The 70,855-nt window shown below is 37.8% G+C and overlaps 8 protein-coding genes and 1 pseudogene across 15 annotated transcripts; 6 read left to right on the top strand and 3 right to left on the bottom strand.

Moving 5' to 3' along the window:
- Window positions 1-24,484: 24,484 nt before the first annotated feature.
- On the top strand, window positions 24,485-27,892 carry ELP6 (elongator protein 6). The gene is made up of 4 exons (XM_086577520.1): window positions 24,485-24,905; window positions 25,170-25,362; window positions 25,468-25,614; window positions 27,551-27,892. Exons 1-4 carry the CDS (start codon window positions 24,616-24,618, stop codon window positions 27,680-27,682), a joined length of 762 nt encoding a protein of 253 aa, XP_086433646.1. The 5' UTR covers window positions 24,485-24,615; the 3' UTR covers window positions 27,683-27,892.
- An 899-nt stretch (window positions 27,893-28,791) lies between these two features.
- On the bottom strand, window positions 28,792-37,843 carry LOC147480950 (uncharacterized). Of its 2 annotated transcripts, XM_086577516.1 has the most exons (8): window positions 37,209-37,843; window positions 31,537-31,570; window positions 31,165-31,401; window positions 30,927-31,016; window positions 29,660-29,725; window positions 29,365-29,456; window positions 29,160-29,207; window positions 28,792-29,074 (listed from the first exon to the last, which is right to left on the bottom strand). In XM_086577516.1, exons 1-8 carry the CDS (start codon window positions 37,490-37,492, stop codon window positions 28,957-28,959), a joined length of 969 nt encoding a protein of 322 aa, XP_086433642.1. In that variant the 5' UTR covers window positions 37,493-37,843; the 3' UTR covers window positions 28,792-28,956. The 2 variants fall into 2 exon arrangements, with proteins under 2 accessions (XP_086433642.1, XP_086433643.1); XM_086577517.1 differs by lacking the exon at window positions 30,927-31,016 and having other exon boundaries at window positions 37,209-37,606.
- A 1,372-nt stretch (window positions 37,844-39,215) lies between these two features.
- LOC147480949 (uncharacterized) lies at window positions 39,216-39,662 on the top strand. The gene has a single exon (XM_086578793.1). The coding sequence runs from the start codon at window positions 39,216-39,218 to the stop codon at window positions 39,660-39,662; it is 447 nt and encodes a 148-aa protein (XP_086434919.1).
- Window positions 39,663-40,114: 452 nt separating this feature from the next.
- Window positions 40,115-40,624, top strand: LOC147480948 (uncharacterized). The gene has a single exon (XM_086578792.1). It carries the CDS (start codon window positions 40,115-40,117, stop codon window positions 40,622-40,624), a length of 510 nt encoding a protein of 169 aa, XP_086434918.1.
- Window positions 40,625-41,836: 1,212 nt separating this feature from the next.
- Window positions 41,837-43,677, top strand: LOC147480947 (pentatricopeptide repeat-containing protein At5g42450, mitochondrial-like). The gene has a single exon (XM_086577510.1). The coding sequence runs from the start codon at window positions 41,970-41,972 to the stop codon at window positions 43,536-43,538; it is 1,569 nt and encodes a 522-aa protein (XP_086433636.1). The 5' UTR covers window positions 41,837-41,969; the 3' UTR covers window positions 43,539-43,677.
- Window positions 43,678-43,803: 126 nt separating this feature from the next.
- LOC147480946 (RING-H2 finger protein ATL16-like) lies at window positions 43,804-44,436 on the top strand. The gene has a single exon (XM_086578791.1). It carries the CDS (start codon window positions 43,804-43,806, stop codon window positions 44,434-44,436), a length of 633 nt encoding a protein of 210 aa, XP_086434917.1.
- Window positions 44,437-44,522: 86 nt separating this feature from the next.
- On the top strand, window positions 44,523-47,946 carry LOC147480945 (uncharacterized; annotated as a pseudogene). The gene is made up of 2 exons (XR_015204627.1): window positions 44,523-44,744; window positions 47,638-47,946. The product of XR_015204627.1 is annotated as an uncharacterized LOC147480945 (transcript).
- A 100-nt stretch (window positions 47,947-48,046) lies between these two features.
- Window positions 48,047-52,695, bottom strand: LOC147480944 (protein DETOXIFICATION 46, chloroplastic-like). 2 transcript variants are annotated; one of them, XM_086577519.1, is made up of 5 exons: window positions 52,133-52,695; window positions 51,978-52,072; window positions 50,934-51,042; window positions 50,691-50,746; window positions 48,047-48,244 (listed from the first exon to the last, which is right to left on the bottom strand). In XM_086577519.1, exons 1-5 carry the CDS (start codon window positions 52,551-52,553, stop codon window positions 48,200-48,202), a joined length of 726 nt encoding a protein of 241 aa, XP_086433645.1. In that variant the 5' UTR covers window positions 52,554-52,695; the 3' UTR covers window positions 48,047-48,199. The 2 variants fall into 2 exon arrangements, with proteins under 2 accessions (XP_086433645.1, XP_086433644.1); XM_086577518.1 differs by having other exon boundaries at window positions 51,978-52,694.
- A 426-nt stretch (window positions 52,696-53,121) lies between these two features.
- LOC147480943 (SH3 domain-containing protein 2-like) lies at window positions 53,122-62,095 on the bottom strand. 5 transcript variants are annotated; one of them, XM_086577513.1, is made up of 11 exons: window positions 61,868-62,052; window positions 59,343-59,459; window positions 59,182-59,251; window positions 58,931-59,082; window positions 57,321-57,422; window positions 56,825-57,025; window positions 56,646-56,708; window positions 56,379-56,531; window positions 56,095-56,169; window positions 53,870-53,894; window positions 53,122-53,442 (listed from the first exon to the last, which is right to left on the bottom strand). In XM_086577513.1, the coding sequence occupies exons 1-11, from the start codon at window positions 61,925-61,927 to the stop codon at window positions 53,432-53,434; spliced, it is 1,029 nt and encodes a 342-aa protein (XP_086433639.1). In that variant the 5' UTR covers window positions 61,928-62,052; the 3' UTR covers window positions 53,122-53,431. The 5 variants fall into 5 exon arrangements, with proteins under 5 accessions (XP_086433639.1, XP_086433641.1, XP_086433637.1 ...); XM_086577515.1 differs by lacking the exon at window positions 53,122-53,442 and adding an exon at window positions 62,059-62,077 and having other exon boundaries at window positions 53,626-53,894; window positions 59,182-59,240; window positions 61,868-61,964; XM_086577511.1 differs by lacking the exon at window positions 53,122-53,442 and adding an exon at window positions 62,059-62,095 and having other exon boundaries at window positions 53,626-53,894; window positions 58,931-59,251; window positions 61,868-61,964.
- Window positions 62,096-70,855: the final 8,760 nt, after the last annotated feature.

The raw sequence follows: 70,855 nt of genomic DNA, 5'->3' as shown, positions 1-70,855 counted from the left end.
TCAATCTAGTTCGAGTAGGGATTTCGTTCCAACTTCTAAGACAAGAATCTAAATGATCACAACTGAAATCTACACCTTGGAGAACTAAGTGAGAAGGATTTGATAGATAGATTTTTTTTTTACACAAGTTATCTAAAATTTGTAAGTTTGTTTATAGTTAAATGAAAGAGAGAGAAAGATAGGGAAGGATTAATCCTACTCATGCAAGGCCTAGCTACAAATCTTTTAGAAACAGGTCACTACCATCTCAAATCCCTAACATAATATACCTATCTCTAAACATATCATGCTAGCATGTAGAATTGAAATGATATTTCATCTCTGAAATATCATTCAAACTCCTAGTTCTACTTTACAACAATTGATCAGATATTTGTCAATCTCTGTCATTTTGGGACAGGATGAAAAAAAGAACCTAAGTCTTTTATGTAGTGATTTTGGAATCCTAAATTTGTAGCGTGATCCTCATATGAGCATCATTAACCCTCCCCTTGGAAGAGTTTTAGCTCATGATCCTAGGATTTGATTAAAACTATAAGTAAGATAAGTAAAAAGAGATAGAAAGAAGAAATGAATACAAAGCCAACTAATTACCTAAGGAAAACAAAAGTTTTTATTCAAGAACTAGAAGGTGTAGTCCTCCATTAACAAGTTACAAGCTTTTTTTCTTAAAACTAAAAACTAAAAACTAAAAGTAAAGACATGGAAGTAAATGAAAAGTAAAAGTAAAGGAAGTAAAAGCTAGCCAACTCCCAAAATCAGCCCCCCTTTACATAAGAGAGCCTTTTTCTCTTCTCCCACGTGAAACACTCTCATCTCATTTATTTTTCACTTATCCACAACTAACCCCCATTTGACACCTTTCATTTTTTTAGATAATCATCACCTAAATCCAACCAACTCATTAACTTCATGCAAGGTGTCAAATTTGCACCAATTATTTGCACCTTTGTCCTGACTTGCATGATGACTCATCAAATCTTATGGGCTCGCCTAGTAGGTCTACGTGCAGTGTCCAGTGGCAGTCCGGTCTTTTGGCATTTTTACAACTTCCCGCCTATGTGTAGAGTTCGTCGCGCTGATCGTCGGAGCAGCTCACTCATCACATTCGGAGTCCTGGTTCAAGAGATATGAGCTTCGGAAGTTTGACGCTTCTGTGCACGTAATCCCATTTCTGACTGGATTCTGTATTATCTGAGTCTTTGGGCTTTAGTCCGGATTTGTTGGGCTTCACATGGGCTTGATCGGAAAGCATGTGTATACTCCCTATTCCGTGCTTAAATGCTGGCTTTATCATAATTTTTACATTAGTTGCTCCAACCTGCAAAAAGCACAAAGATGCGATTATTTCATGATTATTAAGCACAAAATTGACCGAAATGTTATGTCTCTACAGGTTTTTATAATACAGTTTTGGATGCTTATCACACCACTCCCAAATAGTATTTTGCTTGTCCTCAAGCAAAGAAAATACATTAAAACAGATAAGTGGCCAAAACTGTGCATTCTAAGCTAAGTCTCGTTTCGTAGAGTGCGGTTGCATTGACCATATGCAACAAGGCCTTAAACATAGCCTCGTGAGAGTTTTCCAGAGAAGATACTCACAAACTTCATTTATACTACAACGACTCAGTAACAAAAGCTTGTTTCCTAAATTAATCTCAGATATATACATCTCCTTAGCGGGGAACGAGGATTAATTCTTTCGAAACTCAAGTTAATATGCATACAATAATTAAAACATCTACATATGAGCATGCAAACAGTGAATTTACATTGAATTGCACAAGCAGGGTTGTTTCTGGATCCTTTGGAGAGCGTACCTAAATGGGTTATCACATGTATGTGTCGAAACATAAATTTGCTCATAATTTTCCCACTCAGGTTTCGTTAACTCCAGTGTGCAGTGGGCACACTATTCTTCACATACTCGATGATAGTCAGAGGAGCCGAGGTCGATCAATCATATCTACTACTTATTATCACATCATCCTACTCCTAATTGAGCTAGAGGTCTTTATTAGGTATTATGGGGCTTAGGTGATAGTGTAGAAAGAAATTGAAGTGGAAGATCAAAAATGATAAGTATGAGAGAATAAGGTTTTCAAGATATTTATACTCGAGAAATCCTTGTTTTCTTTTCCTGCTCCTACCTGAGTTTTCCTACCTTGCTCTTAAGCCTTTGTACTTATTTCATTTTTTTTAAAGGCTTAAGAAACATGATTCTGTTTATTTATTTTTTTATATTAATTTTATTTTTTTATTTTTTTTTTGAAGCAAGTAACTAACTTTTATTTGGAACAAGTCTTCTTTTATTTTTCTATATTTCGTCCTATTTCTCATACTCATCACTTAGGTAGGTTATTTTATTTGGGGTTAATATATGGGTAAGGAATTTTTTGGTGAAAGTGAAAGGTTTGATGAAAGGTTCAGTGGAGTGACTAGCGGTAAAATTTGTAACAGGTAATAATTTATAGCTATGTCGATCCAAAGAATGCCTAAATTCTCGCCTAGGGTTCAGATGATGATCAAGTAAGTCGATGCGTGATTTTCTCTATTCGGAAAAACTACTCCTCTGTGTCATTACTCACAAATCACTCATATCGAGGCTTTTGGTTAGATTCTCATAGGATTGATAGTTTAAGTAGACTAACCGTGGGTTCCAGAAACTTACATACTGTCATGTACAATCAATGATACTCAGTGCATGAATACTCATGAAAAGATGTAAAAACTATTGTGTACGTATTAGCTTAAGTTTCTTAAAAATGAATCATAATTCGAATGCTAATGTGAGACTTCTAGATAATTTTCATCATTGAAAAAGAAACAAGACCTTGTCACTAATTACATTTACTAATAAGAAAATAGAAACTATATACAGACTACAAGTTGCCTAATAATTTTTTTTTTTTTTTTTTTAAATCACTCCCAAACAGAGTGATGATTAGTCTTCGAAATAGAAATAGATAAAGAAAGAAATTACCTGATAACCGTGAATAAAATTAGAGTTGGATTGCTGGAACAGAAAGTTGTGGTAACATAATATATTATACGAAAAAAAAAATACAAAGAAAAACAGTAGCACACTATATATACAACTATATACAGTTAGATATATGTACAATTCCCTACTCAAGTTTACTATTCAGGATATGGTGAAGGTCTGACATCTTCTTCAGTGAAATGCATTTCCTTAGTATCGCGCCAAAATATAACGTATTCCCAAATGGTGGCCCATTCTTGTTCACCAGATTCGTTCAAATGCTTCATCATCTTATCATCATTTGGATAATAACGAACATGTCTCAAGTATCGTGCAGGATGTTTCCATTGCCTAAACCTTAATGAACGAATTATCTTGTTTGCTGGGCACATAGAATCTACTTTGACCCAGTCATGAAAAGTAGCTGAAAACTGTGGGAAATGTGTCTTCATAATTCGCAAGCAAGCATTCTGAGGTAAAAGTATATACCGATCCCGAAAAGTACGAGCTCGTTTCAAATTGGAGATAACACGCTTTAAGATATCAAAGAATGTATGACCTCGAAAGCAAGCGCGTTGAAGACTACACATGCAAAGATCATTGGCGGTAGAAAAATGCCAATCTCCCATGATGTTAAGAAGGACAAACAACATTGCATTTCCCATGTTCATGGTCATGTCCGGGCTAAGGGAATGGTGATGTCCGCCATCCGCCAAGTTTAGTTCCTTCATCTTTAATTTCAAGACTGTCACACCGTATCTTTGCTTGTAGCGTGCCATGAAAAGGAACGAGTAGAGTTGTGATAAATGTATGGCCATGTTGTTGTCGGCTTGTGATATGGAAGATCTAAAGTCAGGGCAAGTGTTGCCTCTGAAAAGACATGGTTTGTGCCACCAACTTTGATTGTGAATCCGTCTAAGAAAAAACCATGAGCAGCGTTGAATCTTTGGTGTATCTTCCATATTAGCATAAAAGTAGGCTGCCAAACTTGGAGAATAAGTTTGGTCAGGGCGAATAACAAGGGAAGACCACCCGATGTTAGTAATGCAATCACATAAATGAAGTCCATAAGTATTGGAATCCATCATGGCCTGAAATGATTGCTTAGGGATGAGTTTCGGAGGTGGCCTGTTTGATGAAGATGCTATGTTCGATGAAGATGCCATATTTGATGGAGTGGAGTGATGGGGAAAGATATGAGAAGAAATATGTCCAAGAAAATTTGACTGGATGGAGGAATGAGTATGCAAGAAGATAAAACCTCCTGTAATCAAGTTTAAAAGAACACGTTAAAATTGTTATTATCACAACTTGAAATATGACAATCCTAGTAGGCATTTCTTACAAAAGAAGATACAAAGATAACAAAAATTTTAATTAAAGAAGCACACGACGAAACACTTAATAATAATTATTTTATTTTATTTAATTTGGGGAAAGTTGAGTTTTGTAAAAACAGAACGCAACCTTTTTTTTTTTTTTTTTTGGTTCAGAATGATGATAAGGATGGTGATAGGAATACAGATCATGGACAACACTGTTCAGTTCATCAATTTGTTGGCTAAGCTGGATTTGAAGGGTCCCCTGGTTGCCAGAGATCGTAGTTTGATTCTCTAGTAGAAGAGTGTGATTTTCTAATGACTGAGAGTGAGTTTCCAATATTGCCTCTTGATCAACATCATGCATCGCTTGACGTTCTTGGAAATCCATAAGACTTTTGATGATGATTTCCTGACGTGCGTGTAGTTCCCTCATTCCTTGATGAAGAAATTGAATACCTTCCATGGGATTAAAAATTTTCTGCATGGCATTTTCATCAAAGAAATGTGCAGAGTTTGAGTTTTGGCCATCCATTTCATCTGGCAGAGTATCTGGCGTCCAAGAACCACCAGCACAGTCTTTGTAAAGTATAGTAAAAAATGCTCTTTGAAAAGGTATTTCTGGAGAAACTGCTGGATAACCCCAATGCATCATAATTTTCGTGACTAAAGTAGGCAGTGGTGCTAACCTTTTTGTTCTTCTGGTGATTGCGTTCCAGTGGTGTTGGATTATACAAAAATCATCTCTTTGATTATGCATAATCCAAAGTAGGTGTAGTTGAGGCTTGGTGACTTCAGATTGGTGTGACGTACCCACCACATTGTCCTAACCAGTGGAGTACAGCTCGTTGATTCTGTTTCAAAGAGCGTTGAAGAACAACGTGATTTTTATTTCCAACTTCGCCATGAGATACGGTGGCCCATAGTAACTTTTTGACGGAATTAAATGGGGACTCTGAAAGATCGAACCCCGAGTCATTCATTGGAATTTGAAGTATGTCGGAGATAATTTCCTTAGTTAATTCAAAACGTTGTCCATAGGCATGGAAACAGAATTTTCCATTTTTAGGTCCGCTAAATTGGTAGAACATCAAGACCAAATCTCTGGAATAGGTTGCTTCTGCATGATATAGAAGAGGCATCCATCCTCGACGTACAATTTCTGTGTCATAAAAAGGAGAAAATCAGCCATCATCAAAAAAATTCAGGTAGTTCTTCTCGGGTACTATCTTTCTTGGTTGATCCATTTGGAAGGATAATTGATGGAAGGATAATGTAGAAACCGTGAAATGAGAATGGCTGAAAGGAAGAGATTTATAGCAAATATAGGATCTGGTACGAATCAGGATGCCAAGTGCATCTAGATCTCGACTTACAAGTGAAACATGTGGTGTTGGTATCCCTAACTATGTACAACAACTATGGGTATCCATAGTATGTCTTTTCATGTCAGGTGTCCAAAAACAATTAATGAGGTCTTAAAATGATAGAGAATACGGAGGAAAGTTTCACAGCGCAGTTAGACCTACACATAATTTCAAAATTTATGATCATACCTTAATAATAGAAGATGGATAGAATAATCAAGCTACATGCGTGACAAGTGTTAGGCGTATCGTGTAGCGTGCGCGATCTTCTCTGAAAACAATAAGTTGAGTTTGATTTATTTTATTGCGTTATTGATTTTTCTTATTTGTTATGGTTTTGATAACTATTTTATGTTTATAATAAGGTAAAAATACAACTAATATACATAATTTATTAAATAGGATGCTCCTCCATTTAATACGTAACCCGTACAAATGGTTGAGAATTATTTAACACACCATAGTAATATACAAAGCGACAAAGGGAAAGAGATATTGAGGTTACATAGATCTAGATATTCCGGATGAAGTTATGCATGATCGACAGTAGAATAATGACAAATACTGTTATCACAAATACTGTGACAGCCCATTCACGTTGCTCCTTTTCCAATCGCTCGATCGGATCCATTGTTTTGAATGAAAAGATAATATGTGAAGATTAAGCTTTGGATAGTGAGAGAATGAGGTGAGTGAAGGGTGATGAGGAGTGTCGGAATTTATAGGCAAAAATCTGACCGTTTTGGATATCTGACCGTTTGTGGATATCTGACCGTTTGTGACTTGTAATAATTACGATGGAGATAATATTTGGGTTTTGTGACCAGACACGTGATTTGGGTCGGTTCTAATTTTTGGTTCAAGCCTAAATGAATTCCGGAAATTTCCCTTATGTCCTAAAATTTCAAACGCGGAATTTTGATTCGTTTCAATTCCAAATTAAACGAATCGAATGCTAAAATGATCGGCATTAAAAATGTCATCCACTGGAATATGAAGAAGGCACCTTCAACCCCTTTTTTTTATATATACAAATGTACAAGTGGAGATGAACGTGGCAATGTACAAGGGAAGATGTATGTGTCATTATACAAAAGAACGTGACAACAACACCGGACTACAAGAAGAAAATCATTACAGTAAAATCAGGCAACTGTCATGTCGGCTCTGGGGCGAACCCAATCCAGCCAGACTGTGACTTAACCTTTATGTTTTGGGGGCCTAGGGTTCAGGACGGTACCATCCCTGACCAATGTGCAATGGTCTAATAATAATATTACCCTTAGTACATATGGTATAGCCTCAAACCGCCCGGCCATCAAAAATAGAAAACTATTCGGGGTTGGCCTGGTGAAATCCATTGCCTGTGCGAACGTGGGACTATCCGATGTTGTTCATCATGACCCTCTTTGTGCACAATGCAAAGGTGAAAATAAAATACACGAGTATATACATGTGGAGTCTTTTAATGTCAGATCCTCAAGACGAATGTAAGTCTTTTAACGTCAGATCCTCAAGATGAATGTGAGTCTTTTAACGTCAGATCCTTAAGACGAATCCCACCCTGTGGGAGCAATGGGACGACGACGAAGTTTATCCTACTGAGCTGGTGTCAGACAATAATATACCTTATACCGGCTCATATCGGATAGTAAATCAAGACCTGGACAGAAAGGTGTTTGACAATTCATACACCACCCCATTCTTCGCCGACGCCGCTTTTCGAAAGCAAAAAGTATTTGCGACCATTACCTATTCGAGATGGGTGAGATTTACACCAAATGATGAGCTGGAGTTCGCGAGGAAGAGAATAGAAAAGGGAAGAGAAGAAAGGCTGGGAAATTTTTGGTACCCATTGTTTACCAGAAGGCAAGTTTGCTCGATGAACAGAAGACATTTATACTCAGTTCTGAAATAAAGTTTTTGTGGACTAAGGTTCCGGCGCTTGCAACCACGCACTCTAGGAGTTTTGAGAGAAGAAAATAGAAGAGGGCCCGGCTACTCTAATGGTGTACTTTCCTTGTTTTAAACACCTGGAAAGAAATACACCATCGAATCTTTAGTCTTTATAGACTGGATCTTTGAGAAGAGTCTTTTCGACATCTGGAGAACGCAACTCATGATAATGTTTAAGGCGTTGGCCATTTACTTGAAATTCGCTGTCATCGTTTACATTTTTCAAAGAGATAGCCCCATAAGGGGTGACAGCAGAGACAGTGAAGGGACCAGACCATCGAGTTTTTAGTTTTCCTGGAAAAATGTGTAATCTCGAGTTGTACAACAAAACTTTTTTACCAATTTTGAATTCTTTTCTTAATATGTGCTTATCATGCACTCTTTTCATGTTGGCTTTATAGGATTTCGAGAGATCATAGGCATCACTCCGAATCTCTTCAAGCTCATTTAACTGCAATTTTCGCTTCACCGCCAAGATTGGTATTATAATTTAGGATTTTGATAGCCCATAGAGCACGATGCTCGAGTTCAACTGGAAGATGACAAGGTTTACCAAAAACGAGTCGGTAAGGGGACATGCCTATAGGTGTCTTAAAAGCTGTTCTATATGCCCACAAGGTATCAGATAATCGAAGAGACCAGTCTTTTCTAGACGGATTAACTGTCTTTTCTAAAATTGATTTAATCTCTCTATTAGAGACTTCTACTTGGCCACTGGTCTGAGGATGATACGGAGTTTCCACTTTGTGAGTAACTCCATATTTCTTGACTAATGATTCAAAAATTTTATTACAGAAATGTTTTCCCCCATCACTAATTATAGCTTTGTGAACGCCAAATTGAGAGAAAATATGTTCCTTTACAAAAAATACAACCGTTTTATGATCATTCACACGACATGCCAACGCTTCAATCCATTTTGACACATAGTCAACAGCTACTAGTATGTATAGGAAGCCATGACTATTTGGAAAAGGACCCATAAAGTCGATGCCCCATACATCAAAAAATTTCACAATTAAAATTGGATTTAAGGGCATCATATTGCGTTGAGTAATGCGTCCTAGCTGCTGACAGTGGTTGCATGCTTTGCAATGCTCGTGTGCATCTTTAAACAAATAATGGCCAATAAAATCCACATTGTAGGACCTTGGCTGCAATTTTCTTACCACTGAAATGACCACCATAAGATTGTTCATGGCAAAAGGATAACACGCCATTATGTTCCCAAATGAATGCAACGGCATATCGGTTGGTCTAACAATACTTGAAGAGGTAGGGATCATCCCAAAAATAAAATTTCACAGGATAAGAACTTCTTCCGTCCGCTCGAAGTCCAAGATGAAGGGACCTCCTCTGAAACTAGGTAGTTTACTATATCAGCATACCAAGGAGATGAAAAAATGGAATACAAATGTTCATCTGGAAATGAATCGCAGATTGGTTCGGCCTCATTATCGACATCATTAACGAGTCGTGATAAATGGTCTGCTACCACGTTCTCGCAACCTTTTTTATCTCTAATTTCTAGAGTAAACTCGTGCAAAAGGAGGATCCATCGAATCAACCTCTGTTTGGCATCTTTCTTTGCTAATAGATAACGCAACGCCGCATGGTCAGTGTAGACTATTGTGGAAGAACCAACTAGGTAAGGACGAAACTTATCCAGGGCATATACAACTGCTAGAAATTCTTTTTCAGTGGTGGTATAGTTACGTTGAGCGTCATTAAGAGTTTTACTAGCATAGTAAATGACAATTGGCTTGTTCTCTCGGCGTTGCCCTAAAACAGCTCCAATAGCGTAGTCACTCGCATCACACATTAATTCAAAAGGTTTAGACCAATCAGGTGGTTGAATTATCGGAGCTGTAGTCAGGGCGGACTTTAAGGTCTCAAAAGCTTGTTTGCAATTGAAAGTGAAGTCAAATACGACATCTTTAAGTAAGAGATTTGTTAAAGGTCGGGCAACCTTTGAGAAATCTTGAATAAATCTCCTATAGAACCCTGCGTGTCCTAAAAATGCACGTATTTCACGAACTAAAGTTGGTATAGGCAAGGAAGCAATTTTTTCAATCTTTGCTTTATTGACTTCGATTCCATCCTTCGAAACAATATGACCTAGTATTATTCCTTTTGTAACCATAAAATGATATTTTTCCCAATTAAGAATGAGATTTTTCTCTTCACAATGTACTAAAACCTTTTCAAGATTTGATAAACAGTTATCAAAAGAATTACCATATAATGAGAAATCGTCCATGAAGACTTCCATAAAACGTTCAACCATATCATCAAAGATATAAAGCATACAAATTGGAATGTACCGGTGCATTACAAAGGCCAAATGGCATTCGCTTATATGCAAAAAAGTACCAAAGGCGGTGAACGTTGTTTTTCTTGGTCGCCAGGATCTATGACGATTTGAAAATATCCCGAATAGCCATCAAGAAAACAGTAAAATGCATGACCCGCTAACCGTTCAAGCATCTGGTCAATGAATGGGAGTGGAAAATGATCCTTACGAGTGACTGCATTAAGTTTTCGATAGTCAATGCATATTCGCCACTTCATTGGAATGCGAGCGGATATGCATTCATCTTTATCATTTTGCACAACTGTAATTCAAGACTTCTTGGGAACAACATGGACTGGGCTTACCCAAACACTATCTGAGATGGGGTAAATAATACCTGCATCAAGTAACCTTAAAATTTCTTCCCGTACCACATCCTTCATGGTTGGATTTAGACGACATTGCAGTTCACGTGATGTCTTGGCATTTTCTTCAAGATGTATGCGATGGGTGCACACATCAGGGTCAATGCCTTTAATGCCATCGAGGGACCATCCAATAGCAGAACGGTGTTCTTGAATGACCTTAATTAAACGTGATTCCTGATCAGCAGTTAATTGTGATGATATGATAATTGGGTGACTACCATCTAGATCTAATTGTACGTATTTTAAGTCCGAAGGAATAGGCTTTAAGTCAGGAGTGGGAGGAGTGGGTATTAAAGATTCTTGAGGAAAGTCATCTTCCACAGAGAAAAATAGATTTATGTTCGGCCCAAGTCGCCGATAGGACGGTAGTAGAGTCAATTGGTGGTATTGATTCTAAAAACTCATGTACCTCCTTTGAATAATCATCGACATCAAATTCAACCGCCAAAAAGAATGGAATTGGTGTACTTCATCTTCAGGAAAAGAGTTTGTGAAATATTCTTGTATGAGGGTGTCAATCATGTTAATCTCACCATCAATATCATTCTCTGGAATTTGTTTCATCAACTTGAACACATTAACTTCGACCGAAAGATTTTCGAAGGACATGGTCATGGACCCATCCCTACAGTTTATGAGCGCATTAGCAGTTGCGAGGAATGGACGCCCTAATATGATAGGAATGGAGTCACAGGCAACTTCTGTATCCAAAATGACAAAATCTACTGGATAAAAGAAATCTTGGACTTTTACAAGGACATTTTCCACAATGCCTTTCGGATGCTTAATAGATCGATCGGCTAATTGTAAAGTCATCGTGGTAGGTTTAAGCTCATGTAGACCTAGTTGTTTGAATAAGTAATAAAGAAGTAAGTTCACACTAGCTTCTAGGTCTAGTAATGTCGTAGCCGTATACTTATCACCTAATGTGCATGGAACTGTTGGTCTACCGGGGTCCTTGTATTTTACTATACCATTGTATTCAGTGATGGACAGAAATTGTTCAGTAAGGAAAGCCTGTTGAGGCACATTTGTTCTTCTTTTTGTGGTGCATATGTCTTTCAAAAAATTTGCATGTTTTGGTAATTGCTTTAGGGCATCGAGAAAAGGTAAGTTTATTGTCAAATTTTTAAAGGTTTCCCTAATTTCATCAAAGTTTTCATCCGGTTTATTCTTTGCTAAACGGGCAGGAAATGGTGCCTTAGGGCGGAATTTGGCATAAGGGTCCACTTGTTCGTTTTCCAATTTTTTAGATTGTGACGTTGTTGAACTTGGTGTTTCCTTTGTAGGTTCATTATCTGAAACAGATTCCTTGGAACCTCCGGTATCTTTTGTTTGATCATCTGGCATACGGATTTGATTGTCAACGGTTTTCCCAGATCGAAGAGTAGTGATTTCATTCACCTCACCTTGGGTTTGAGTACTTGTACCAGGTATATTTGTGAGTTCAAAGGCAGTGTTTGCTGGCTTAGGGTTCGGAACTGCTTAGCCCGTGAAACACACGCCTTCTCGCTCTTGTCTTCAAGCTAATTGTTGAATTGATTGTTGGATAGACGCGTTAGGATTTGTGATTGTTGGTTCATGTAAGCGAATAACATCTCGCTTGTCCTATCAGTAGTAGCAAGAGGCATAGGTTGTGCAAACAGCTTACTAGTTCACGATTATTCTTTGAGAAGTTGTTGATTATAGCCGAATTTGGATTACCGGAACAAGGTTGCGGTTGTTTTGATAGTTAGCATTTGAATTACTTTGAAATTGATTTTGACTTTGTTGGTATTGCTGATTATTTTCTTGGCGGTATGGAATAAAATTGTTGATTGGTCGAACAAGTGGATTTGCGAAACCTGGAGGAGCCATTTGTTGGTTATTCGGGCGCCAAGCGAAATTTGGATGTTGTCTCCATGGTGCATTAGGAATGTTGAATGCACATGCCTCCTCCGGTGTTTGGGTAGGGGTAGCATGTAACAAGGGACAATAAGCATTGAGATGGTCTAGACTAAGACATAGAACACATGGGGAAGTGTTAACGTTCATGGCCTGTTGTGGAAGTTGATCGTTTACTTGAACTGCAAGAGCATCTACTTTTTTAGTGAGGGTTTCTATCAGTTTTTTCAACTCGGGATCGGGTTTTACCTAAAAAATAGACATAGCTTTTGTAACATTATCCTTAGATGACCTAGAAAAATCAGTGTTACCCTAATGTGTACCTTTTTTCGCTTGTTTTTCAAGAAAAGTATATGCTTCAGTAGCTCCTTTGTCCATGAAGCAACCGCCGTTCATTATATCAAGAGTTTCTTTTTGATGATCAGAAAGTCCATTAAAGAATGAACGAACAAGGACAACTTTGTCTAGTTGGTGATGAGGACATTCTAAAAGAAGATCAAAAAAAGTTTACTCCATGCTTCCGTAAAGGATTCATGAGGATTTTGACGAAAGAATTGAATTTTCTGAAACATTTCAGTAGTTTTCTTATGAGTGTAAAATTGAAGCATGAAAGCTTGAACAAGTTTATTCCATGTGTCTATGGATTGTGGTTGTTGTCCTGCTAGCCAAATTGACGCTTTATCCGCTAAAGTGAATGGAAACAGCCGAAGCAAGAGTTGTTCCTTAGAGACGGCTGGATGGTGAAATGTTGTGGCTACTTGTTGAAGCCTACGAAGATGATTATACGGTTTTTCATGATCCAAACCATGATACATAGGTAACAAACTAAAAACTATTGGCGGAATTCGAAAATCACCGACAATGTCCTCAAGTTTGATGCAGGAAGAAGGTCCTTCTTGTAAGGCTGTATAGAAGTCCGAAAGGGGCTTCTCAGCTGCTGGATTTTCGTCAACCATAATGAATGATGAAAATTGTGACAAGGATTCTTGTTGATTTGGATTAATAGATGAAGAACTTTGTGGAAGTGAGAACTTACGCAACTGCTTATCGTATTTTCTCCTACGATAAGTATGTTCAAATTCTTTAGTAGAACCAAACCTTAATCTCATGCAAGCATAAAATTAGATCTAATTGACAGAAAGAACTTATTATTACTTGAATTTTATGATTATGTTCAAGCATTAGAGTTGAACAACGTAGGCCTAAGTTGCTGCTAACGTAGTAGTGAAGCTAGGAATACGTGTGCATAAACCAACAGCCAGGTCACAAGAGAGATATGAGGGAGGCTTTCCATGCAAGCACGGTTCTAATTAAGTAACCTCAATCTGTCAAGTTTCCTAGACACCGTTGGAATATGATTAAGAGTTATGGAATTAAAATTTATGCAAGGTCGTTCTTAATTTTTTTTTTTTTTTTTTTTTTTTTTTTGATTTATGCAAGGGTGAAAATACAAACATACAAATACGATCTACTCATACTATACTAGATGCAGTAGCATGTGAAGATACTCTATTCATACGTATAGCTATACGAATAGGCAAGGTTGTATCATCGATAAATATTTCCATACGTACAGGCAAATATACATTAGTAATACGTATATGTACGCTAATTTGTAAATCGATATTGCGTAAACGTATATCTACCGTTACAGGCAAATTTGAATTACTCATACGTATTTAGATATGGTAGCATGTGAAAATATTATACGTACGTATATATATACTAATATGTGAAAACGTAAACTAAACACGCAACGTATTTTACCTAGACTAAAATGCGACTTTTGTATTGCATAATAATTCGATTTCGTCAATACTCATTGAGATTGCAAGTGTCATATAGAGAGCAGCTTCACCCCTTAGGGTTTAGAAACAATTTACCCAACTCAGATTTTAACCCTCGTTGGAATGTTCTCCTCTTTCATGACAAAATCGACTTATTAAACAACACAATTTTCTAAAATGATGATTTTAGAGAGGAAAACAGTTGATTTTGACCTCGAAAATGACCTCCACCACAGCGTGCGCGCCGTCGAGATCTTTCCAAATTGAGCTCACACGCATGATTCAGAGAACCATAGCCAAAGTTATGGCCAAAATACCAAAACACACCCTAATTTCTATGTATAACTCCTAAGTTATATATGCCAACATGTAAATAACCACTCATACAGTAATATATATGCTAAACATGTGACTTATATATATATATATATAGATAACCATGCAAAATAGTACTATTTGTATGTATATATACATTAATATGTAATTCATGACCAGTTCACCGCATATATATATTCACAGGCGTATTCACATGATTCATGCATATTACATACTAACCTAATACCCAAAATATAGTCCATTAACTACAACATAATAACTACATACATGTGAAGCATGCAAAAATATTTAAAATTTGGAACCTGCAAGCTTCTCGCAAGTCCACCAAATAAAAGAAACGTGCACAATAGACCAAATGTTTCACAGTAAGCTTAGTGATTGTTGTAGCCTAGTTTCCAGGTCCTAGCATTTGGAACCTGTCAGTACAACCAAAACCGGAATGTTTATCAGTAGCAAAAATGCGGGAAATTTATAAAAAAAAAAAAAAAAAGAAGAAAACATAAGAAAAAGAAATATATGAAAAGATGAGCGTGGGGGGTTTCCCCTTGGAGCAATTCCAGTTTGCAAGCACAGGTCCTTGGGTCTTTAGAATGGCAGCGGCGCCATTTGATCTTATCATTTTTCAGTGTTTTTAGAAATTTACTTACTACGTGCTAAAACTCAATAATTCCTTACTCACTGTTTTTTCTTTTTAGAATGCCAATCTAGTTCGAGTAGGGATTTCGTTCCAACTTCTAAGACAAGAATCTAAATGATCACAACTGAAATCTACACCTTAGAGAACTAAGTGAGAAGGATTTGATAGATAGATTTTTTTTTTACACAAGTTATCTAAAATTTGTAAGTTTGTTTATAGTTAAATGAAAGAGAGAGAAAGATAGGGAAAGATTAATCCTACTCATGCAAGGCCTAGCTACAAGTCTTTTAGAAACAGGTCACTACCATCTCAAATCCCTAACATAATATACCTATCTCTAAACATATCATGCTAGCATGTAGAATTGAAATGATATTTCATCTCCGAAATATCATTCCAACTCCTAGTTTTACTTTACAACAGTTGATCAGATATTTGTCAATCTCTGTCATTTTGGGACAGGATGAAAAATATAACCTAAGTCTTTTAAGTAGTGATTTTGGAATCCTAAATTTGTAGCCTGATCCTCATGAGCATCATTAACCCTCCCCTTGGAAGAGTTTTAGCTCATGATCCTAGGATTTGATTAAAACTACAAGTAAGATAAGTAAAAAGAGATAGAAAGAAGAAATGAATACAAAGCCAACTAATTACCTAAGGAAAACAGAAGTTTTTATTCAAGAACTAAAAGGTGTAGTCCTCCATTAACAAGTTACAAGCTTTTTTTCTTAAAACTAAAAACTAAAAACTAAAAGTAAAGACATGGAAGTAAATGAAAAGTAAAAGTCAAGGAAGTAAAAGCTAGCCAACTCCCAAAATCAGCCCCCCCTTTACATAAGAGAGCCTTTTTCTCTTTTCCCACGTGAAACACTCTCATCTCATTTATTTTTCACTTATCCACAACTAACCCCCATTTGACACCTTTCATTTTTTTAGATAATCATCACCTAAATCCAACCAACTCATTAACTTAATGCAAAGTGTCAAATTTGCACCAATTATTTGCACCTTTGTCCTGACTTGCATGATGACTCATCAAATCTTATGGGCCCGCCTAGTGGGTCCACGTGCAGTGTCCAGTGGCAATCCGGTCTTTTGGCATTTTTACAACTTCCCGCCTATGCGTAGAGTTCATCGCACTGATCGTCGGAGCAGCTCACTCATCACATTCGGAGTCCTGGTTCAAGAGATATGAGCTTCGGAAGTTTGACGCTTCTGTGCACGTAATCCCGTTTCTGACTGGATTCTGTACTATTTGAGTCTTTGGGCTTTAGTCCAGATTTGTTGAGCTTCACATGGGCTTGATCAGAAAGCATGTGTATACTCCCTATTCCGTGCTTAAATGCTGGCTTTATCATAATTTTTACATTAGTTGCTCCAACCTGCAAAAAGCACGAAGATGCGATTATTTCATGATTATTAAGCACAAAATTGACTGAAATGTTATGTCTCTACAGGTTTTTATAATACAGTTTTGGGTGCTTATCACAACCCATCATAGAATACATCCAGCACGGTACACTCCCAGAAGAGCGTGCCAAAGCCAGAAAATTTCCATATCAGCCACGCCGTTACTGTTTAGTCAATAACAAGTTATTCAGAAAATCTGTTGGTGGACCTCATTTGAGATGCATAAGCCCGGAACAATGTCAATTGATTTTTGTTGAAATTCATGAGGGAGAGTGCGGAAACCATGTTGGAGGTCGCTCTTTGACCCACAAGGCGATCTCCCAAGGATACTGTTGGCCTCGAATGCAGATCGACGCAAAACATACGTCCTCAAGTGCATCAAATGCCAGACCTTTGGCCACAACATAATCCAACCAGCTCGCGAGTTAATCAACATTGCGAGCCCTTGGCCATTTCACATGTAGGGCATGGACATCATGGGGCCATTCATCCCACAAAAAAGCACTGGTTTTCATTTCGTCTTAGCCGCAACTGACTATTTCACTAAGTGGGTCGAAGCAATTCCTTTAGCTCATGTCAAAGAATCACACGTCAGAAACTTCATCTGAACTCACATCATCACCAGATTTGGCTTGCCCCACACATTGGTGATGGACAATGGTTCCCAATTCAAGGGAAAAACAATCAAGGACTTTATAGCCAAGTGGAAGATCGTTCATGCCTTCTCCACTCCTCAGTACGCTCAAAGCAATGGCCAAGAAGAGGCCAGCAACAAAGCAATCTTAGAAAATTTGAAGAAAAAGATTGAAAATAACAAGAGACAATGGCCAAATCAGTTAGAGAACATTCTGTGGGCTCATCGCACTACAGCTCGCTCCAACACAGGCAAGTCACCATTCTCTTTATGCTATGGTACAGAGGTCATGATTCCCACCGAACTGATAGTCACTATGACTCGATCAGAACTCGTTGAGTCCGGACACAATGACTCCGTTCTGGCTCGAGAGGTCGACTTGCTAGAAGAACGCCGCGACCTGGCAGTGATCCGAGTCACATCTTACCACCAAACTCTAAAGAAGTCCTACAACAAGAGAGTCCATCCTCGATCTTTCCAACCTGGTGATCTAGTTTTGAAAAAGACTCAAGATGACTCCAAGCTCGCACCAACATGGGAAGGACCATACATAGTGCAACGAGTCATTGGCAATGGAGCGTACTGGATTAAGACTCAGGAAGGGAAACTATTGCCACGCCCTTGGAACACTTATTTGTTAAAAAAGTTTTATCAATAAAATGCAGTGTTGTATATTCCATGTTTTTTTTACTACAAATGCAGGTATAAGTTTACTTATGATATTTTTTCCAACATACTCCGTTCAATTTCATCGACAAGACATAGAACTGGCACCGCAAGCATTATCAATATATGCCCACTTTACACATCGACATGAATCTGGACGTTCTCCGCGAGCTATACGCTTTCAGAAGCTAACACGTTCTCCGCGAGCTATACGCTTTCATAAGCTAACACGCTCTCCGCGAGCTATACGCTTTCTTAAGCTAACATGCTCTCTCGAGCTTACAGGCTCTTACGTCTCTCCAATTCTCGCTAGTTGAGGACCTATACTTCTAGGATAAACTCAGCGAGAATGCTCTCCGTGAGCAATACGTTTTCATCAGCCAACACGCTTTTCGCGAGCTATACGCTTTCACAAACTAACACACCCTCTGCGAGCTAGATGCTTTCATCAGCTAACACGCTCTCCACGAGCAACATGCTCTCATGAGCCTATAGGCTCCATAGCCTCTCCAATTCTCTTTAGTTGACTACCTTTAATTTTAGGATCAGCTTAAACAAAACGCTCTCAGCGAGCCCTACGACATAATAGGCTAGCACACTCATCCGAGCTACTCTACAGCCTATACGGCGTCTTGCTGGTAGGCAACCCACCTATGAGAACATTACCCACGAGCAAAACGCTTCCTTAAGCTAACTCTAAGGTTTCTTAGCCACTTTACGCCATAAGCATTATCAACGGCACACTAGATACAAAAAATTAATTAAGCATAAGCCAAAAACATGCAATCCATACGCATTCATCAATAGAACTGCCGGGCCAAAGCCAGGAAACCAGATCCTGAATCTATCGATCTGCTGGGTTTACCCAGAAAATCCAGATCGGTATTTCTTACAATACGTGCAAATAGCGAACTGCCACTTTCATGGAAACCAATTCGATCTGTATCTATCCCAAAAAGGCGAGCTGCTCAGACAAACCTGAAAAACCAGCTCTACTGTTTAACTCCCTTACAGAGAAAAGAACTGACAAAACATTCAAAAATTTCCATGACTTACATAGACAAAACTAACATCCCAATCAAGCATCACCAACAACGTGTTTTTCAGTAGGAGCGGCGCTGGTAGAAGGGACGCTACTCGTACCTCGCTGAACAACAAGTGCAACAGTACCCTTAGCCTCACGATCTTGCTTCTCCAGTAATTCAACATACATCTCCGCCAACACCGCATGATCTTCACAAACCCGATCATATTCCTTCTGCGCTTTTCGTGCTACACCTTGACATTACTTCGCATACTCAGTTACAGACGCCAGCTTTTCACGCAGGTCTATCATCGAACTAACCAGCACCGTTCTCTCTTCCAGCGCGTCCTGACGCTGCTTCCTTAACGCCTTTATCTTCTTCTTGTTAGCGTCCCGGGCAGTACGCATCCTATGCAGCTCAGCCGTGTCACTATCTACATGCTCAACATTTTGAACAGATCGCTTCAGCTTATCGTATCCCGCCAGGAACTGCAGAGAAAACACCAATGTTAACGTTCGCCAAATCAAACAACAAAGAATCAGTACAAGTAAAAACCTCACCAAACAACATGCCAAATCTGTGGTCTTCAGCGTCGTCTCCAAAGTGTCACCTTCCAGCTCAGCTTTATCACCGTCTAACACCTTCCAGGAGGCATGTCGCTATGGAAGTCGAATGGAAGCTACAATCAGAACGTTTGACCATACGCTTCTTCTCCGTCTTCCCGATATAGAAGAAGTTGCTCCCCACATCCCCAGCTCGATGCTCCGAACTGCCAGCAGCAGCGTCATGACCTTAACCCAGATCGTCAGGTTCATCTTGGTTCAGGTCACTACCACCTTCATGACGAAGAGACCTGAACATGATGCTCCCAGGTCGCTCTCGACCTTCCACCTTGGCACGTTTGTCGTCCCTCGAACCAGAGGCAACAGCCTTGCGTTTGCCACAATCCACATAAGGATGGGGTCTAAACTCTATCCCTTCCATCACAAGGGGAGAGGTTTCCCTCGCTCCCTCATCACCAGCAGTATCTCCACGTCGCCTGGTTATACTCGAGTCTACAAACGAAACCAAAGATCACTGAACTAACAAAAAAGCAACGCACTCTTGTTTAACAGAAAACCAAGTAAAGAATAACACATACCTACATCGATCAGTAACAATAAGCGCACAAGAACTTTGAAGCACAACAACTTGGAGATGAAGGAGAGCAAATACCCTTGAGCTTCTCCTAACAGTTCTACTTATGCTCAAATAACATCCCTTCCCAAGGCACATCATAATTACATCGAGACGCCAAACGTCAGGCCACCTGGCAGCCATTATTTCATATCTCCTGACCACCCATATTTCTACACGTGCCACGCACGCACTGTAGCCCATGTTATTCTAAAATGTAGAACGCTTAATACGTCTTAAAGATACGTGCGACCTACAATGCTAACAACGACTAACAAAAGTGACGAGCACACAAACTCACGGGTAGTTTAGCCTATCGCACCCTTAACACAGGTCGCAACAACAGCCACACGTGCACCAAACATAATCATACATATCATTTACAAAACACCAAGTACTTGAACAAAATAAAGTGACATGCATTCAATACAAGCAAAAGAGCGAACTGTCGGCTAGAGTTAAGCCCAGTTCGTAAAATAACCGAGCTGCTGAGTCTACTCAGGAAATCCAGCTCGCTTAACCACCGAGTATCACCTCCCGAACTCCCCAGAACAATCCGGAGGTCCAGGTCGTCCAAGTACGATGCAAACAAAAATTAGTACATAAAGCGAACCGCCCAGGTTAGCCCAGGAAACCGGCTCTATTGTTTAAGGCCAAAGGCCACACATAAACACAAACTTAAATCACCATTCCTAAACAACATTATCAAAGCTTTCAGCAAGCATATCATTCAACACATGAGAGGGACGAGGTTCCCCAGAGGTCGCCACAGCCGCACCGGGGACGGTCACGTCCAAATCGATCGGAACCTGCAAAGGATCAGCTGATGCACCAGTACTGGAAGGAGGCACGACCTCAGGAACATTACTAACATCTTCGAGTGTTTTGTTCCTACGATCACCGAAAGCCCCACGTTCATGTTCCTCCTGCAGCTCATCGTATTTCTTCTCCAGCTCCTCTACCTCAGCACAAATGGCAAGATAGGCCTCCTTCGCCTGCACCGTGGCAGTTTTGCATCGTTTAGCAAAAGCATTCACTGCAGTTAAATTTCTCTTCAGGTCGTCCACCTCATGCCTCAGCTCGACCGACTCATTGACAGCTGACGTCTTCTCCAACATCAAGGCAGTCAGCTGCGTCTTCAAAACGTCCAGTTCTTTTTTCTCAAACTATTCCACCTCTCGAAGAGTCGAGAGCTCGTCCTTCAAGGATGAGACCTCAGTCTTTTCTATCTCAGCGAACTGCGCAGCCGTTTTCAATTTTTGGTACCCAGCAATAAGCTGCATCAATAAGCACAATACATTGCGTTAGTATCAAGCAACAACATGAGCCAGAACAAGGCAAACAAATCACAACACAGGAGGTACTTACCAAACACCACACCTTATCCATCCCCCTTAAATTCGCCTCCAACTCCTTGGAATCCAAATCTTTTCTATCACCATCCAGCGTCATCCCCTCCAACAAACAAGCCGCTATAGGTGCGGATTTGTAGCTACAATCCGACCTCTTCACAAAGCATTTTTTACCAGACGGCTCCTCTACATACATCAAGTTCCGCTCCAACTCATCTTTTCCACCACTGGAGTGACCTTTGCCAGTTTCTTTGACAACAACCTTCCCCTTCATCTTACCCGAAGTATCTGCAGCGACCTTGGTCGGAGCGACCTCCGGGGTCTCTCCGCCCAGCATGTTGAAGTCGACCAACGGCCTAGACCTCAAACTGCGAGCTGCCCTCCCCCCAGTTCGCCCTTCACCCCCAGGTCCCAAGCTGCCCCCAAACACAACTTCAACTACCATCGCGGCCTTCGCAGTCCGGGTACCGGGTTCGTCGCTCTTCCTCTTTGGCAAGCGACTTCGCTCAGGAATCTCAAAGATGCTATCATCATCCAGATCGTAGGGTGCATCCTCTACACCCCTCTCAACCCCGACCTCCGAGCCACCAACAGCTCCAGGAAGTCGCTTCGGACCAGCCCGACTTCGGTTCTTATCTTCCCTAGTCACCAGGTCACTCTTGCACTTATCCATCACAGGTCCACTAGATGCTTCACCGGTCACCTTACCCCGAGCCCTCTTCTTCTGAATCCTCATCTTCTCCCTAATCGCAGGCCCTCCCCGTTCCACAAAGAAATGTGCGACCTCAGGAAGTTTCGCTCGTTTCTGCGCTCGAGTTAGCCTTGCGAACTTCTCAATCACCTTCCGATTCATGTTCCTCTTTATAGCGAGCTCTGCACAGACAACAAAATAGTAATGTCAATACAAAATCAACAGATGCAATATCGAGACACTCAAATAGCGTATTGGTACCCACCAGTAAGGTCACATATCCTATGTTCCACACCAAACCCTCTAACACAGTAGTTCCCAACAAATAGCAACGACCTCTTGTCCCAAAACTCGTTACTCACACCATCCATAACACTCGACCTCTTAGTTCGCGTCTGTAAACTAAAATTCAGAGACTGAGATCACTTTATTGAGAGGTGCTCAATAATGTTAGCGACCTCTATCCGGTACTCACCACTGGCATTCAGCAAGTCAAACACCTTGAACAACCGCCACGTGTTACCCACAAACTGACAGGGCGCTTTGCCACAAAAGTTCAAAAATGTACAGACCAGTTTAGAGAACGGTATCGTCATATGAGCCCTCAACTGTCCCTCACAGATTATAACCCCATAGTTCGGTGGATTATACTTATCACTAAAGACGTGTGCGTCCTGTTCTGGCTCATGTATCTCCAGACCGCTTACGGTTATCCCATAAGTCTTTCTCAGGTAGGGGAACACCCTTAAAGCGTGTTTATCTACCGTCCTAGGCGGCAGCCCGCTAGACGACGAGCTCTCATCGCGACTTAAAATGCTAGCTATAGCAATCGCAGATGCAGATTGAGCATCATCTTCCCCACCCTCAGCCTCATCATCATCTTCACCCTCACTCACACCACAAACTGACTCCTCCTTCTTTTCCTCCATATCACTCCAACCAAGAGAAGCTTCGCGAATCTCATCAGATCGCGTATCGTCTGAGTCACACATCTCTCTCTTGTCACTCACAACTCCAACAATAGATACCAAAACGAATGACCTAACAACCCAACCACAAAAAGCAAGAACGAAGCAAAGAATAGAAGGGCAACAATGGCAGGAAACTAACTTGAAGACTCTTGATGTAGTGAGTTTTTTCTAAAAGGAGAAGCAACAAATGGCGATTTAAGTAAGCCAGCGTTGTTTTATGTAACCGCCCCTCCAGTTCTCAAAGTGTCATGATTACAACCTAGCTTTAGCCGCATACGACTTCCAACAAGTTGTCCTATCTTTTCAAATTCCGAAAAAAAAGGGGCGACACGTTTTCTCCGCAACTGCTCAGATTTGCTCACGTGCCACACACATGCGAACTATTACCGCATACCTGGGCACCAGGTCGTACGGAACAATCTCTATAGGTCTGTAGGTATTTCTAGTTACATCAGTTCGTTTCTTCATGTATGCTTAACACGCGTTACTGTGTTCTCTCAGTAGCTCGCTTCAATGCACTGCACGACCTACTGAGAGGGGGCTGTGTGAGAGAGCGATATTCTCATATAAGAATATCAAGCACATGCTCAGCATGATGGAAATACCACATCGACCTCTGACTTACTTCTCCGACCTGCGCCACTAGCTCGCATCCACGAGCTACGAGATCGCTCTAAGAACAGATCGTATCACTACGCAGATCGTTCTAAATCATGACTCAGCCTATCTTCTAGAAGCAATCATGACTAAAACTACACTTGCACAAATCACTGCTGCAAGCTACTAACCAATGCTACTAATCCCCATCATTGCAGCAGACCTATCAACACAGTTCTCACATGCCCTCACAATCTCCACCCTACATTTGTATTGATCTTTACACGTGTTGGGTGAGAATTCACCTTCACTCCCAATAAATACCTCCCATATGAACTACACCAGACCTGATTCTTCTGCCCCCCCCCCACCCAAAGAATCGAGGGTAAAATACGTAGCCAATTCGCTCATAGAACGAACTCGGTATTTCCCATAATTAATCCCATTTTCCTTCCTACTCTTGTGTACGTAAAGGAGGACCCAAAAGGCTCCTTTAGAGCCTGGTTATATTGCTAGTACCATTATTAGTATAACCACCTACCCAGTCACTAATACTACTACGTACGACCATACCTTCTATATACTACTAATTCTATTAATTTGTTATGTCAAAATCACCAAGGTTTGGCGTAGGATCATTTCCGATCCTGTCAGCGTGTGAGCCTCCAAACATCTACTCTAAAGTGTTAGTTGTGTTTGCGTCAAAGTTCCATCTCGCTGCTTCTAATTAATTTCGATCATCTTATCAGAAAAATCAGATTTTTGGAAAACCTCTAAATAGAGTTTTGGCTAGTTAAAGGAATAAAAAGAAAAAACTTCAATTTAGATTATTGTCCAACTCCGTTGGAAACAAAAGCAACAATTTATCTTGGATTCTGACAGAATGATGAGATCAAATGAATTGAAATACATAGTTAAACTAGATCGTGGTTGTTATGTTGAAATAAATGTAGTGCACTGTGGTGAAAAAGAGAACCAGAGCTACCAGTCCAGTGGTCCAGTTGGTTGAAAATTAGTTTGCACCAAACTTTTCTCTAACCAACCGTCCGGCCCATATAAATGATATTGGGCTTGGAGCAGTCGCCGCCGCCGAAGAAAGCATGGAGCAGTCATTATTGGATGAGGCCGTAGTAGGTATGGGTGGTAGGGGGGTAGTTGTGATCGAGGACTGTGTGGAAACAAGTGGGGCATTCATACTTGATCATTTTATCAAACGTGCTCTCTCCTCCACTCAGGGTGTTGTTCTTTTGATTGCTCTCGCGCACCCTTTCTCTCATTATGAACGTATCTTAAGAAAGCAGGGATGCAACTTAGTCACCCAGAGTGAAAACAGTAGATTCTTTTTCTTTGACATGCTCAAGCTGGATTGCCCAGGTAAAGGAACCTTTTTGTTGCTTGGGAGTCATCATATGAAATGTAGTTTGAGTGTGACTGTTCTTTATTTTCTATATATATTCTGTTACAAAAACTTGCTTTGAAAAAGAGGTTTCAAATGTGTACCACGCCAGAGCATTACATTTTTTCAAAAAAATAAAACTTTGGCTTGAAATGACAGAAGTTTATTGTTTCTTGACTGCTGCTTTGAAAAAATTAAAGAAAGTACAAATCTTTAAATAAATAAATAAATGACAGGTTTATTGTGATTTATGATTAGAGGGGCTGGAGGACTGGTTGAATTGTATCAGAAAATCCGGAAAGCTGTGGAGGTTATTTCCTCACATAAGCATAATAGGAGTGACATCACAATCATGATTGATGATATTTCCCTCATGGAAGTGGCTGCTTGTGCTTCTTTCAATTATGTCTCGGACTTTCTTCATTATTGTCACACCTTAACTTCAGAAGTTGTAAGTCTCGTCTCATTTCTAATTCTATTCTACTGTTATGTTTCCCCTGCACCTGTATCCGATCATCATCATTATATAACTATATTATCTCATTTCTTTCATCAGGGTTGCTCATTAGTAGTACTGAACCATGATGATATCTATTCAACCACAATAGCCCCATCACTCATGTTAGAAATGGAATACCTTGCGAACTTGGTGATTAAGGTGGAACCATTGGCGACTGGTTTGGCTACCGATGTTCATGGACAAGTACAATGATTTACTCCAAATTCTTATTTTCATCTTTTTCTTTCCAAGTCCGTGCTTGTTATAGAGGCACATTACTTGCCAAGTGATGAAAAGTCTGTGTTTTGAGAGACATTTTTGTGTCGTAGCATACAATTTTCAGTATAAATCATAGTTTGTTGGGCATAAAAGGAATAATTGTAGTTGTAGGAGAAGATAGGAAATCTTAGATCGTTCAAATTTTAAGTTGTGTGGTTGACGAAAGATGCCTAATCACTAAGGTGAAGGAGTGGTGTGAAGGTAGGCTATGTTCTTTGGAAAAATTGAATTTCTTAAAGGACAAACTTGAGGTGTGGAATAGAGAGTGCTTCAGGTTAGTGGAAACCAAGTTAAGAAGGGGTTAGAGAAAATTTCTCAAATCGATCGCAAGGAGGAAGAAACTTTATCATCGGAGAAATTAAGCAAAGGGAGCAAACGCGAGGGCCAATAGGTTAAACTGTATGGAAGAAATGAATAAGTGGCAAAATGTTAAGAGTGGTGGAAGTGTAGGAGGGTGATCAAGTACAAGCTTTTTCAGTAAGGCTGTGCATGTTTGCCTGTAAAATAGTAGTTTTGAACTAAAACCGAGTGTTTTGCAAGTAGTTTGTAGGTGTTCCCACTACTAGAAAACTACAAAATGATGCAGATCTAGTGAAAAATTAGCTGCAATTTCAAGCCTGTAAAATTTTACCTGTATTTGCATCTTATGAGAAGTAATAAGGTAGAAACATTTTGAAACATCTCTGTTCTACTGCAGACCATCTAGCTTAAAACTTACATGGCTACTTTCACAGAGAAACAAGCATAGCCATAAAGGAGGATTTTATTTTTTAGGCATGAGGTTTGGGCTGATGACAAACCACTATGTGGATGAGTTTGGTAGGTTATCAGTGAAAATTTATCAAGCAGGTGGATAGTAGAATCTGGAGAGGTGGATAGTAGAAGTTGGGTATGCACTAATAGTAAGGATTTTACAAGTGCTTCAAGTGGATGAGGTGGTGCACAAGAGAATTGGGGCAAAACCATACCCCATAATAAATGGTGCTCGAAAGGGTCCAAAGTTTCAAACTATCAATAATTTTAATTAACGAGCTATGGATGTGCCCTTTCTAATGATTCGGAGAAGGAGGATGTGTGTGCTAGCTAGTCAATTGCACATTGATAATTGACATGGAGTGTGTGGGAGATCACTCTTTTCTTCTTTGGGCAAGCACTAGCATCATCCCCTGAATACGAAGCAATGATTGGTGAGGATATGGTTACTTCTCCATTGTTGGAAAAAGCTAAATGCTCTCAGACCATCTATTAAAATCCATATGTGGGTTCTTTGGAAAGAGCATAATGGGAGGATTGATCACAAAGCCAAGGAGATGTATATGATCCTTGTAGAGTTGAGGAAGGGATGCTCGATAGTTATAGGGGCATACGGGCATTAAAACTGTGGGGTTTTTAGAGTTATTAGCTTTGGGTATCTGGGGTAGTAGCTACGTTAGTTTTCTTCCTAGTTACTCTTACTATTGTGTGTTGTATTCCAATATTTGTGACCTTTTGACTATTGGAACGAAATTATACATTATATTGGTAGCTAGCAAAATCACTGTCAATTCAATTCAGTATTCCTCTGTCAAAATTTGTTAGAGAGGTTAGTTCCCTATAATTAAAAACACAGATTGTAGTTTATTGTCAGCTCCCAGATTTTTAACTTGTTTTTGTGGGAACACATATTTTGTAGAAACAATGAAGTATTTGATTGCTGCCGCGTTATATTTAATTATTTATAAGACACTCTGGACGATGGGATTTATGGCGTTTGAATCACCATGAAGCGCTTAACTGTTTATATTTACCTTTGCATCCATGCATGCCTTACAAAACATAATGCAGTGGTCTAACAGGAAACTTTATTTTCTTCTTTTTGCAGCTGACAGTTCTGAACAAGGGAATAATTGACGAACATGGCACTTTAAGGAATAGGATTCATAATTTTCACTTCAAGATCAAAGAAAGTAGTGTTGACTACTTTTACCCTGGAAGTAGAAATCTAGGAAACTAGATAGATTTGAGAAAAGTATTTGAATAACTTGTTTGCTGTTTTGGCAATTAGTGTACAAGTGGTTTTCTAGTGTTAATCCCAGCAGAATGGCTTTAATTACACTGTATAAACAATTGTGAGAGGTCTGCACTCAGATGCGTATAGTTTTAATTGTACAAGTTACAATGTTTCAATGAAATAGTATGTTGGAATGAATTATGGAAAGTAAAACACGTGGCAGATGGTTTTGGGATAACGTTTCACACAATCAGGATTTCGGCTGAAGTGCTGTTTTTAACTAAATCATGTATTCTTTCTTGCTTTTGTTTTTTGATAATCGTCAGTGTTTTTTCTATTGATTTGTACAATGCCCTTGAATATGCTATAGAAGTTCATAGAAAAGCAGGTGGATGAGACCACCAGAAAGAAGAGAACTGCACTCATTGGTTCCATATTTCTTGCATTGACACTTGGTTTCAGTCTCGCTCCAACTGCCCACTCTGTAGATCACATATCCTATACAACCTCACTGATCACCACGGTTACTGTCTCTATGTTAACTTTGTTGGAGACTCTGAGGAGGGAAGACGCCATTGGAGAAACAGCAAGTAGTTCCCAAGTTGTTCATAAGCAGTCCGTGCAGCTGGGCCATCCAACAGACGCCGATTGATTCAACTTGAACTTGATTTTCATTGTTCCCCTTACATAGTTTCCTCCAGTTTAAAAAACATGTAAGAACTTCAGGAGCCCCAACAAACATTTTTTTTTGAAAACATGCTTAGTTTCCTACTTCCTATACTTAAAGGTCCCCCTTTTTTGTAGATGCAGTCCTAGTTTCCTACTTCCTCGTAGTTGTGAATCAAGGATTCAGGACCTAGCAGAATGGGCTTTTCTGGGAAGACCTATGGTTTCTTTGTTGTATCCTCCTGAGGAATCCATCTTTTCAATAACCATGCAGTTATTAACAGAAAAAAGAAAAAGAAAAAAATATCAATTTTGTCCACACTATATCCAATTGCCCCTCTTACATATGAATCTGATTCTCATTCAACTGTCAAGTATTAACAAATTCAAATCCTCGTCAATAATCATGTGATCTTTTGCAAGGATGGAGTTAAGCGAGGCACAGAGAAGACAACTGTGAGAATTTCCAAGATATACCTTACTTGGTGAACGGATTCTTCTACAAATCACAATTTATTGTACTCACTCGATATCGGCTCTACTATATTACTATCAAATTAAACTGAGTGGGGATGAATTATATTAAACTCCAAAGAAAACACATCAACTTATTAATATGACCTCAAATACGCACGAGGAAATACTCTAGAGAAAATAGAATTCTTCACTTTCACAACCAGAACATAGAAACCAAAGCAGGGAAGGTGAATTAAAGCTATGGCTAAGTACCTGCAAAGTCAGAATTCGTTTCATAAGTTTATAGCACCATAGGAGACAAAATGACAAATGATAACGATAAGGGTAAATATCTTACCACATTGGTGCCCATGGAGTTGAAAGCTCAAGAAAGGCATAAGGCCACCTGAGAGAATCATTAAAACCATAATTGTAATTAAGAGTAGAAAAAACATTCCTCAGATATAGATTTTATTTTATTTTACTTTGTTTATTTGTTTATTTATTTATATATTTGTTTTGTTAATAACATTCACATATCGTTTGGACCAGAAGTTGCTTACCAAGAAACACCACTAGCATGGAGAATCCACTGGAATAAAATGTATGTACAGCTCCAGAAGACAAAATATGCCACGCGGAACCATGGGAACGGCTGTGAACGACACAGGAAAAAAAAAGAGTTAAGAGACGTGGAGGGAAAAAAAAATACAATGGGAAGAACTTGAGAACAAGTCTATCACATTCTTTTATCATCACTATGCATTTAATGTCATCATAGTCTAGCAGACTGATTGCTAGCAGTTACACGAATTACAAATAACAAAAAAGTACATATCAAACTTATATCATACTCACCAGGTTGTTGAGAGCAGTATCAAGGAGAAGAAACAGAAGATTGAGACCATGCATGGCTCCCATTAACTGTCAAACCGTGATAAACTCCACATTAGTTTGATTTCAGTGGACATAAGAAGAGAAGGCAGTCTAATTCTATCAAACTGCACATAGATCTCAGAAAATGATATCATATTCTAAAGCACTGAAAGATTGGAAAGAGCGCCAAACAAGCTCAAACGACAGATCAAATGCCACATGCTTAGCTCTGAAGCAACAATATGATAGTGGAAGGACAAAAGTCATGCCAAAATATTTCCAATATGAAATAAATAAGCATCCAGCCCAGGCACAAGGTGTTGGAAAATGCATCATTTAGAAGCTGGAAATGCCTCCACATCCACCACAGAAACTGTAATTATTATATATATAATACTCCTGTTTAATCCTAACAAAAACAAGGGTAAATTAGGAAACAAGAAAATCAGCTAGTCCTAATCTGGCCTCTCCTGAGATGGATAAGAAAAAAATATCAATCGTCCTGTTCTTCCTACCAAATAGCTTCCGCTTACTCGATTAGGAGTCACACAATAGTCTTGCGGGCCACCAGACCTTGTAGAAGCAGAGGTACTGCTGGGTGGGCACGTGAGACGGAGTTGATAAAATTTAAAAGAAAACATGTCTAGTATCAAATGATAGGTCTTCCTAGTCGGGATGCTAGATTACACCACAGTCTCACACACCTTGGGTGTTACACAAATCACGAATGGAGGTATGCCCATGTGGCAAGTCATGACCTTCTTAAAGTGAAGCAGCACGGTTATAAAAGGATGGCTCCTGTCTATTTCCGCACTCCATCCAAATGTAAATGCATTCCCATTCTTAGTTTATGAAAATGTTGGGACATATCAGCATGTCTTTCGTAAGTATCGGTGAGCGTACAATACACCCCATGCCAAAGATACTTAAGCGATGGAAAAATGATAAGTTGTTGTTGTTGTTGTGTGTGTGTATGTGTGTGTTATTTTTGATCAATTTGGAATTCAGCATTACTTGCATATGAAAGATCGCTTTCCAATTATACCATTTCTACAAAAAAAAATAAGCTATACGGGAAAGCTATTTTAGAATAAACAGAAAAGTGACCTCAATCCTAGACTAATCACAGATATTCTGACCGACACATCTCAAAATATGAAGTCTGAAGTCCGCCATCCCTCACTATATAGATAGAAAAAGAATATATGTAGGGGAAATAAATATATTTAGTAGTAAGAAATATACTTACTAGGTTTAGGCTGAAATTTCCATCTGACTGAAATGGCAGTAAAAGACACCAAAAGACAATGTCTGTAAGCATCGAAGCACCAGCACACGTCTGCTCAAAATATGAAGCTTATCGAACATAACAAACTTACATGATAGCATATCCTACTAGAAACGTGGTGCAAGAATAAACAAATTACAAACTCGAAAAGGTGAAAAATGCACAAGATAATCTTGAAAAGAAGTGTATAGAGACTAACCTGATATAATATTAGCATTAAATATCCCCAAAACCCAGCTTGTTGCTTAACCTCTTCCTCTTCATGGTGGCGTTGCAGTGTGACAGTGTTCCCAACTTCGTTTGTTTTAGAAGTTACAGTGGTTCTAGGTTGAGAGTCTTCTGAATGCTTTTTAAGGAATTCATCCCGTTCTTGGTTTCCAACGACAGGTGTCTTTAAATACTCCCAACATCCATGGGCAGAAATTATGGTGCCAAGCTATTGGAAAAGTCATAATTAATTATCTGTAGAAAAATTTGAAGATGAAAATGACTCTAATTTACAATAAGAAAATAACACTATTTTTTCAGTCAGCTACATTTTCAAAATACGAAATGGCCCTGTGGAACATACCGCAAAATAGACAATGACTAGTGTAAACGTCCATCTGAAAATCAGTTGTCATGAGAAAACAGTTAAGAAAACTTTCAAGAACTATTTGAGCTAAGTAAGCATTTATGACAACAAAAATGGAGCCTACATGCACGAACGGAGCCATGAATCTGATTTTCTGTGTGCATATGGTGCAGAGGATTCTCATATTAATAAAATGGTCCATGACAGGGTCTTTCCTCCAGAAACTTTTTAAAACATGTCTAGTGTAGCAATCTTTCTCAAACTTTCAACAACTCAGAATGTTTCTAGCATGAAGTGAAGAGGAACAAAAAAATGGATGTTTCACTGATAAATCAAGGGACAGCTACTGAAAAGGGAGAGTGAAAAACAGCGAGAGCAACACCTGTAGGCTGTAGCACATGCATTTACTATCGGCTCAAGTAAACTTCAATTCATATCCTAACTTAAACAGAAAATTCATTATTACCTCATTTATTGAATCACCTTATAATAGATTAATAGCATAGTAACAGAACTGAGGACTAATTACAGAAGTTAACAATTTTGTTACAACAACTCTGTTAGAATACAGCGGGATATGTCACCGCCTTGTATTTTCTTTTAGCTTCTATATACGTATGATTCCCTTTGTAATATGTAATCCAGAAAATCAATGGATTATCATGGTATTGGAGCTTTATTCGCTTCACACCATCTGATCCCGATTTCTTCTTTGCCATTAATAACTTGATTAAATGGCTACAGTTAATGTTTCTTTCATTTTGGTGTGTTTTATAATACCTATCTATCTCTAAAAAAACAACTCATAAATTTCTACTGTTGTTCATATTCAAAATATTCTCCCATTTTTCATTTCATATTTATTAGTTTAATCTTCAAAGGACTTTTCATTTCATATTTATTACTTTAATCTTCAAATCACTTTAATCTGTTTCTGGGTATGATTCCCACCAATTAAACTTCATTATTGCAACAGATCTAGAATCCCAAAGCAAAAACTCAGTAGATTTCACTTCCACCATCAAAATCCTCACAACTCTATCACCATGACACAAATTCACATACAACTTCTACACAAGAAACAACAACTACAGAATCATCCGCCTCATCTAAAAATACCCAACCTTCTTTAGTCTGAACACAAGTTTCTGCTCCGCTCTCCAATCCCAACTTTCTACCAATGACAATACCATCCTAGCATACATCTTTTTGCATCCAAATTGTTGCTCACTTGGTCTCAATCAAACTCCCTCGTGACAACTTCCTTTTATGGAAAACCATATCTCTACATATTTTACGAAAACCGAAATCTTATTGGATTAATTGATGGCTCTTATTCACTTCCATCATGATGTATAGTTAATGAGTCTGGTCTACCAACAAACCAGCTCAATCCAACAAACCAGTTCTTGAGAAAAATATATGCCAACAACATATGGAAGAATGGATTCGGAGATTGAACTGGTTAACCTTGGAAAAACATTTTTCAACCAAAACAAGATCCCACGCCTATCACCTGAAATACAAATTAGAAGATCTCAAGACGGGTAACTCCTCCATCACTGAATACCTTCAGCAAATGAAACAAATCATTGATACTCTTGCTGCTAGTGGAACCATCTTAGATGAGGATATTGTCTATCTGAGGAGCTCACAGTTGCTGAACGAACCAGATCACTTCTGTAATCAGAAAATCAACACTCAACCAAACCGACTTAAGCTTTTGCTACAACACAAATAGCTCAAATTTCCAACCGATCATATTCTCAAAGTTTTCAATCATATGGAAGAGCATCAGGCAAATCACCTACAGAGGTAGAAGCAGAGGTCGATCTTTATATAGGGGTTCATCTTCAGGAAAATCCAATATGCCTCAGTTCTCACCCAATAGAACTGGGCAACCATCATACTACAGCAGGAACAACACATTCCAATTATAACGGAAATAGGCCTACATGTCAAACCTGAGGGAAGATAGGCCATTTTGCTATAGACTGCTGGCACAGGATGAATCATTCTTACGTAGGGAAAACAACCTTGTCGAAATCTCCATGTGATGTTTGCTAACAGAGTTTTCACTCCAACATCTTCTACCTCGTGGCTAGCTGATACTGGAGCCACAAATCATGTCACCAAGGATTTCTCCAATCTCTCGCTCTATTTTGACTACCAACGTCAAGATCAAGTATCTGTTGGCAATGGTCAATCACTTCCAATCTCTCACAGTGGTAATACTACTCTCTCTAACTCTACTTCTACTTTTCATTTGCAGGATGTAGTACATGTACCATCCATTTCCCACAATTTACTTTCAGTTACCAGTTTGTTACGGATAACAACTGCTACTTTATCTTTACTAAGGACTTTTTCTTTCTGATGGACAATGCCACTCAGAGAATTTTCCAAGGCAAATCTGCATAAGGTCCATATCCCTTCCACCAGCTGTCATCTTCCTTCAAGTCACCTCAACCAGATCTAGCATCTCTTCCTCCTTCAGCTTTCATAAGAATGAAGACATCCCCAGACATATGGCACTCCAGACTAGGCCATCCTTCTATTACTACTTCAAGACATGTAACAAATGATTTTGAGAATCCATTGAATGGAAAAACTATGACATCTTTTTGTAATGCTTGCCAGTATGGGAAAAGTACCAAACCCCCTTTTACTCTTTCATGTTAAAAAACTACAGCTCATTTACAACTTATTCACTCTCTTTGGAGACTCGCTCCGGTGAATTATAATTCTTGTTATAATTAGTATGTTTCCTCTGTAGATGACTACTCTTGTTTTTGCTAGATTTATCCTCTTTTCACTAAGTCTAACTTGTTCACTGTGTTTATTCATTTTAAATCTTATGTTTATTCATTTTACTTAATTATCCTATTAAAACTATGAAAGTGACAACGGTGGTGAGTAATGCAGTTGCCAATTCATAAACTCTCTCCCTAAATGGAGTCGTACACCAACACCAAGACTCTTGCCCTCACACCCTCGAGCAAAATGGACTCGCCAGAAGAAAATCTAGACATGTTATCAAACTCAGTCTAACTTTACTTGCACAAAGTAATGTTCTTCTTCATTATTGGATCTTTCAAGCAGCTGTGTATCTGATCAACATCCTTCCTACAAAAAATCTTTCATATTAATCCCCTTATCAAGCACGTTTCAATCATATCCCTAACTACTCACTACTTAAAATATATACGTGTGCATGCTTCCTTGGCTTTGACCTTATATTGATCATAAACTTCAACCAAGTAGCCTTGAAGGTGTCTTTCTAGGCTATCGTACTCGGCATAAGAAATACAAATGTGTTGACCCCTACACTGACAGAATATCTCTCTCATACATATTACATTTAATGAATCTCACTTTCCATTTAAATTCCACACTACAAATCCATCAACACCTACCTTATCTCTCACACCTGAATGTCACATTCTTCCATTAGCAACACTATTCTCTTTACCAACATCTCTCACACATCTGCATTTTCCCAATATTAACAAACATCCAGCTATCGCACAACCTCTCACTTCATTAAATAGCACAGCAGCAGCAGAACAACCCCAATCAGTTATACCCAATCAACCTGAGGCACCTACAAACCCTTCAACAGCCTCACAACCTCCAGAACCTACAATACCACAATGTACTCCTACACATGCTCCATCCTCTACTCAATCTCCTCCTAACTTAAGCACTCCAAATCCAACACCACCACCGCATACTTCAACTGCTTCCCCTTCTACATTTCCTAACTTATCTTCTCAACCCGACACTCAACTTGTTCAATCTCGTCAAACCAACAAGAACTTCTCTACCCAAAAGAAAATCAACAACTACCAAACCTCCCAAATCAACTACCAACACACATCCCATGTCAACAAGGCTAAACTTAGGCATCTCAAAATCAAAAAATTTATATGCTACCAAACGTCCTCCCCAACTCTTGCATTACATACAGTTGCTAATTTTCCCCATATCCCCTTATGCTACTCTGAAGCAATTAAAGATCCTTATTGGAGACGAGCAATGATTGAGAAATGCATTACAAGCCACCAAAACTTGGGCTCTTGTTCCACCTAATCTAGGACAAAGACCAGTTGGATTGCGAATGCATTTTCAGAATCAAACATAATGCCAATGGCAGCATCGATAGATACAGGACATGCTTAGTTGCCAAAGGATATCCTCTGTAATACGGCTTTGACTCAGAAACTTTTAGCCCGTAGACAAGCCTTGATCAGCTCCATTGCATTACAATATGACTCGGTTATAAAGCGATCAGCAATGCCTTCCCGCTTGGTACAACCCCTGCCTTTGTTCACAAAGATCATCCTTCTTTTGTTTCCAAACTCAATAAATCACTATAGGGGAAGCATGCCCCAAGAGCCTGGTATGCAACTCTTTTGCATTTAGACTTTGTACCCTCTAATGCAGACACACGAAGTGATTCCACCTCTCTAAATTTTGTCCTATTCTATGTCGATGACATCCTCATTACCAGAAGCTCTTTGAATTTCTGCAATCAAACCATTCAGTAACTACGCCAACAATTCTCCATGAAAGATCTAGGTCCACTTACTACTATTTAGGATTTGAGATACATAGAAGCAATGAATACATCTTCATCTCACAGTCAAAGTACATCTTAGGTCTTCTCCAGAAAGGCAGAAAGCAACATGGAGGGTACCAAACCATGTGCAACTCCAGCACCTACTGGCACTAAGCTTGACAATATTACCTGGGATCCAATTGACAATGGCACAGAGTACAGATCACTTGCAGGAGCTCTGAATATCTCGCATGGAGCAGGCCGGACATTGCATAATCACTCAATCAAGTATGTCAACATCTTCACAATCCCAGGACCACTCATCTCACTGCAGTCAAAAAATTCTTAGATTTCTTAAACGCACATTAAACCACGGCATCCACTATACCAAGGGATCACCTCTCCTAACTACCCCTATAGACAGGAGGTCAACCAGTGCATTTGTGATATACTTTGGAAATAACCCTATCGGTTGACAGTTTAGGTGAATAGAAACAATCAAACACTGCAAGATCATCCACCGAAGCTGAGTACAAATCCTAGGTTTACACTGCCACAGAAATCTCCTCAATTTGTTATATACTGCAAGATCTCCACATACCACTACCCAAGTCTCTTACACTATGGTGAGATAAACATTGGAGCCATGGAATTTGCTTCTAATCTGTCTCAACTATCACTGTCTCAGACAACTTGTCACAACTCAAGCTCTATCTGTCAGGTACAATGGGCCTTACCTATAGCAGATCCTCCACACTTCAACACACACTTTCAGTCACTATGCCTCCCTCCAGCGAGAGAGGAGGGGTGGGGATACAGGAGTCAACAATTCATTTAGAATACAGCTAGATAAGCCACCGCCTTGTATTTGTGTTTACTTTCTACGTATGTATAAATTAAATAAAAAAATATTAATGGTAAAACATTTCTGAAACCTATGCTCATCTAGTCATCTTCAAGTAAATTATCATATACAACAATTCACTCTGTCATACTGTCCAATTTAAGTAACGGTCTAAATTCTCAAAATTCATCATTACATTGACATATCAGCAATCCAAATATTTGCAATATATCAAAAATAAATGCTAGTGAAATATTGACTTACTGTGTATAAAAAAAGAAGGCGAAAACGCGGTCACTGACAGCAACTCGATACAGCAACCAAGACATGAAAGAAAAGACTAGAGCTCTATAGATAAGTAGATAAATAGGATGCAGACCTCTCCAACATGGAATCCAAAGGTCAGTGGAATTCAAATGAGGTTTCTTCACTTTGAATATTACAAAAAATGCACCAACTGTTGGGAGAAGAAATATTAGTGCACATACTGGTACCTGCCATCTTAGCCAGTATTCTAAACCTTGTTGTTGGTCGTGTGAATGAACCATCTCAAATGAGGATTTTGGAAGATGAGATGGTAGATTTCTTTTTATATAGGGAAGTCAGAGTGTCAGACCAACTATCAACAGACAGCAGTTGACAGTTAATACTAGGCCCAACTTGGGTTACAGCGAACCTATCCGCCTATGTATGGGGATTGGTTGTGTTACTACGATATATTTTTCCAGGTAACATTAAGCACAAAGCACTTGTGCAATTACTTTCGAGTTTTTCTACGTGAACAAACAGACCTTGATTTCAGTACTTCTTCGGGCAATATACACGCACCCCTACCTGATGACAGTCCACACAGGCGGCTGGCTTGGCCCCCAAAAGTTGGCCCAAGATTAGGGCCCCCATGGCTAAAGCAGTTGTGGTCAATTATTTTAGAGAGTTGGCCCAACATAAATCATTAAACACGTATTTGACCCAACAGCAAAACCCTATCGATACTAAACTTTAGAGAGTCTTGTTCTCCACGACTCGACTCTCGGTCTTTGCAATTCTCTAAGGTCTGAGTTATCCAACTTGCACGCAACTCCCAAGTAAGTAGTAGTCTTTTGTTTACTACTTTAATTAATTGATACATATTAATTCCTTAAAACTTTAATCATATTTATTTGCAAAGTAAATATTTTTTAAACTATTCTATGGTTCTATTTAATTCTCTTTTCTTTTAGTTTGAGATAACTAGACATTAATAGCTACTGTTTTGTATGTATTTTGTGTGTAAGCCACTAAGCTGGGGTTGTGGTGATTTTTTAATTAATCATATCATTGTTTGATTGTTTGTGAATTTTAATTGTCAGTCTATCATCATGGCTCCGAAACCTACAACTATAAAGTATCATTCTGGCTCTGAGAAAAGGAAAAAGAAGCAAAGATTAGATGATGTCGCTCAATCCCAAAAGGGAAATATACTAAAGTTTTTTGGTAACAAAGGACAGGTAGAAAGTTCAAGTGAAACAGTAGTGGTTGACGTCGAACAAAGGAGTGACGATGATAATGGAGAGCATGAACTGAACGAAGATGTTGAAGCTTTGGTGAATGAAGATGTTGAACCTTTAGTGAATGAAAATGTTGAACCTTTCGTGAATGATAATGATGAGCCTTTAATAAATGATGAACTCGATCAAGATACAAATGAGAATACAGAACATGTACCTGTCCACTACTTTGATCCAGCAAATTGGGACAATATTGGTCAAAATCTTAAAAATTTACTTGTCGAAAAGGGTCCTATAAGAATTACTGATGTTGATTTTCCCAGAAATCACCTTGGCAGACTTTTCTCTTCGAAACATTACACTCGAATAATGCCAAATGGATTTAAAAAAGATGGAACTTGGCTCGTATATTCTGTTTCTTTGGACCGGGTCTTTTGTTTTTGTTGTAAGTTGTTAAAGCAACACACAAACACTTCTCAATTGGACAATGAAGGGTATTGTGACTGGCATAGCCTAAGTAGAAGGCTTTCAGAGCATCAATCATCTCCAGAGCATCTTCTTTATTGGAATAGTTGGTATGAACTAAATAAGATATTTGACAAGAATTAAACAATTGACAACAAAATGCAAGAAGAAATCAGCAAAAAGAGGAAACATTGGCGACAAGTGTTACTACAAATACTTGTTTTAGTGAAAGCACTTGCTAAAAGTAATTTGGCTTTTCGTGGGAAGAATGAGAAGATTTGTGATGAGAATAATGAGATTTTTTTAAAGTTTAATCGAAATGATTGCTGAATTTGATCCAATACTGAAAGAGCACATTCAGCGCATTCAAAGTAAAGAAATTCATTATCATTATCTTAGCCACAAGATTCAAAATGAGTTAATAGAGTTGTTAGCAAGTAAGACGAAGGAAGCCATTGTTCAGAAAATAAAAAAAGCCAGCTACTTTTCAATAATACTTGATTATACACTGGATATTAGTCATAAAGAGCAAATGTCGCTTGTGATTCAATTTGTAGATGTTACATCAAGTTGCCCAAAGGTTGAAGAGTTCTTTTTAGGATTTTTGAAGTTGGATGATACATCAGGATTGAGACTCTTTGATACACTCAAAAATATTTTGAACACTCTTGACCTTGATATTGGTGATATAAGAGGGCAGGGTTATGACAATGGATCTAATATGAAAGGAAACACAGAGGAGTTCAAAGTAGACTACTTGAAATAAACCCTAGAGCCTTATACACCCTATGTGGTTGTCATAGTTTGAATCTTGCTTTTTGTGATATGGCTAGCTCTTGTTCAAGAGCTATATCCTTTTTTGGAGTGGTTCAGCGAATCTATTCATTATTTTCGTCTTTCACAAAGAGGTGGAAAAGTGTTTAAAGATCATGTGAAAGATGTGAAGCTCAAGTCAGCTCTCTCACTAAAGTCGTTTTATCAACAACATCTTTGGAGATTTATGAGATGATTCGTGGCAGCTTAGACATCAAGCTTCGAAAATAAGAGATGCGTTGGTTTACTTGGCCGAAAACAGTGACGATCCTAAAACAAAAGAGGGAAGCTGAGTCACTAGCGATACATGAAATTGAGAGTTTTTAGTTTTTGCTTGCCATGTTAATTTGGCATTATTTACTTTTTACTGTTAACTCTGTTAGCAAAAACTTTCAAACTGAAGACATGCAAATTGATGTGGCCATACATGAAATGAAAAGACTTATTTCTATTTTTGAGAAGTATAGAGAAACTGGATTTGAAGAAGCCATGACAGAAACTAAGGATATTGCAACTATGATGGAAATTCAACCATTTTTTCGTGAAAGGCGGATCATTCGTAGAAAAAAACAGTTCGACGAGAACATTAGTGAAGAAGTGACACAATCAACTGAAGAATCATTTCGAGTTAACTACTTATTCATAATAGACCAAGCTCTTTCTTCATTCAAGAGTAGATTTAAGCAGTTTGAAATGTTTGAGAATTTTTTTGGGTTCTTGTTTGATTTAAAGAAGTTAACGGTTCCAGATATAAATAGCTTAAAGACTTCTTGCATTAATCTTGAAGAGTTTTTGAAACATGACGGTGTTTCTGATATTGACGGGACAAATTTATTTTCAGATTTAAGAATCATGAGAGAACTTTTACCAGATAACACAAAGAAAGCAATGGACATGCTAAATCATTTGAAGTGACGGGATAACCGTTTTCCAAATGCTTGGGTTGCGTAAAGAATTTTGTTGACTATACCAGTTACTGTCGCATCTACAGAAATAAATTTTTCAAAGCTGAAGTTGATCAAATCTTACCTTCGATTGAGAAGTCTCAAGAAAGATTAAATGGATTAGCTATATTATCTATTGAAAAGTCTCTAGTAAAAAAACTTGATTATGAAGACTTAATTAGTGATTTTGCAGCTAGAAATGTAAGAAAACTAGCTTTTCAGTAGTGCTTAGTTTTTGTAATTGAATTTTGGTGTGAATTTGTTGATGTTAAGCACACATTTGATTTTGTAAGAGTACGAAGGAATTTGGACTTAATTTTTTTATCAAATAATAAAAAAAATTGACTTATGTATTTTTCATCATTTATCAGCAGAGGCCACACTTTAGGATCTCGCCTAGCGCCCCACAAAACTCAGGGCCGCCCCTACCTGATGAGTACCACATCAGTTTGTTCAAAAGAGTTTGTTCATATAGAATTTTTGATTATTTTGTATCTCCTTTAATTCGTTTATTATTTAAGTTTTCATCGAAGAAATGGATTCAGTTCCATTAACAAAATCTGGCTATGATGAAGTGGTAGAATTGTGATGAAACACATGCGAAATGTGAAGGCAAAAAGAGAGAGTAATATGAGCCAAAATCACTGTTCTAAAAATCGGTCTAGGCGGTCTCTAGGTGTCAGGCGGTGTCAAACCGACTCGCCTAGACCTAAGTCGTTTAAAAAATCAGTAGACTGATTAGGCGGGTCTAGGTGGACCGATTAGACGGGTTAGGCAGCCTCTAAGCAGTCCAATCCAATTTTTTTTTTTAATGATTAAATGTTGAAAATTAAAAACCCGTGTAAGCTTAAGATTTGAATGAGTTTAAAAGACTAACGTTCAATATAAATTATATGCCACAATAAGAAATAGTATATTTTTAAATGAAATTGATTTTCTTAAACTATTACGCATTTTCGTAATAAATATCTTTGTTTGTGTTTATTTTTTAAGTTATGGTAAATAATTTTTTTCATTTCTTGTAGTATAGGTGTGTATTACTATATATATTATAAGATATATTTGAAAAAAAACAACCGCCTAGCGCCTAGCCTGTCTGTCTACTGCCCGACTACCGCCTAGCATTTTTTAGAACAGTGGCTAAAATGGATTGGTTAGTGGAAGTTGGGTGCATTTTAAAATTCTACCAGGCTAGAGCTCGTACTTTAATTTTGGGCTTTTTAATATTTACCGCCAGGTTGGACTCATGACTCTTGAGCGTGCGGAATTTTGAGAAGATACAAACACTAATTTGACGTCCGATTCAGCAATTTTGCATGAAATCCAGAACTGCCATCTTAAATCTCCCCCGTTGTTTTTCTTCCGCACCTCTCACCAACACTCAAAAGTCCCACGCACTTGACCTCAAACTTGGAACGCTCGCAACAACTACTTCTCAACTTATTACTTCATACATTCACTCAAACTCATTTTCTAATGCTCGTATTCTCTTCGAACAAACGTCTAACTGGGACTTGGTTTCAGCCACAACCATTATCGGACAATTTGCTCGCAATCATCATCATCAATATGCTATTAGTATGTTCTCTCGTTTGCTTTACTTCAATGTTAGACCCAATGAGTATACTTTTGCTACTGTACTACATTCTTCTACTTGTTTAAAAGCTCTTTCTATAGGGAAACAGTTTCATGCTATTGCGACCAAGATGGGACTTTCTTCTAATGTGTTTGTTGCTAGTTCGCTTCTTCATTTGTATGTGAAGTTGGGTATGATTGAAGAAGCGCGTCGAGCTTTTCAAGATACTTATGACCCAAATGTGGTTTCTTATACTACTATGATATGTGGGTATTTGAAGAATGAGAGGTTTGAGGATGCTAGATTGTTGTTTTCGCGAATGCCCGAGAGGAATGTTGTTTCTTGGAACGCCATGATTGGTGGGTATAGTCAAATGGGTCAAACTGAAGAAGCTGTGAATCTTTTTATTGAAATGTATAGACAAGGATTTCAGCCTAATGAGTCTACTTTTCCTTGCGTTTTTAGTGCTGTAGCTAATATAGCTGCACATGGAATGGGTAAGAGTTTTCATGCATGTGCTTTTAAGGTGTTGGGGAGTTATGGTGTGTTTGTTGGTAATTCTATTATCAGCTTTTATGCCAAATGTGGGAATATGGAAGATAGTTTATTAGCTTTCAATAGGCTTCATGGAAAGAATACCGTTTCTTGGAATGCTATTATTTGTGGGTATGCACACAATGGAAGAGGCAAGGAAGCGCTACAGTTCTTTCAGAAGATGCGGGGTTTCGGCATTAGACCCAATGGTGTAACTCTTTTGTGTGTATTGTTAGCTTGCAACCACGCGGGTCTTGTGGATGAAGGCTATTCCTGTTTCAATCGGGCAAAAAATGAATATCCCAGTGTGTTAAGGCCTGAGCATTATGCTTGTATGGTTGATCTGCTTTCTCGCTCGGGGCGTTTTGGGGAAGCTAAAAGGTTTCTTCGAGAGCTTCCTTTCAACCCTGGGATTGGATTTTGGAAGGCATTGCTTGGAGGTTGCCAGATACACTCGAACATGGAATTGGCAGACCTAGCAGCTCGAGAAATCCGTGCCTTGGATCCGGAGGACGTCTCATCCTATGTTATGTTATCAAATGCAGATTCTGCAGCTGGTAGATGGTTGAGTGTATCAATGATAAGGAAGGAGATGAGGGAAAAAGGGATGGCAAGGATTCCTGGCTGCAGTTGGATTGAGATCAGTGGTAAGGTTCATGTATTTCTTACTGGAGAGAAAAGACATGGCCAGATGGATGATATTTATATGCTCATGGGATATTGTTTTAAACATTTGAAGGAAATACCAACCACCAGCAGTTTTTCAGAATACTAAATTGAGCTTCTTTGTCTTCACAGTAAAATTCCTTGCAACTAAGCTGCATATTTATATATTAAGATCTAATTCGGCAGCTTACATAGATGGGCATCTTTAGTATTATCACCAACCAACAAGTCTTGCCTTCGTAAGTACTTTTGTTTCCATCGTCCTGCTAAGTACAAGCCTTTGATTGATCTATTATATGGCTCAAAAATAAAGAAAACTCAGTCTCTAGTTTGCTCGATGGACGATTTCAACTCTCTTCCATCTACTTAGCACAATGCTTCAAAGCCCAACACCAGCTCCGGGTCTTCCACCACCAAGGAATTGGAACCCTTTTGTGGTTGCTGTAATTGGTGTGATTTGCACCATCTTCCTCTTACTTGTCTGCTACAAGATCCTCAAAAGACATTGCTGTTCTCTTGGTGAAGCTTCCCTGCTCAGGTACCATACTGAAAGGCGACTTCTGAATGAGGCTAACCCAAATGACCCTTCACTACAATTCCAAAGTCGTGGACTTGATTCATCAATCTTATATTGTCTTCCTACCATTCAATATAGGAAAAGGAGTGATGGTGAAGTTGACCATGTTGACACAGACTGCACAGTTTGCTTGGGAGCATTTGAAGAAGGGGATTGGCTTAGATTCCTACCAAACTGCACTCATTGGTTCCATATTTCTTGCATTGACACTTGGTTTCAGTCTCACTCCAACTGCCCACTCTGTAGATCACATATCATATACAACCTCACTGATAACCACGGTTACTCTGTCTCTATGTTAACTTTGTTGGACACTCTGAGGGAAGACGCCATTGGAGAAACAGCAAGTAGTTACCAAGTTGTTCATAAGCAGTCCGTGCAGAATTCTGCAGCTGGGCCCGTCCAACATACACCGATTGATTCAACTTGAACTTGATTTTCATTGTTCCCCTTATATAGTTTCCTCCAGTTTAAAAAAATGTGGAAGATCTGTTCTTCCTCGTAAGAACTTCAGGAGCCCCAACAAACATTTTTTTTCCAAATTAAAACGCATTCATGCAAAATTAAAATGGAAAATTGCTGAATCGGACGTCAAATTAGTGTTTGTACCAGTACAGGGCGTTGAATTAGTGTTTGTACCAGTACAGGGCGTTGATAAAAAAACGATGGTAGGAGCACTATTGGGGCTGGGTACCCAGATGTACTCCAACGCTCTCCGCAAACTCCCTTACATGCGTCGTAAGTGTCTTTCTTTTTCCCTTATTTATTTAATCCGTGAGCGTAGCGAACTCTTGAGGTCGCTTTTCTTAAATCACCCAAAAAACCACTTGCTACGTGTCACTCTCTCGTGTGTCTGTCCGTACCCCCAAATAACCCTTCGCTTGTTGTGTCGGCCATACCCCTATTTTCTCATTTTCTTTTGTCTTCGCCTCCAACCTCTCCTGATCGTCTCTCTATTCTCGACGGATTTCTCCCCATAGTCAAGACAAGAGATTGCGGTGGAGTTTGTCATTATATCAAACCACATAAATCTTGTAATATGCAAATGGGTCCATAGGATCCTTTGGATTGGAATCTTGTTGAATTTGTATGATATGTGGATGGCGGAAGAGCCTTTTGACAGTTTATAGTCAAGGCTTCGATTGGTTGTTCAAGCCTTCAAAAAGCTTTATCACTACAATGAAAATCGATAAGGCTTGGCGTCTCTATGATCCTAATAATGAGAGTGTGTTTAAGGCTCTCCTCAAACTCAATCAGCTGTTTAATTGGCGTGTGTCAAACTTTGACACACGACTACAACCACAACGATCTTCACGGATTTAAATTGTGATCATTGGCTTGATCGCGGTAGCGGCGAACCAAGTTGAAGCAGAGAGAAACCAACTTGTGAGTTACTATGAGTAACTCCGGTGGATGATGTGCATGTAGGGGATGATTGTAGAAATCATGTAGGGGATGATTGTAGAAATCAGTTCACTATTCCACTCCTTTTGGAGAGTCCAAGCAACATCGGTTCACATACTAAAGAAGAAATATTGTGCTTTCGAGTGTGTATTCCATAGTTGTTGGCATTATGTGTAGGTTTGTCCTTATTAGTTATATTTATGTATTGTCTGCGGGGAGTGAAGTCTGTTTGTTTAAGAGAGAGATTTGTATTATGGGATCAAAGGAGGTGTACCATGGAGGCTGATGAGACCCTTCCATTCTAGGAACCTCACGCTTACGCATCACATTCTCCTTGTTTGTTAAGAAAAAGGAACTAATGTTTGTGTGATTGATCCATGAGTGGGTAGCTCAGAGTCTCATCCTATCATATAATCAGTATGAGACTTTCCATTTTAAGATCCTCGGACTACCATGTCCATGCTATTTTTCTAGGTTTGTTTTAAAGGGTACTAGTGTACAAGGAAGTTTGATATCTAATGCTCATGTGCATCCCAATCCTATGCAATTTATGTGAATGTTTCCTTCGGATGACTTGGTGTTCTTGCTTCTTTGGGGTGTCTTTGCTTGGTTATTAAATAAAAGGGATTCATAAGATTCACACTATCTTTTGATTGGTTCGAGTTTGAAAAATATCAGGGTTTGAAGGCCATTCTGTTCAAGAAATCTACAGGCTGTGACAATGGGCTCGCATGGGCTCCGTCGTGATAGTTACATGCTAACAAGCTCGGTCGAAAGATTGGGATAAATTGCCATTAAAGAATCTTATTTTTAAATTGATAAGTACCCGGAATCTTATTTTTAAATTGTAAGTGATAACTTCTTGTTTAGTGATATTCATGCCCGAAAAATTAAAGATTTGTGAATTGCACAAGTTCTCACCGGATTTTTTGTGTCATTTGAAATTTTAACGTTCCATTTCTCTAATTGCATCCAGAAAAGAACGCTGGTGATGATATGGGTGATTAGATGTCACGTGATAGTTCGATGCGATGAGGATTGATCGGGCTTGACTCGTGGCAAGCTTGGGGAATTTTGGAGGAGTATCACTATAGTAGAATATGTAATTTTGGTTGATCTATCCAATCTTCATGACGACTCAAGAATATCCGCATAAATCGAAACGCATTCAAAGAAGCAAATACCTCCTTTACAACAAAAAGAACAGTTGGTTGCATTTTTGTCTCTCCCAATCTAGTCAAGATTGTGGTAATGTTGGTTTAGTTAAGGATGAGCCTCGACACAAAACTTTTCTATTTTTTTATTGTACTTATTTTTGTTCCTTTGGGTAACCTCGGCAATTTGAACCTAGATCATAATGTTCAAAATTGATTTTTGGAATTGCTTGCGTCAAAAACAAAAGTTGTTGGTTTTGGGACAACGATTATTTTGAGCTTTGATGGTTAATATTACATTGTTGAGAACGATAAGGCATTTTTGTCTTGTAAATGATTAGTTATTTCGAGAATCTCTAGTGTGATTGAACCCATGAGACAGGTAATCACAATACCAGATCGGGAACAAGGAACAAGTCAAAATGATAAGATCTTTGTGGTTTCTCAATCTAATTATTATCTTTGTTTTGGCTCATTGCTGTTTAGAACTCACTACCACGATTGTGCTTGGGGAACAAATCATCAATTGTTGCATTATTCTCCACTTTTGCTATTTGAAATCGATCACGGAGGAATTAGGCAATGAACTCAATCTCCTATATTATTTTGATTTACAATTATGATGACTACCCAAAAAAACCGGAGTAACAACAATCAATGGTGTATTGTTGTCTCCATCAACATAAACTTTTCGCTCTTGTATTTCAGTGAGAAGATGTTCCAAAAACGAAACCCTTTCTGTCATTAAATTCATTCATTAGTATTATCTTCTTTCATTCTAGGCATATATCCAGCCTCCATGGCTTCCATTTAAGCATGTCCAGTTCGGCATAAATATCTAGCAATTATATCACTCACTCGAGAACAGTTTTCTTTTCGACCTCAATCCAATACTAGTTAGTTGTTGAGGAGAGCCAAATAAATAAAAAATATAACATATATAAAAAAAGAGAGCCAAATAAATGATATACTACGCTCACGCCGCACTGCAATGCAGTATACTAGTAATTTGTTATAAGTTGTAATAATAATAATAATATTGTGGGGTGGGTGGGTGTGTTTATAATGAATAGATCCTTGGGAGCATGTATTGGGGATGGGATTAGGAGCAATATTTACAAACCAATTGCTGAAATGGGATGCTAAGCTTCAAGTGATGTTGACATTATGCTTGCAAAAGCCAAAGCTGCTAACGAGCGCTGCTACTTCGGTCAGTTCTCTCCTCCTTTTCTTCCTCAATTTTATTAATATATTAATGTTAAGGCCCTGTTTGGTGAGATAGTAGAAATGAGATAAATTTATTCACATTTTCTTGTGTGGATTTTCAAATGCTGTGGTTGATAACTTGTTAAATCCGGTTTACCAACTTATTTAAGACGGTCCCATTATGGATAGGAGGAGCTCATTACATCGGAGAAGGGTCTGTGTATGTTGAAATTGTTAGAAAGATGTGGGTAAGAGTGGGGTCGAGCATGAAGTTAGTTTTTTTTTTTTGAAAATAAAGACTTTTTTTTATTTACAATGGAATATCGTCATTACATATACATATCCTGATTGAACTTTTCCATATCTTCAAAGACAAGTTTTTTAAGTTCATCATTAGGTAAATCAAAAAAGAAACCAGTGGCCTGATCTCTAGAGCTCATCACTACCAGCTTGTCTGCTACTGCATTCGCCTCCCTGTATATTACCCTACAATGCCTTAGTATGTATTCCCAAGGGTATATACTCTTAGTGCTTTCATTCAGAATCCTTCGATGCCATTCTATATGTCATATTATATCCTACAATGCCTATAGTATGTATTCCCAAGGGTATATTACCCTGATATTTTTAAAATTTAAAGTGGTCCACAATGTGATGATGTTATCATCATGTCATCTTATAATGTGACTCGCATTGGAATCCCTCAATGGTCAGAATCTAGACCTGATATAGTAGCTCCTTTAGTGTGACAAGACCCAAAAATCTTTCTGTATAAGCTGTTAGTTGTTAGTGATTAAGGTGGGAGTGTGGGACTGGACCAGATCCTAGGGTTCAATAACCAGTCTTCACCACCTTGCTGAGGGATATGAAACACGGACACTGACACGTGACACGGATACGACACATGGACACGCAGACATGGCGTGAATTCAAAAAAAGTAGGACACGGATACGCCATGGACACAATAATTTCTCTAAAAGTAGCTACTTAAGTTAACTTAAAATAAGTGCGTAAGTAAAACTTCAACAAGAAAAAATGAATTCAACCATAATTTTTTGTGGATATGATATACTTAACATTAATATCATCTCCACAAAATTTCAACTCATTTGGAAATCTCTAACATTGGCAAAAAATGATTGCAAAAACTCAACATTTCTGGACCATTAGATTTCTTTTTAAAGATAACAACAATGTTTATCTATGTTAGAGGTTTCCAAATGCGTTGAAATTTTGTAGAGATAATCTTTATGATGAGTTCTTCATAACCACAAAATATTAGGGTTGAATTCATTTTCTAGGTGAAGTTTTACTTACGTACTTCTTTTTAAATTAACTTAAGTAGCTACTTTTTAGAGAAGGACTGTATATATATAATTGAAATTTAACATTCTCTACCAAATTTTAATCAAAATATGAACACTAGTTTTGAACATGTCCAACTCTAAAAGATTAAACAACAACATACATGTCCAATAATGCAAGCTAATGCCAACGAAAGAAATAACAATTACAGAAGATTTGTAACAAATATATATAAAAAGGACTTGACAATCATCAAATGCAGTCATGAATTGTTCCTCATTTTTCTTATTTCAAGAGTGAAATAAAACCCCTACCAAATTGTGTCTTCTTTTAAGTATTTTAATCATTTTTTAAAAAATAAGAATAAAATGTAAAAGTGTCCCTTGTGTGTCCCCAACGTGTCCTCCGAATGTCGGAAATTCTAAAAATTAATTCAAAAATCCACCATGTCAGAAATTCTAAAAATTAATTCATAAATCCGACACTCTAAATCGAGTATCGGACACGTGTCGGGGAGTGTCGGTGTCCGACACGGATACGTTGCCCCTAAAGGAGTATCCATGCTTCATAGGCTGAGGGCACCTTGACAGTGATCTTCTCATGCCAGACCCAAAACCAATCCAAACAAAACATAAATGGTTAGAATAAGCACAAATCCTATATGGTCTACACTATATGTAGTATGTTTGATCCTTACAAGAATCCTGATAAGAAGCCAATAATAATGTGTTCAGAGAGGTTTTGACAGATCCGTATGGACATTCTATTTGGATCTATCCAAATATGTTCCTAACTGATCCAACATTCCAATTTTAATAAGACACATTAACACGGATATGCTTGTCGGTGTCCGACACGGAGACCTATATGATGTGGGTCATAGGGACACATCTAATTAAAAAGAAAACTGTTACTATTTTTTAGTTACACAACTAATTCTTAGGCCCAAGACCTTTCAAAGCACCTCCACACAATTAAATTTTTCATAGGCATATCATGGAGTTGTAACTACATTAAGAGAACATGTTTTCAGTCTTTAGGTTTTAACAGAAACAGTAGTTTGAAATTGTACGCATAACGTGTCTGTGTGTCAGACGAATTTTTTAAAGAATATGAAGTGACCATGTTAAATAGCAATTTTATGTAGGGTACCCATTTTAATCCAACTTGTAGTGCCCTTACAACGGACGCACATAAAATGAGCATCTAAGATTCACAAATTAGTTCATCCCTTATTTCATTTTTTACACAGAAAATACAAAAATATAAAAAATCAAACCCTTAAAGCAATTTAAAGAGAGACTAGTGATATAACAGACGCACAATATAACATGTACTACCAGACATAAAATTGATGGTCACCTACCTGACCTACTAGGACATGATAAGAGTTTTTAAACATTGAAGTAACAGAATTAGATAACCAAATTCAATAAACCAATAAAGGAACCCTAGCAAACAAGCATTTTTTTCTATCTTTTAACTAACAATAAAAAGAGCATTGCAACTAATGACGTAATAACTCCACGAAATACGTAATAACTCCACGAAATACGTCTAAGATTCACCACTAAACATAAAGACTCAATAAGGTCTACTTGATTGTAAATAAACCTGGACATATGTGTTCGCAGCTGGTACTATACTCAAGTTCTTTGGTCCAGTAAAAGCTGAACATGGAAAACGAAAAAGTCAATTAGTAAATCGAAGTGCTTTTATACTGAATTTTTGCATTCCTTAGTATCTTTTGTGCAGCCTGGTAACTCAATTTTGGCACATAAAATGAAATCGTGAATGAAAAGATAAATCGACTTGTAATCGGAGCAAACAATTGAATCTTGAAGCACTCATCATTACCAGTTAATATTTGTGCACCCATGACTTTTGTAAGCAGTAGCATTCCCACTCCACAAGTGAAACCAACAAATAGCAAGATAGATATCTTGTGCTGCACTTCCTTTTTTCCCTGCAGAAGTATCATCTGGGTGATCAAGCATATGCAATACAGCATGCAACAATTCAACATCAACACATTACAGAAAATTTAAATACACTAGATTGACATATTTCTCAGATATAGGTTTTCTGGAGAAGTTAAAAAGAGACATGTTTCTTTCACCAATGCAGTTCTGATGCAGAAAAAGATCTACACTCACTATAAAGCTACGCCCAAATATTGACTTGCTAATGAACTAAAGCAAAATCTTAGTGAAAAGACAGCATAATGGCAATCTTAGTCTTAGAACTACTGCCCCCGAACCTCCAATGGACCACCCACACACAATGAAAGTAGCAATGTGGGACACAGAAAAAATTTGCTAATCTTTCCGGCTACCACAAACTCACCTTCTGTGATGTTATTTCCTAATTCTATAGCCCGTTAATGAGAAGAACTATAAAAGGAGAGTAAAGGCGAAAAAAAGGTTCACATAAGCAAAAAAAATGAACATTGTTAGACGTGATCACGTCACTTAAAACAAAACTACCAGCTCAAACTAGCGTCTAGGTCAGGATTCATAGAGGGTATCCTCACTAAAGCACATTTCAGAATCCCGATATTTAGACCAAATCTCATGGTAAAAAGTGCATTCCGACATTGACCTTTTGTGAGAGTACTCTCATTGAAGCCTTGAACTATAACGAAACAATACAGAATGAAATACAATGTAATCTTGGAAATCCTATTTGTTTAGTAGTGTTAATGACTTGATGAAAAGACAAAACAAAATAACAAATGAAGTCTCGGGTATCCCCTTCATGTACAAGCTAAGGTAATGTCGTTATTAGGTTCTTGTGCATTACAACTCCCTAAAGTCATTTCAACTTTTTAATTTCTTTTTCAACAAATTACACATACACACAATAAAAAAAAGTCATAATCTTCATTCATGAAAAACTAACCTCACGAGCAATCGAAGTAGCAACCATATTGGAAGTAGCAATCGATAGAAACATAAACACATAACTCGTGTAATCACAAACCACAGTCCCAGGACCTATAAAAAAACCAAACCTCAATAAATGCATATAAAAAAAAAAAAAAAAAAAAGTAATACCTAATGCAGCAAGTTCAAGAGAACTCCCTTGACCAATAACAGCAGTATCAATTAAACTCATTAAAGGCCCACATATCCATAAACCCACAGCTGGTCCAGCAAATAATCCTATCTCTTTTATCTGCTTCAATATATTACTCTCATTCCCTGCTTCAAACTCCTCTATATTCTCTTCTTCTTCACTAGTACTACTAATAATACTACTCCTACTAGTACTAGAAAAAAATTCTTCTTCTTCTTGTGGGGTGGTTAAATTACGATTTTGGTCAACAGGACTAATGCATGAAACTGTTATTTGACGTCGTAATGAAGGAAAATGAGGAGTGAAATGTGAGAAAGAATGCTTTTTGGGGGTATTAGTGTAATTGTTTAGGGGGGGAATGGGGAAAGGAGAAGAGAAGGAAAGAGTTTTGAGGTCCATCTTGTTAGAAATGAATGAAAGAGTTTGGAGAGGGGGTTCAGTTAATCAGTTGTCGTTTTGGCGGCTAGTGTTTTGTGTGTGTGTGCACGTGTGTCAATGTGTGGTTTGAGTTGTTGTTTGTCGTTTGTTTGTTTGCCAGTTTTATGGATGGTTCAGAATATTCTTCTAAGCCCAAGTCCGTTTAAAATAGTGATCAAAATTCAAAAGTAGTGTCCAACTGTCCAACTCAATTAGCTACATGCGTATAGCATCTGAATTTCTGATTAGCCAAACAAAAAAAGAAAATAACATGTGTATAGTATGACTCATACTTTAAAAAGACAACCGTACTCAACTTTTTATGATCTCCATTTCAATTTTTCGTACTTTAGTACTTGGCCTAAAAAGAATGTTCATCACATAGGAGCTAATTGGTCTTTAATACAAAACTCGTGATCTATGTGCTCAAAGTTTTAGTTTTAATACCTCCTCAATTACGTCAATTTTTCCTCCCCATTCAAATGAATGATAGGAATCAATACAAATATTCAAACAAAGAGAGAAACGTATCGTAACCAAAAGAAAAGGATTACCAAAGGTGACAGTAACTTTGATTAAACAAAAATTCTTTGCTCAGTGTCTCAGTAATATTTCAATATTGTTGACAACATTTCTCACCACTAACCAAGCTGTGGAACATGGAGACACAACAAGATAATTTGAAAACCTTACAAACTATACCAAAGAATCAATCAATGAAAGTGGATATCAATGGATTGCCTCCAAGACGCAACAGACAGCAAAGACATTAAAAGACTACAGCCGTCATTTTGCTTGCAAGCACTCGCTCCCGCCTTTCAACGTATCCAAAAGGAAACCAACCTGCTTTTCCCCTACATTCACCACCAAGCTGTGGAACATGGAGACACAACAAGATAATTTGAAAACCTTACAAACTATACCAAAGAATCAATCAATGAAAGTGGATATCAATGGATTGCCTCCAAGACGCAACAGACAGCAAAGACATTAAAAGACTACAGCCGTCATTTTGCTTGCAAGCACTTTCGCTCCCAAATCCAAAAGGAAACCAACCTGCTTTTCCCCTACATTCACCACCAAGCTGTGGAACATGGAGACACAACAAGATAATTTGAAAACCTTACAAACTATACCAAAGAATCAATCAATGAAAGTGGATATCAATGGATTGCCTCCAAGACGCAACAGACAGCAAAGACATTAAAAGACTACAGCCGTCATTTTGCTTGCAAGCACTCGCTCCCGCCTTTCAACGTATCCAAAAGGAAACCAACCTGCTTTTCCCCTACATTCACCTTCTGCCCAACCATTGTTTGATACCTATTAAAACAATAAATAGTAAATAGTAAACAGAAATAACAAAGGTCAACAACTTGCGTCATTTATAAATATAATTACAAATATAATGATATTGACAAAATATAAATAAGCCTGTCTATGTCCTGAAGGTGTCATTGACATTTGGACAGAGATATAGAAGAACCTTTCACAGCAAATTCGTTATAAACTACGTCAAATAAGTTGGTTTGAGGGGGCCTCTTGACAAGATTGCACACGATATAAAACATCTTTACTTTGCAGTTGAAATCAGTGGCGTAGCCACATTACCATGACACGGGGTACATCCCCTGGTAAACTCTTCCAATTTTTCTATGTACTATTCACAATATATCGTTGGCAAACATTGTGTACATCTGAATTTTCTTACCACGTGCTTATTCTTTGGCCTACAGTAGACTTCCCACTTTGCCAGATTACCAAACACCAAATACCTAATTATTTTTACATTAGGCATGCCACTATACCACAGGTACACTCGCCACTTTGCCAGATTATCAATACCAAAACAGCAACAGATCTTGTGCTTAAGTTTATCGAGATAAATTAACAGAAAACTAACAAAAAGTTACCAGCTAGGGTTCAAATCAATCTAGTTACCAAGTTAAAATACCATATCACCTCATCAACTGCTGTGGAATGCCTATAAAATGTTTACATTAGTTTCGGTTCAAGGATTTACTGTAGTTGCGTTCTCAAGTTCAGTTAGTTTGTTGCTTTAGAATTTTCCGTGATGTGATGGTTTCAAAGAAACATCATTGTTCTTCATCAAAGTGTCCCACCTGGGTTAAGAAGGTTTGAAGAATCCGATGTGGGAGCCTCAAGAAGCAAAAGACTAAACGATACTCGCTAAAAAGGACGAACACCAAGATTTAAGGAGAACTGTGACTGCCGAATATTTACTACGTGGGTGATCACTCTAAGCTGTTCTTTCAACCGCCCCAATGGTGTAGGAGGTCATCGTCAACCGCAGAAGAATCGAGGGAAGCTGGCCAAAAAAGTTTGCCAAAATCGGGTTGCACACTGTTATGGAAGATTTTGCGGGAAGCAGAGAATGTTATGACACGAGTTGAGCAGCTGGCCGACAAGAATTCTTTTTACTAAAGACAAATATTGTAGTATTTCTTTCTTTCAAGTTATGTTTTTTCCTTGTTGAGTTAGGAAGTCATGTATTACTGAAGGGGGGTTGAGAGAGCTGGCCCACAACTATAAAGCATCTCTTTTACATACTGCAATATTATTTAGTCATGCGAGATTCTAGGGCTAAAGGCAGTCTGCAGATTTTAAGCTGGACAGCTCAAGAAAGAGAAAGATATTCCATTTTGGGCAGAAAAGAAGTATAACGAATCAGACTGTGACTTTGTAAGAGAAATCAGTGATAGCACTTCATTACTGTTAGAGTTCTAAGAGGACATCTCTCAAGGACCCGATTTCTTTAGTAAGTTTCTATTAGTGTAAACTCTATTATTCTCTTATATATATTGAAGTGATACAAGGCTGAACCTAAGGCCGTATCCTCTTTTACTCCAAACTTCTTCTCCATAACAATAATACATTTTTGCTAATACTTAGTGAACTTAGACTTTGAAAGGGAAGGCCAAGTCAGATATAATGGCACATTTTCCCCACTTTCCTATTTTTACTGAATACTACATTAACAACTCTTTCAGAAGCTGTTACAACTAACCTTGTGTGTGGGGTTTCCACACAACCATCAACTCTGAGGTGTTGCCCATAAAAAACCAACAAGGAAGTTCAGTGATGTGGATGGAACTAAATCGTCGTATTTCCTAGAGTTCTTCTAATTTCTAAGACTCAAATCAGATACGGGGTCACAGTCCAGGTGCACACCATCAGACCTAACCATTTCTTCGGCAAGTTCCTAGAACTGGCTAGTTTGGTGTAAGGAGCTGCCTAGAACTGACACGATGAGTCCCTTATCCAGATTTGAGCATACAGTATTTTTCTAAGGCATAAGTCGCGTGCCAAGCGTGAAGAGATTGTTTCCCAGATCTGTTAATATACTGCTTATCTGAAAATGTGCTTGGATTGCATCCATGCGGACACCATGGACACCTGAAGAAAAGAGCTGGCAACACTTGGCTTCATTCATCACAATGACACAAAATGCTAGCAGAAGGCAAAACTACGATAAAAGAAAAGCAGAGAAAGATCTAAAAACCTTTCGAATGACAACATAGTCACCAATTGACAGATTCAACTCCACATCCGATTCAGCTTGGTACGAAAACACAGCCTACACAAAAACAAAATGATAAGAGATGCAGAAATACACTAGAAAACCAATATTTGTATTACACAAAATGAGGATCCAACTTAAAACCAATTGGTGATAAGTGGAGAGGCCAAAGTAACATTTATACCATATTGCAAGGCTTCACACATCACATGTGGGACTACAACTAACATCTCAACAGTTTACAAAGAGAAAGTTAGCACACTTACCTCTCCTAAAAAGTATCCTACATTGTCTGTTATTCCATTAAATGATGGAGAAGCAAAGACACCATTAACTTCTTCATATGATGGAGGGGATGGCATTCGTTCGTCCAAAGTTGGGCTTGGAGAAGCTTCAATTCTTTGGCGCTCTGATACCATCTATCAATCACCAAAAACATAATTCAACATTACAAAGAAGGTAGCCCAATTTTGATAGGAATATAGGATCCATCGATGGCGAGAATTGACAAAAGTACTAGGTAAAACCCATACTTCATCCACAAGCTGATCCAGTATCTGGAGGACTCTCTGATGAAAAGTGCACTCGGATTCAACCTTCAGTGCAGACAAAAATTTGCAAAACTAATTAGTTTCTGAATCTGATTGCTTGTATGTCTGGTAGGATTTTTTTTTTCAGAAGTCCTAGATCGAACAATCACAAAATGCAATACCATTGCAATAAGCCGCTGCAGTGTTAGCCTTTGCTGTTGAGATTCCACAGAAGCCATCGCTACGACAGCTTCTTTACCCAACACAGCCATATTTGACTTCAACTCTTGCAGTTTGGCCTCTGCAGCTTCCAGTTTTGAAGTGACATCAATGTTTCCAACAGATTCCCTGACTTTTGCTTGGCGTTTGGAAACTTCAATCGCCTACCTAGGTCCAAAATGCGATGAAAAGAGGAACTGGAGGAAATCAGAAACTGAGCATTCAACGAAAAATTTACTTCACTGAATTGAGATTAATATGCTTAATGATAAGAAATTGTTAAATGTTTAATTTTCATGTGAAACTCCAAAGTTTTTTCTTTTACCCCTTCCATGAAGGATAGAACTTACTAGTAGACAACAAAAAGGAATATTCTTTAATAGTATACAACAGTTCCAAAATGGCAAAGAAAAGGTACTTTCTGCGAATGAAAGGCCATACATCAACAAGTATTATTACCTGACTTTCAGCTTCTTGTCGAATTCTATCATATCGTTGAGCAAGATGTCGTGCATCCTCCAGTGGAGTTCCCATCACCATTGCTCGAAGTGGTTCTGCAACCTGGAGAACCAAAGGTGTTGGAACCACATACTTAATTAACTGTAACAGTCCACTACTGGATGATGTAGCCTACATTATGTTATAGCTGATATAGGGGAAGCTTCATTGGGAACGAAAAAAACTTAATTACAGAGGAAAGATCATGAGGCGACAACAATTCGCAAAAACAACAATCTCAAATCATGATAAAAATGGACCCATAACGTCAAATGGTTTATCTTACTCCAACGGTGCACAAAACAGTGATTGCACAAGCGTAGGAGAGGACTGAATCTGATTGGTATTGTCTATCCAAAATAGAAGCTTCGACAAGAAATGTAGCATAGTGTAAAAGACTTCGCTTTCTAGAGGTGGAAGAGGATACGTGAAAATTTTGACTACATATAGAAAATAATAAGTGCTCGGTGCACCATCATGGGAACTGTCTATGAAATTGCCACAGAGGCCCTACAAGCAAACGACACTCATCCATCGCCATTACTGTACAAGTGTACATCACACTTCACCTTTGAAGGGTTAAAATTCGAGTGGCAGAAGACAATGTCGGTCTCCCTAAACCTGCCCATAAGTCATTGAACAGATTCAGCATAGCTTTGTTTTGTAGCTTTTCTACTACCAAACAAAATTTTACAAACCACCATCAATTACTATATCAAAAAAAATTCTTTTCAGTCACATGGTGTCCAAAAAATGGGATGATAGAAGCAAGATTTGGGGTGTAATCCGTAGAAGAAGGTACTAATAAGGTTCGCCCTGCTACCATTATTAATATAGAATGAACGAAAAGTCAATGATTCAACAAAAATTTGGGCAAAAAAATCCTGGTGGCCTGGTTTGATGAATATATGGGTTGCTGGTTGCTTTGCCTCCAACCTGAATAGACGTGTTGTTTTCCTGTTTAGCCATCAGCCTGTCACCATAAGAAGTTGCTGCAAGGATGTGCTTAGCCGCTGATTGGGCTGGTCATAGGTCCCTTCAGTGGAGGAACATAGGCATCGGCAACGCACATGTTTGCACCACTTCCCCAAGGTTCTTGCCTTGAGGAAACAGTGACTACTGACTAATGATGAATAAATTACTAATATTCTCCCTCCCCCGAGACAATGGCATCTAAAGAAATGATAGTCATTGCTTAAATTTGGGATATGTGATCATAAATGTCTAACAACATGAGCATATTGCACCACACACAACATAAATCAATGGCATAACAACTAGCAAGGTAATTCAACAGAGCAATAACAAACTCTCTGAGACGCAAAAAGAAACAATTTCTAAGGTACATTAATTTCTTTCAATGAAGGAATTGGAGTGTAAAAGTTATCAAGATAGGTCGACCAACCCAAATGTAAATAGCATGCCATGCAACTTGCAACAGAAGAATATAGTGATAAATTTAATCAGATATAGCTAATTGATCTTATCAATATTGCCACTATTTTTATTTACTATTATTTATTTTATTTTTTTGGTTGCATCCTGAATCATTAGAAGGTAATTGATCATACCTGGGTACCAAGGGCTTTCAGCAAATTTCCACGTTCCTTTTCCATTTGAGCACGAGCTCGTCCATAGCTTAACGCAGCTTTGGACAATGTATTACCACTGGTACAGGTATTATCAGCCCCATATTTTCTGCTGTCTTCTGACAATTTTGAACCTATAGAAAGCAATAAGTTAAGCATACAAGAAGGAAACAAGGACAAAGTCAGAACAAGTACGATCAAGATCGTAGGGCATTTGTGCTTCGCTAGCTCACCGATTTCAACTTGCTTGGATCCAGTGACAATGTAACCTTCCACACTACGAACAACATCCCTTTGAAAATGCTGGCAAAGAGAAAAGTTAGAAAACAACATATAGAGCATTAGAAGTAAATAATAAGAAACTTTCATGAAAAACAGGAGGAAGAAAACCTACCTTTCCAGCACGTGTTGATATGAACAACTTTTCAAGTTTCTGATGCTGCTGAAGTTCTGCCTCATCAGTAAGTACACTATCTGAACCTCCATATCCTCCAAACTGCTTGAGCACTGCCTGAAGTACAACAAAGTGAAGGTAACAAGCATGTTTTTTACAGCCAAATGAGTCAAATTCATAACGGGGGGATTTCACTTACACCCCACTAATTTGCTTTTGTTTTGAGTTTACAAACCGAAATATAGAAACCCCCAAAAAAACACATAACAACCCTGACTGTTTCTTCTCTTTTCTCATACCCAAGAGTACAACCAAACGCTTATGTAATGTTATGACTAGCAACATTCTTCCAGTTTCTGAAATATAGCGTGTACAAAACCCAATGATGAGATAACTACACCACTGAAGATAATAGGATGCATGAATAAAATCCAACCTTCTAATCGATGATAATTGCTTATAAAAATTCAATGAAATGCAAAATCATAGGATTCATAGCTTATGAGAATATGGGATAGAAATATTTGGTGCCTTATATGCGACTAAGACCACACATTGTTTAACTCTCTACTTAAACAAACCAATAAAACAGAGTCGGATGCGAAGGAAATAATAAAACAAACAAAATTTTGATTACTCGGTAATGCAAATTAGGCAATGCTGCAGCTAAAAGACTCTCTTAGAGAGCTGATAATCGTGTGCCAATAACTTCCTGTATGATTCCACTTCCAATCATCACCACAGTTGTAGTGTAGGAGTAATTACAACAGCGACAAGAAAAGGATCATTTCACTGCTGCAAATCGTTGGAATTAACAAAATTTTGCACTGAGAACAATGACTGCATTGCTTAAGTTATGAGCTGTACATATTCGATGATTTATCTTGATTGTGATTACAGGGAGAGAAGAGGGATTGAGGAAAAGTTGCATCATTTTCACAATTGGCGAGTTGTAGGCAATTCTTCTCTTAGACATTGTAGAAAGTTCAAAAAGAGAAGATGATCTGAATTGTTAGATTGACAACATTATCACATAAAAAAGAAAACTAACACCCTCATCTTCCTATTCCATTTATCTCTGCAAATCTAGGTCTGTCCCTGTATGTTTAATGTGTTTGGGAGAGCACTAAATACAAATTCCTGGGAACTATTTAGGTTTAGTTCTTGAAAGATAAAACATTAAAAATAAAAATATATACTAACGGGATCTGAGCTTATGCAGTTATGCACTTATGCCAGCAATCACCTCGAAAATTTGGTGCTTAAAAGCCAAGTCTCGAGCCTTGATAGTCAAAGCATGTTTTCTTAGCATACACCCGACGGAAATCTGTGAACTATTCAGATTTGGTTCTAGAACCATTTAGCTAGTATCATGATTGTAAATCTTGGATATAATCCATTGTGTGTTTATCTCGTGCAAACACATTGAAACTTTTACTGGCAACGTGCCTCTACCAAATCTTTTGCCCCAAAAATCAGCTATATGCTTTATATCAATTTTTACAGATGGTACCAATTTTATCCAGAAAAGTTCTGTTTATGATGGAATTTAAAACTAATACATAAAAAATCAAATCAACAATTTTTCTACCATGTGGTCAGTTTCTATTTAACATGTAAGAGTACAGCTTTTGATTCCTTTTCTCTTCTTCACTCTGCTATAAATTTGCATAATTGTCAAGAAAATCTAAAACATGCCACACGATTTGTGTTTCTTTCTGTTTTTGTCGGTGAAGTAAAATTTCATCAATGGTGAAACCAAACAGCATTACGTCAAAGAGATGGACTCTACAGGCATATCTGTATGGAAACTAAGACCTCCCTACTCGGTCTGCACCCTTCAGCCTACTCATTTCTTATCCACCTCTTACTTAGCAAGGGGCCAAGGTATTCATTTTCACACAAAAGTGTCCACAGGTTGCTTATATAGGAGAAATGACGCGGAATTAATCATGACATCTTCAATATAAAAAATCCAGTTCAATGCAAAATTTCTAATCTCCACAAAACTACGCCGCAATTCTCAACCCAATTTCAAAGTTTTTCTGTGCTAATGAATATATTCTTCAGTCTTTTTTATACAAGGTTAACAAATCAATCTGATCTTTTGGTATGATCTCCAGGATGCAGATGCCATTTGTTAGATACAAGTTCAATCCCCTTTTGCCACAACACCTATGTCAGGGGAGTCAAATGCATTGAAACTAAGCTTCATATTGCGAGTTGCCACCCGAGTTAGCAATGCATCATAACCCTTGAAACAAATGCTGCGAACGTGGTGGGCGGCATTGTTGTGAGCAAAACAAGCTCCAACAAGAACATAAAATGGGGAAAAGGGGTACTCTCAATTTCTCTAACTAATGATGATAAATTCCAAGTTCCTATCTTTATCACCATTGTATCAAAAACTCTTACATATTTTCAACAATGCAACACATTAAAATAATAAAAAAAAATCTAGTGAAAATGAGTATATGGATATAAAATAACAGGTGAATGAAGCTAGTGAAGAACATATATAATACCTGTTGTTGTTTAGCGACCTGTTCTCTTATCTTGGTAGCTTGTTTCCTGATTGCGTCCATAACACAAACGCTTTGAAATTTGCAGAGAAAGATAGATCTGATAATAATATATACTTCGTGAAAAATGAGGTTCTTTCCAATTTTTAACGTTGGAAGATGTACAAATGAGGTAATGTTTTGGTTGGGCTCACCTGACCGTTGCTGCTATTTCAGGCAATGTTGAAAGTTTGAGATATTTCAGTTTTTATTATTATTATTATTATAACCGGGACGAAATGTATATAAAATCTCGAGAAACCCGCAATGTGTAAAATTGACTAGGGATGTCCAAACGGGTACCCGACCCAGCCCGAACCTGACTTTTTGGGTTTTGAACAGGTATCGGATTACCAGAACCCGGACAGGTTTTCAGCGGGTCGGGTTCGGAGTCGGGTATTTTGTTCAAAAGTGTGACCAAACCCTACCCTAACCCTATATTCCGGGTACCTATCGGGCTCGGGTTCGCATTTCGGGTAAGATAAAGCCCGGGTTATAAATGAAGAAAGAAAATAATAAAAAACTTTATTTGAAATATATATCTACATTTTATTCCTTTTTCGGCTATCCACCAATCATTCAAACAAAATAAAACTTCTAATGAACTTCGAAGTAATTATCACCTATACTCGGACATAATTATTTGATATGATTTAAAAATAAATAGACTCGAAATGAACTATAGACACATTGATCACGTGCAATTACTGAAAATTTTTGGAAATCCCGACATAAATTTTTTCATAATCCAATATATTAAATAACTCGTCATTATAAACATGAATGAGATCATAATCTAAATATTTATCTAACTCATTGTTTTATATGAGATTAGTAGTATGCAATTGAAACCGGATTTGGGGTTCGGTTTCGGTCCGGATTTGGTTTCGGGTTTTTTAGTCCTTTTAACGAGTTTAGGGCTAAATTATCGGGTCGGTCCGGATTTAGAGAGTGTGACCAAACCCTATCCTATGTATTTCGGTTTGAGTTCGGGTTCGAATTTTGTCGGGTTCGGTGCGGGTATTTTGTTCGGGTTTTGGGCGGGTTTCGGGTTTCAGGCAAGATGGGCTATACTCGGTGCCCTTTGTATAAAGGTCGCGGCATTGACACCTCATAAAATGGAATTGGCACCTCTTTAACCAATTCAAAGGTACTAGCACCCCTCCATTAATCACACAAAAAACACTAACGGCAAGCAGTTGCCGCGAGATTGTACAATCTATGGCATCGGGTTGCCGCGAGATCTCATATCCCACGGAAGGTGGTTGTCGTGGGTCCTTTTTTCTTTTAAATTTTTTTAATAGCCACCGTAAAAAAAGTTAGTTGCCGCGAAATGATTTGTGTTTACTAAAATGGAGTCTTTGCTTGTGTTAATTATCAAAACTCTTCTTCATTAATTTGATCACAAAATTTTCTTATAGTATATGAAAATATTTGCCGTGATATAGCAAAATTATGGCTCCATTGTACATTTTTTTTGTCATGGTTTTGGTGTTGTTCTTGGAGTATATAAAGAAGCTTTAAAGAAGAAAATGAGGTATTCATATGTCGTGTGTGTTCAATACGCAAAATTTGAAGTGAAAAAAAAAAAAACAAAAAAAAAATTCACAGCAACTGCCTGCCGTGAGATATGGGATCTCGCGGCAACCTGATGTCGTGGATTGTACAATCTCGCGACAACTGTCTGCCATGGAATATAAGATCTTGCGGCAATCCGATGTCGTAGAACTATAGGCATGTGGGGTGTAAAAGAACATATAAGGAATAACCATTATTGTTTTATTTTTTGTCAAAGGGGTGTCAATCCTATAAAGTGGGGTGCTAATACCGCGCCCCTTTGTATAAACGCACCAATATTTTTCTTTGATTCTGCTCCCACTTTAGCAACACATCAGAATTGGCCATGTTAATCACTTAATTGTTAACCGTTTCAAAAAAAAAATTACAAGAAATAAGCCAAAAGGCCCAATTTCCAATTTTAAACATGATCTAGGACAGTCGGGTTTTGAAACCATTGATAAGGATATTTTTTCGAGTATAACTACTAGAAAAACCTAATTTCACGTTTTAATTATTAATAAAGACTGACTTGACTTTTTTATATTTTACTCTTTCCAATTTTACCTTTCTCTATATTTTAATAGACTTTGTTGGATTTCATCTCAATTTAGATTAGATTTTACCCAACTCTACTTTCTCTATTGGATTTCATCTCAATTTAACTTGGATTTTGTTAGGTTTGTCAAAGATTTGAGTTTTTTTAGTAATTGGATAATGAATTTATTGTTTGGTATTATGAGGTATGCACAAACAACCGTTCATACAAGTTTGTTGGGTAGTATGAAGGTATGCACAAACAATCATATATACAAGTTTACTATGATACTTGGTATGCACAGATATCCGTGCATACCTAAGGTGGTAACATTTCTTGTGATGTTTGGTATGCATAGACGACTGTGCATACCTAAGGTGGTATGCATAGACACGTGCAATTGTGCATACCATTTCTCATGATGCTCGTTATGTACAGTCGTTTGTGCATACCTAAGGTAGTATGCACATACACTTGTGCATACAGTTTCTCGTGATACTCGATATGCTTAGTCGTTTGTGCATACCAATCTATTACGCATACCAATTTTTAGGTATGCACAGACACTCGTGCATACCAATTTCTTCTGACAATACACATGATGCTTAGTATGCACCGACACATGTGCATACAAAACATGATAAACTCACTTCTCGATCTCTTACCATCTTATACTTTATATTTTCTTTATCTCCATTATCTTTTTCTTCAATTTCATCTTTTTCACGATGATATTTACAAAGAATTGAAGCTAATTTAACATCATATCGAGATGAATTTCTTCAAAATGAACACCACAAAAACTTGATTATCTAATCTTATATTTTTAATTACAAATTTGAGGAGAACAATTTTATCTTCAACTAAAAATTTGTGGAGAAGAGATTCTATTGAGAGTTGGGCTTTTAGAATTGTAAAAAAAAAAATGAGTTTCTTATTATTTTGGAAATTAGGTTTCGGTTTTGAGAGTGGAGATGAGAGTTGGATGCGTGGGTTCTTATTAGTTTTAGGGTTACTATTGTCTATTTTGGACAAGAGTCAATTGTTGTCCTGGATAGTGGTTTCGAAATGAAGTTGGGTTTTCTAGTTATTTATTCCGGAGTTTAGTCCTAACCGGTTTTATTCCCCAATTTCTTATTTCTACTTTTTACCCTTTTCTTTCTAACTGCGCACCCCCCAATTTCTCCCACCAAAAAAAACTATAACCATAATGCAATTTTCCCCCTCCCAAAATAAATTCAAACCAAAATTTCAAATTTAGTAGTTCATTTTCTCATTTTATTGCTGGAGTTTCATAAATTTTCATATTTTATTATCAACTAATTCATGAATTTTTCTTTGAGATTTTTCATTGATGAACCAATTGCAATAACAAAAAATTTATGACGAGCCACTAATACAGTTTGGTAAATTTTAGAAATTTAAAATAAGCTAGCTGGTTGTCAACCTATATCTAGGGTGGAGTCGAACAATGCTTCCTCTTTCTTCCAGTACTGTTATTGGCTTCCGACTCCATGAGAGCAGTCCACATTCTCCTTACCTCTTATGGGTAAGGAGTCAGAACCATGCATGGTATTATAGTAATATCAAAGTTGAAATCCTTGTTTTAGTTTCTAGGATAAACTATGTAGAGTTTTTTCATGTCTTTAAAGAATGTCATAGAGCTAGTTGTTGATTACTTAGCAGCTCTTGGTGTATCACAAGGATATTACTAAACAACAAAATCCACCCCACCCCACCCCAAGCTAAACTTCAAACCATTGTGGAGGAGGATAGAGACGATCATGTGTATTTAAGACAATAATGAAACAGGGGGGCACTACTACAAAAATACACATATACTACGGTAGGTCTGAATTTATTTATCACTGTTTTTACAAAAACAATGGCTAATGTCCATATACCACGGTAGAAATTAGTTTAACTTTTTTGATAGTGGTTTATGCCACTAGTTTGTGAAAACCGTGGGATCTAATATGCCATATACACGATGTAACCTGTTTAGCTTCGATATCCCACTGTTTCATGTAAACAGTGGTTTATATTTTGACTAGAGTTAGTGGACTGTGGCGATAAAAACTTATGCCCAAATCATCTAGCAAAAAAAAGTAATATATCCACGCTCAAAACCACCCCTCTTTTTCTCTGCAACTTCTGTTCTCTAGGGATTGGAAAACCTCTCAACTTCATTTTCATCATCAGATTTTGTTCTTAAGATTCCTCCTTCTACTCGTATTTCCAATCCACTCACTGTCGCCATTACTTTCCATTACTAAATCTCGATCTTTCAGAAGAAGAATTGCGAAAAGAGAAAAAAGTTTTGAAATTTGAGGAAGAAGAAAAATATGGGAGAGAAAGAAAGGAAGAGAGTTTGAATCAAAGTTGTGTTGGTGTTGTGGTGTCTCCAACTTCTTTTACTATACTGTTTAGATTTTGGAACCCTAACTTTAACAAATCAGTTAGAGCTTCTTGATAGGTTCGTGCCTTTCGAAAATGGTCTTGCTCACTTCGTTTTTTATTCTCAATTTATCTGGTAAGAATTTCTCATTTTTACTTCGAAATTTGATGTGTGTGTGTTTTTTTTTATTGGGATTTAAAAAAATATCAATTAAATCTATCATTTTTAGTTCAAAACTCATGGTGCGTAATCAGTGTTTACTTCAAAATGTAAAGTGTGAACTTATTCATGTATCTTTTAGACCACAGTCGTAGGTTGATATCATCTGATTCTTTAAGTTGTTCATATGTCCTTTGCTTTATAAAATTAGTATACATAATCTATATGTTTCTACCAATTCACAGGCTGGTCAAGGAGCTTTTCCCTTGAACATTCTTACAAAATAATATGCTAAAGTTCCATTTAATTTCTCTTGATCTTTTTTACTTGAAAATACATATAACCATAGCTCATTGTTTGTTCTTGTTTTGTACGTATTTGAAAATGGTTACACTGTACATTAGTAATAATTAAAACATTTTGAGGACCAAGTTTTACATTTTAGGGTTTTCCTGGTTATTCTGCATATTTAGCAAAAGTTGACTGATTAGAATAAATCAAGGTGATTCAAGGGCTATGATTGTTTTAGTGGTAAAGATATGTGTCTTCATTGGGTAGAGATTTTGGTGGTAAATTAAAACACCTACCAAGATAACCATATCTTTGAATCACACATAGTTCTAATTTAACCAGCAGAATTTTGCATTATTTGCATATTACCAAGCGTCGAAAATTGTAATTTTTAACATGATTGCTCCGGAGTTTATTTGTTTTGCTAAAGTTTTGAGTTTAAGACTTCTTTACCTGTAGAACTTATGTGGTCAACGCATCAATGTTCTTTAGAGACCTGTGAAGTGCCCCAAGGTGCGAACTTTTGATAAAAATAGTTGCTATTCAAAACTCATTTTTACTGCTCCTTTGAAAAAACCTTGTAAGGCTTCTTGGCAATTAAATTTGAGAGGGTTGGACACTTCAAATGGGTCCTCTTTCTTTTCTTCCTTGTTGATTTGGGAAAATTATTTGTAGTTGTAAGTCTGAAACTCAGATTGCGCACTCTATAGATAGCTTGTCTTGTTCCTTAATTCCTAGTTTGCTTAACTGTTTTAATGTGTTGGTTGGATGGTTGTCCATGAATTTGAGTGACCAATGATTGATTAGTTGTCGATGGTTGAATGTTTGTTTTGGAGTTTCCATTCGACGTTGATGTTATCTTGAGTTCTTGGCATCTCTTATGCCTTTGAATAATGGAATCAATCCTAGTGAGGAAACAACAAGCTAGTTAGTAGGTTGTCTGCCACCATTAGAATTTTAAACCATCTATCTTATATGAGGCTGCACATTGCGAATTGAAGATGAGACGCTCATTTTAAAATCAAGCTTTTCGTCACTATATGCATGAACGTGTTATGCTATACATGGAAATTTAATTTTTCAATGTCCCTTTTGTGGGGGCATGTGAATGTTATGCAAATACTTTGATCAGTTCATTAAATGTGTATATGTTATATCATTAGTTTGTTGGTTTACTAGTTGTGGTCTGCCAGGGGCAACAGCTATGAGCAGCTGAATTGAAGCTCAAATTTGGCATAGTTAGACTGTTAATTACTCTACAGGTATGCTTGTTTTATTTTCATTTCTTGTAAATTATGTTATATATGTAGACTATGTTAATTACTATTTTTCTGTATGTCTTCCCTTAACTTGCATACATACATACACATGCTCCTCAATGTAATGCTTCTAGGGTACTATGATACAAGACATTTTCCGGCAGGCAGAGTTATTTGGAGATGATATTGAAAGTGATTTAATGGACATATGTACCATGGATTGTGTAGATTCTGTATATTTGGTGGCATACTTGAGGTCAGAAGATTTCGAAAGTTTTAGTATTGGAGCTATTGTTTTTGTTTAGTACCCTTTTTTTATTTATGATGGTGTTTTCTTTTTGTTTATTTATTTATTTTGTTTCACTACTACAGAATGACACATATACCACGGTCAATAAGAACGTTTATACTACGGTTCTTCCAAAAACCGTGGGAAATATTTATATACCACGGCGGAAATTTCTTTGGTCATTGGTTTACTAGTATATGCCACAATTACATGAAAACCGTGGGATAAGTTGGGCCATATACCATGGTTAGTTTTTTTTTCAGCGTGAGAGTACTCCACATCCCCACTACCTTAAACATAAACAGTAGTATATAAATTTTTCACTTTCTACCGTGGTTTATGACTTCTTTATCTTTATATATATATATAATAGCAGTCCCTTTTCCTCTTCTCTAAGGGTGTCCACGTAGGCAAATTTTAAGTACCCACTTTACTCACGCTAAATCAAGAGAGGAAACAATTAATCACTGGGAAATAAGAAGAGAAAAAAGGAATTATACCCCGCGATTACAGAAAGGGGGAGAAAAAAACTGCCCAAGAAACTGGCCCTAAACCGAAAAACAGCCCCGCGATTTAAAAAACCAAAACCTTTCTTCTTTTCTCTTCCGCCGACCCTAAAAAAAAATTCCCATCACTCAAAAACCCAAAACCTTTTTCGGAAGTTCTCCATGTTCAGGAGTGGCAGTCCTTTTAGGAGCCGAAGCCCTGCATATCAGAGGAAGAGGAGCTTGAGTAGGGATGATGAGGTTGTTATTCATAAAATGAAGGTACCATTGATACTGTTGAATGTGACAAGATTAACAAACTTCCGTAAGGATGGGCACCCATCAATCTACGGCAAAAATGTGACTGATGGACGGAAGATTTCTACAAGGCGGTATGACTGCAGTCAATTGTCACCAAGTACGGCGTTTTTTTGAATAAAACGCGTTTAAAACCCGTTAAATTGCCAAGGCGTCTTGTATGCGTTTTGAGCCTGTGTTTTTCAAAATATCGCGTTTAAAACGTTTGAAACACGATTTAAACGTAAAAACCGTATATATCACGATATTTTGAAAAAATCGCGTTTTAAACTTTCTTCTCTTTGGTTTTGTCATTTTTGTTCAAAAAAAAAAAACCCCCAAGAAGGCGAGAAGTCGAGAACTTTACCCAAAAAAGAAACCCCGAGAAGAGCTCCTTCACCAGCTCACCACCAAGTCGCCAACTACCAAAGTATAAGGTTAGCTCTCTCTCTCTTGCTCCTTACTCACTGAAATACCTTGAGGGTTGAAAGGGTGCATACTACCTGTGAAGTTAGATCAACCTGTGAAGTTAGATCACTAATAATCTTGAATAAAATAATGAGATTGTCATCGTTCAAACACCATGGCCCATTGTCCATAAAACTATTTTCTAGGATCGAACAACTGTTTTAAGGGGGAGTGGGGGTTACTTGATTTTTTTTATATTTGTTTACTTTTATCAGTTCTCTAACCATTGACGTCGTAGCTCTCTGACTTTTCTCTGATCGATATTTTTTGCCCTTATCAAGTGGTTTAGATCTTCTTGTCAGCTCTTCTTGATTTCAGAATGGTCTAATTGCTTGCTGTTATGGTTAAGTTATTGGTCCTTACAAGAATTGCGAACATCCAAGAAGAATTTAACCGGTCGATCTTAAGCCAATTTTAGGTCTCAAGTAAGATTTGTAAGCATTTTGTAAACTAATGCTTTTTCAACTCAAAATCATGTTTTAATATTAGCATATCAACTCAAAATCATGGGGTGAGGTGAACACGGGACTAGTGGAATTGAATTTGGGTTCATAAACTAGTGGAGCATTGGTTGGTAGATCATCTGTATTCGTTTGATTAGATTATTAAATTGTTACTTGTTTCCATTGTAAATCAAGTGATGTCTGCTAATATTTTACTTTTTCCATTAATGCAGGGAACTACAATCGTGGTTGAATTGGGTGATGCAACCACTCACTATCGACCCATCTAGTGCGCCAAAGATCAGCCGGGCGTTTCGAGACACATATGGTCAGCCTTTGGCTCACTTTCTTAGGGCAACATCTCAGGTCCCTGATGCTCAAATTATAACAGAACATCCACCAATAAGGTTTACTTACTTGATAATCGGTTTTGTAGCTTTTGTTGAGGAGAAAGATAGTATAAACTATGTGGGAGTGAATCATGTTTCGCTTAATAGAACGTAGCTTAGTTTCTATTGGTTGTCTCTAAACCTTGTGAATTAAATGTTTTGCATTTATCTTATTGTGAAGTGTGGTCCTCATATTGTGTCACACCCCGAATTTCGACAGAATTCGGAAAAACATTATTTGTTCCTGACTCTTCGATCTTCGAGGTGTGACGCACTCTCAACTCCCAAAAACCCATAAACAGTTTAAACATGCGGATAATTTAAAAACCAATAAAATTTTCAACTTAAACAAAAGTCCTCTTCATAACAAAAATTAACA

The sequence above is a fragment of the Coptis chinensis genome, chromosome 8 (genome assembly GCF_015680905.1).
Source record: "Coptis chinensis isolate HL-2020 chromosome 8, ASM1568090v1, whole genome shotgun sequence".
Lineage (NCBI taxonomy): Eukaryota > Viridiplantae > Streptophyta > Magnoliopsida > Ranunculales > Ranunculaceae > Coptis > Coptis chinensis.
This window is presented reverse-complemented; position numbering and strand designations above follow the sequence as displayed.

Bases quoted from the DNA above. Each gene is read 5' to 3' on its own strand.
- ELP6 (XM_086577520.1), top strand. From the start codon at position 24,616: ATGGAGCAGTCATTATTGGATGAGGCCGTAGTAGGTATGGGTGGTAGG. The intron at 24,906-25,169 runs GTTGCTTGGGAG...ATTTATGATTAG, and splicing joins CCAGGTAAAGGAACCTTTTT to AGGGGCTGGAGGACTGGTTG. The intron at 25,363-25,467 runs GTAAGTCTCGTC...TTCTTTCATCAG, and splicing joins ACACCTTAACTTCAGAAGTT to GGTTGCTCATTAGTAGTACT.
- LOC147480950 (XM_086577516.1), bottom strand. From the start codon at position 37,492: ATGGTTCATTCACACGACCAACAACAAGGTTTAGAATACTGGCTAAGA. The intron at 31,571-37,208 runs GTAAGTCAATAT...ACTGATTTTCAG, and splicing joins GCCTTCTTTTTTTATACACA to ATGGACGTTTACACTAGTCA. The intron at 29,726-30,926 runs GTAAGTATATTT...ACGGTTTGACAG, and splicing joins GAAATTTCAGCCTAAACCTA to TTAATGGGAGCCATGCATGG.
- LOC147480949 (XM_086578793.1), top strand. From the start codon at position 39,216: ATGATTGCTGAATTTGATCCAATACTGAAAGAGCACATTCAGCGCATT.
- LOC147480948 (XM_086578792.1), top strand. From the start codon at position 40,115: ATGCAAATTGATGTGGCCATACATGAAATGAAAAGACTTATTTCTATT.
- LOC147480947 (XM_086577510.1), top strand. From the start codon at position 41,970: ATGAAATCCAGAACTGCCATCTTAAATCTCCCCCGTTGTTTTTCTTCC.
- LOC147480946 (XM_086578791.1), top strand. From the start codon at position 43,804: ATGCTTCAAAGCCCAACACCAGCTCCGGGTCTTCCACCACCAAGGAAT.
- LOC147480944 (XM_086577518.1), bottom strand. From the start codon at position 52,553: ATGGACCTCAAAACTCTTTCCTTCTCTTCTCCTTTCCCCATTCCCCCC. The intron at 50,747-50,933 runs GTAATGATGAGT...TTCCATGTTCAG, and splicing joins GGGTGCACAAATATTAACTG to CTTTTACTGGACCAAAGAAC. The intron at 48,245-50,690 runs GTTTATTTACAA...GGTAATATACAG, and splicing joins CTGCGAACACATATGTCCAG to GGAGGCGAATGCAGTAGCAG.
- LOC147480943 (XM_086577511.1), bottom strand. From the start codon at position 61,927: ATGGACGCAATCAGGAAACAAGCTACCAAGATAAGAGAACAGGTCGCT. The intron at 57,026-57,320 runs GTAATAATACTT...GGACCTAGGTAG, and splicing joins GACAAGAAGCTGAAAGTCAG to GCGATTGAAGTTTCCAAACG. The intron at 56,709-56,824 runs GTATTGCATTTT...TCTGCACTGAAG, and splicing joins TGCAGCGGCTTATTGCAATG to GTTGAATCCGAGTGCACTTT.